We start from the raw sequence: 71,668 nt of genomic DNA, 5'->3' as shown, positions 1-71,668 counted from the left end.
TTTAAACTAGGGTTAGGGTTACAAAGTAGTGTTTTAAACTAGGGTTAGGGTTTCAAAGTAGGGTTTTAAACTAGGGTTAGGGTTTCAAAGTAGGGTTTTAAACTAGGGTTAAGGTTCCAAAGTAGGGTTTTAAACTAGGGTTAGGGTTACAAAGAAGGGTTTAAAACTAGGGTTAGGGTTTCAAAGTAGGGTTTTAAAATAGGGTTAGGGTTTCAAAGTAGGGTTTAAAACTAGGGTTAGGGTTTCAAAGTAGGGTTTTAAACTAGGGTTAGGGTTACAAAGTAGGGTTTTAAACTAGTGTTAGGGTTTCAATGTAGGGGTTTAAACTAGGGTTAGGGTTTCAAAGTAGGGGTTTAAACTAGGGTTAGGGTTATAAAGTAGGGTTTTAAACTAGGGTTAAGGTTTCAAAGTAGTGTTTTAAACTAGGGTTAGGGTTTCAAAGTAGGGTTTTAAACTAGGGTTAGGGTTTCAAAATAGGGTTTTAAACTAGGGTTAGGGTTTCAAAGTAGGGGTTTAAACTAGGGTTAGGGTTACAAAGTAGGGTTTTAAACTAGGGTTAGGGTTTCAAAGTAGGGGTTTAAACTAGGGTTAAGGTTCCAAAGTAGGGTTTTAAACTAGGGTTAGGGTTACAAAGAAGGGTTTAAAACTAGGGTTAGGGTTTCAAAGTAGGGTTTTAAAATAGGGTTAGGGTTTCAAAGTAGGGTTTAAAACTAGGGTTAGGGTTTCAAAGTAGGGTTTTAAACTAGGGTTAGGGTTACAAAGTAGTGTTTTAAACTAGGGTTAGGGTTTTAAAGATGGATTTAAAACTAGGGTTAGGATTTCAAAGTAGGGTTTTAAACTAGGGTTAGGGTTACAAAGTAGGGTTTTAAACTAGGGTTAGGGTTTCAAAGTAGGGGTTTAAACTAGGGTTAGGGTTTCAAAGTAGGGTTTTAAAGTAGGGTTAGGTTTACAAAGTAGGGTTTTAAACTAGGGTTAGGGTTTCAAAGTGGGGTTTAAACTAGGGTTATGGTTACAAAGTAGGGTTAGGGTTTCAAAGTAGGGTTTTAAACTAGGGTTAGGGTTTCAAAGAATTGTTTAAAACTAGGGTTAGGGTTTCAAAGTAGGGGTTTAAACTAGGGTTAGGGTTACAAATTATGGGTTAAAACTAGGGTTAGGGTTACAAAGTAGGGTTTTAAACTAGGGTTAGGGTTACAAAGAAGGGGTTAAAACTAGGGTTAGGGTTTCAAAGTAGGGTTTTAAACTAGGGTTAGGGTTTCAAAGTAGGGTTTAAAACTAGGGTTAGGGTTTCAAAGTAGGGTTTTAAACTAGGGTTAGGGTTACAAAGTAGGGCTTTAAACTAGGGTTAGGGTTTCAAAGTAGGGGTTTAAACTAGGTTAGGGTTTCAAAGTAGGGGTTTAAACTAGGATTAGGGTTATAAAGTAGGGTTTTAAACTAGGGTTAAGGTTTCAAAGTAGTGTTTTAAACTAGGGTTAGGGTTTCAAGGTAGGGGTTTAAACTAGGTTTAGGGTTTCAAAGTAGCGGTTTAAACTAGGGTTAGGTTTACAAAGTAGGGTTTTAAAATAGGGTTAGGGTTTCAATGTAGAAGTTTAAACTAGGGTTAGGGTTTCAAAGTAGGGGTTTAATTTAGGGTTAGGGTTACAAAGCAGGGTTTAAAACTAGGGTTATGGTTTCAAAGTAGGGTTTTAAACTAAGGTTAGGCTTACAAAGTAGGGTTTTAAACTAGGGTTACGGTTTCAAAGTAGGGGTATAAACTAGGGTTATGGTTACAAAATAGGTTTTTAAACGAGGGTTAGGGTTTCAAAGTAGAGGTTTAAACTAGGGTTAGGGTTTCAAAGTAGGGGTTTAAACTAGGGTTAGGGTTACAAAGTAGTGTTTTAAACTAGGGTTAGGGTTTCAAAGTAGGGTTTTAAACTAGGGTTAGGGTTTCAAAGTAGGGTTTTAAACTAGGGTTAAGGTTCCAAAGTAGGGTTTTAAACTAGGGTTAGGGTTACAAAGAAGGGTTTAAAACTAGGGTTAGGGTTTCAAAGTAGGGTTTTAAAATAGGGTTAGGGTTTCAAAGTAGGGTTTAAAACTAGGGTTAGGGTTTCAAAGTAGGGTTTTAAACTAGGGTTAGGGTTACAAAGTAGGGTTTTAAACTAGTGTTAGGGTTTCAATGTAGGGGTTTAAACTAGGGTTAGGGTTTCAAAGTAGGGGTTTAAACTAGGGTTAGGGTTATAAAGTAGGGTTTTAAACTAGGGTTAAGGTTTCAAAGTAGTGTTTTAAACTAGGGTTAGGGTTTCAAAGTAGGGTTTTAAACTAGGGTTAGGGTTTCAAAATAGGGTTTTAAACTAGGGTTAGGGTTTCAAAGTAGGGGTTTAAACTAGGGTTAGGGTTACAAAGTAGGGTTTTAAACTAGGGTTAGGGTTTCAAAGTAGGGGTTTAAACTAGGGTTAGGGTTTTAAAGATGGGTTTAAAACTAGGGTTAGGGTTACAAAGTAGGGTTTTAAACTAGGGTTAGGGTTACAAAGAAGGGGTTAAAACTAGGGTTAGGGTTTCAAAGTAGGGTTTTAAACTAGGGTTAGGGTTTCAAAGTAGGGTTTTAAACTAGGGTTAGGGTTACAAAGTAGGGTTTTAAACTAGGGTTAGGGTTTCAAAGTAGGGGTTTAAACTAGGATTAGGGTTATAAAGTAGGGTTTTAAACTAGGGTTAAGGTTTTAAAGTAGTGTTTTAAACTAGGGTTAGGGTTTCAAAGTAGGGTTTTAAACTGGGGTTAGGGTTTCAAGGTAGGGGTTTAAACTAGGGTTAGGTTTACAAAGTAGGGTTTTAAAATAGGGTTAGGGTTTCAATGTAGAAGTTTAAACTAGGGTTAGGGTTTCAAAGTAGGGGTTTAATTTAGGGTTAGGGTTACAAAGAAGGGTTTAAAACTAGGGTTATGTTTTCAAAGTAGGGTTTTAAACTAGGGTTAGGGTTACAAAGTAGGGTTTTAAACTAGGGTTAGGGTTACAAAGTAGGGTTTAAAACTAGGGTTAGGGTTTCAAAGTAGGGTTTTAAACTAGGGTTAGGGTTTAAAGGTAGGGGTTTAAACTAGGGTTAGGGTTTCAAAGTAGGGGTTTAAACTAGGGTTAGGGTTATAAAGTAGGGTTTTAAACTAGGGTTAAGGTTTCAAAGTAGTGTTTTAAACTAGGGTTAGGGTTTCAAAGTAGGGTTTTAAACTAGGGTTAGGGTTTCAAAATAGGGTTTTAAACTAGGGTTAGGGTTTCAAAGTAGGGGTTTAAACTAGGGTTAGGGTTACAAAGTAGGGTTTTAAACTAGGGTTAGGGTTTCAAAGTAGGGGTTTAAACTAGGGTTAGGGTTTCAAAGTAGGGTTTTAAAGTAGGGTTAGGTTTACAAAGTAGGGTTTTAAACTAGGGTTAGGGTTTCAAAGTGGGGTTTAAACTAGGGTTATGGTTACAAAGTAGGGTTAGGGTTTCAAAGTAGGGTTTTAAACTAGGGTTAGGGTTTCAAAGAATTGTTTAAAACTAGGGTTAGGGTTTTATAGTAGGGTTTTAAACTACGGTTAGGGTTTCAAAGTAGGGTTTAAAACGAGGGTTAGGGTTACAAAGTATGGTTTAAAACTAGGGTTAGGGTTTCAAAGTAGGGTTTTAAACTAGGGTTAGGGTTTCAAAGTAGGGTTTAAACTTGGGTTAGGATTTCAAAGTAGGGGTTTAAACTAGGGTTAGGGTTTCAAGGTAGGGGTTTAAAACTAGGTTTAGGGTTTCAAAGTATGGGTTTTAAACTAGGGTTAGGGTTTCAAAGAATTGTTTAAAACTAGTGTTTGGGTTTTATAGTAGGGTTTTAAACTACGGTTAGGGTTTCAAAGTAGGGTTTAAAACGAGGGTTAGGGTTACAAAGTAGGGTTTTAAACTAGGGTTAGGGTTACAAAGTAGGGTTTAAAACTAGGGTTAGGGTTTCAAAGTAGGGGTTTAAACTAGGGTTAGGGTTTCAAAGTAGGGTTTAAAACTATGGTTAGGGTTTCAAAGTAGGGGTTTAAACTAGGGTTAGGGTTTCAAATTATGGGTTAAAACTAGGGTTAGGGTTACAAAGTATGGGTTTAAATTAGGGTTAGGGTTTCAAAGTAGGGGTTTAAACTAGGGTTAGGGTTTCAAAGTAGGGGTTTAAACTAGGGTTAGGGTTTTAAAGATGGGTTTAAAACTAGGGTTAGGGTTACAAAGTAGGGTTTTAAACTAGGGTTAGGGTTACAAAGAAGGGGTTAAAACTAGGGTTAAGGTTTCAAAGTAGGGTTTTAAACTAGGGTTAGGGTTTCAAAGTAGGGTTTAAAACTAGGGTTAGGGTTTCAAAGTTGGGTTTTAAACTAGGGTTAGGGTTACAAAGTAGGGTTTTAAACTAGGGTTAGGGTTTCAAAGTAGGGGTTTAAACTAGGATTAGGGTTATAAAGTAGGGTTTTAAACTAGGGTTAAGGTTTTAAAGTAGTGTTTTAAACTAGGGTTAGGGTTTCAAAGTAGGGTTTTAAACTGGGGTTAGGGTTTCAAGGTAGGGGTTTAAACTAGGGTTAGGTTTACAAAGTAGGGTTTTAAAATAGGGTTAGGGTTTCAATGTAGAAGTTTAAACTAGGGTTAGGGTTTCAAAGTAGGGGTTTAATTTAGGGTTAGGGTTACAAAGAAGGGTTTAAAACTAGGGTTATGTTTTCAAAGTAGGGTTTTAAACTAGGGTTAGGGTTACAAAGTAGGGTTTTAAACTAGGGTTAGGGTTACAAAGTAGGGTTTAAAACTAGGGTTAGGGTTTCAAAGTAGGGTTTTAAACTAGGGTTAGGGTTTAAAAGTAGGGGTTTAAACTAGGGTTAGGGTTTCAAAGTAGGGGTTTAAACTAGGGTTAGGGTTACAAAGTAGGGTTTTAAACTAGGGTTAGGGTTTCAAAGTAGGGGTTTAAACTAGGGTTAGGGTTTCAAAGTAGGGTTTTAAACTAGGGTAAGGGTTACAAAGTATGGGTTTTAAACTAGGGTTAGGGTTACAAAGTAGGGTTTAAAACTAGGGTTAGGGTTTCAAAGTAGGGTTTTAAACTAGGGTTAGGGTTTCAAAGTAGGGTTTAAACTTGGGTTAGGGTTTCAAAGTAGGGGTTTAAACTAGGGTTAGGGTTTCAAGGTAGGGGTTTAAAACTAGGTTTAGGGTTTCAAAGTAGGGTTTTAAACTAGGGTTAGGGTTTCAAAGAATTGTTTAAAACTAGGGTTAGGGTTTTATTGTAGGGTTTTAAACTACGGTTAGGGTTTCAAAATAGGGTTTAAAACGAGGGTTAGGGTTACAAAGTAGGGTTTTAAACTAGGGTTAGGGTTACAAAGAAGGGTTTAAAATTAGGGTTAGGGTTTCAAAGTAGGGTTTTAAACTAGGGTTAGGGTTACAAAGTAGGGTTTTAAACTAGGGTTAGGGTTTCAAAGTAAGGGTTTAAACTAGGGTTAGGGTAACAAAGTAGGGTTTAAAACTAGGGTTAGGGTTTCAAAGTATGGTTTTAAACTAGGGTTAGGGTTACAAAGTAGGGTTTTAAATTAGGGTTAGGGTTTCAAAGTAGGGGTTTAAACTAGGTTAGGGTTTTAAAGTAGGGGTTTAAACTAGGGTTAGGGTTACAAAGTATGGGTTAAAACTAGGGTTAGGGTTACAAAGTATGGGTTTAAGCTAGGGTTAGGGTTTCAAAGTAGGGGTTTAAACTAGGGTTAGGGTTTCAAAGTAGGGTTTTAAACTAAGTTTAGGGTTACAAAGAAGGTGTTAAAACTAGGGTTAGGGTTTCAAAGTACGGTTTTAAACTAGGGTTAGGGTTTCAAAGTAGGGTTTAAAACTAGGGTTAGGGTTTCAAAGTAGGGTTTTAAACTAGGGTTAGGGTTTCAAAGTAGGGGTTTAAACTAGGTTAGGGTTTCAAAGTAGGGGTTTAAACTAGGATTAGGGTTATAAAGTAGGGTTTTAAACTAGGGTTAAGGTTTCAAATTAGTGTTTTAAACTAGGGTTAAGGTTTCAAAGTAGGGTTTTAAACTGGGGTTAGGGTTTCAAGGTAGGGGTTTAAACTAGGTTTAGGGTTTCAAAGTAGCGGTTTAAACTAGGGTTAGGTTTACAAAGTAGGGTTTTAAAATAGGGTTAGGGTTTCAATGTAGGGGTTTAAACTAGGGTAAGGGTTTCAAGGTAGGGGTTTAAAACTAGGTTTAGGGTTTCAAAGTAGGTTTTTAAACTAGGGTTAGGGTTTCAAACAATTGTTTAAAACTATGGTTAGGGTTTTATTATAGGGTTTTAAACTACGGTTAGGGTTTCAAAGTAGGGTTTAAAACGAGGGTTAGGGTTACAAAGTAGGGTTTTAAACTAGGGTTTGGGTTACAAAGAAGGGTTTAAAACTAGGGTTAGGGTTTCAAAGTAGGGTTTTAAACTAGTGTTAGGGTTACAAAGTAGGGTTTTAAACTAGGGTTAGGGTTTCAAAGTAAGGGTTTAAACTAGGGTTAGGGTAACAAAGTAGGGTTTAAAACTAGGGTTAGGGTTTCAAAGTATGGTTTTAAACTAGGGTTAGGGTTTCAAAGTAGGGTTTTAAACTAGGGTTAGGGTTTCAAAGTAATGGTTTAAACTAGGGTTAGGGTAACAAAGTAGGGTTTAAAACTAGGGTTAGGGTTACAAAGTATGGGTTTAAACTAGGGTTAGGGTTTCAAAGTAGGGGTTTAAACTAGGGTTAGGGTTTCAAAGTAGGGGTTTAAACTAGGGTTAGGGTTTTAAAGATGGGTTTAAAACTAGGGTTAGGGTTACAAAGTAGGGTTTTAAACTAGGGTTAGGGTTACAAAGAAGGGGTTAAAACTAGGGTTAGGGTTTCAAAGTAGGGTTTTAAACTAGGGTTAGGGTTTCAAAGTAGGGTTTAAAACTAGGGTTAGGGTTTCAAAGTAGGGTTTTAAACTAGGGTTAGGGTTTCAAAGTAGGGTATTAAACTGGGGTTAGGGTTTCAAGGTAGGGGTTTAAACTAGGTTTAGGGTTTCAAAGTAGCGGTTTAAACTAGGGTTAGGTTTACAAAGTAGGGTTTTAAAATAGAGTTAGGGTTTCAATGTAGAAGTTTAAACTAGGGTTAGGGTTTCAAAGTAGAGGTTTAATTTAGGGTTAGGGTTACAAAGAAGGGTTTAAAACTAGGGTTATGGTTTCAAAGTAGGGTTTTAAACTAGGGTTAGGGTTACAAAGTAGGGTTTTAAACTAGGGTTAGGGTTACAAAGTATGGGTTTAAAACTAGGGTTAGGGTTTCAAAGTAGGGTTTTAAACTAGGGTTAGGGTTTAAAGGTAGGGTTTTAAACTAAGTTTAGGGTTACAAAGAAGGTGTTAAAACTAGGGTTAGGGTTTCAAAGTACGGTTTTAAACTAGGGTTAGGGTTTCAAAGTAGGGTTTAAAACTAGGGTTAGGGTTTCAAAGTAGGGTTTTAAACTAGGGTTAGGGTTTCAAAGTAGGGGTTTAAACTAGGTTAGGGTTTCAAAGTAGGGGTTTAAACTAGGATTAGGGTTATAAAGTAGGGTTTTAAACTAGGGTTAAGGTTTCAAATTAGTGTTTTAAACTAGGGTTAAGGTTTCAAAGTAGGGTTTTAAACTGGGGTTAGGGTTTCAAGGTAGGGGTTTAAACTAGGTTTAGGGTTTCAAAGTAGCGGTTTAAACTAGGGTTAGGTTTACAAAGTAGGGTTTTAAAATAGGGTTAGGGTTTCAATGTAGGGGTTTAAACTAGGGTAAGGGTTTCAAGGTAGGGGTTTAAAACTAGGTTTAGGGTTTCAAAGTAGGTTTTTAAACTAGGGTTAGGGTTTCAAACAATTGTTTAAAACTATGGTTAGGGTTTTATTATAGGGTTTTAAACTACGGTTAGGGTTTCAAAGTAGGGTTTAAAACGAGGGTTAGGGTTACAAAGTAGGGTTTTAAACTAGGGTTTGGGTTACAAAGAAGGGTTTAAAACTAGGGTTAGGGTTTCAAAGTAGGGTTTTAAACTAGTGTTAGGGTTACAAAGTAGGGTTTTAAACTAGGGTTAGGGTTTCAAAGTAAGGGTTTAAACTAGGGTTAGGGTAACAAAGTAGGGTTTAAAACTAGGGTTAGGGTTTCAAAGTATGGTTTTAAACTAGGGTTAGGGTTTCAAAGTAGGGTTTTAAACTAGGGTTAGGGTTTCAAAGTAATGGTTTAAACTAGGGTTAGGGTAACAAAGTAGGGTTTAAAACTAGGGTTAGGGTTACAAAGTATGGGTTTAAACTAGGGTTAGGGTTTCAAAGTAGGGGTTTAAACTAGGGTTAGGGTTTCAAAGTAGGGGTTTAAACTAGGGTTAGGGTTTTAAAGATGGGTTTAAAACTAGGGTTAGGGTTACAAAGTAGGGTTTTAAACTAGGGTTAGGGTTACAAAGAAGGGGTTAAAACTAGGGTTAGGGTTTCAAAGTAGGGTTTTAAACTAGGGTTAGGGTTTCAAAGTAGGGTTTAAAACTAGGGTTAGGGTTTCAAAGTAGGGTTTTAAACTAGGGTTAGGGTTTCAAAGTAGGGTATTAAACTGGGGTTAGGGTTTCAAGGTAGGGGTTTAAACTAGGTTTAGGGTTTCAAAGTAGCGGTTTAAACTAGGGTTAGGTTTACAAAGTAGGGTTTTAAAATAGAGTTAGGGTTTCAATGTAGAAGTTTAAACTAGGGTTAGGGTTTCAAAGTAGAGGTTTAATTTAGGGTTAGGGTTACAAAGAAGGGTTTAAAACTAGGGTTATGGTTTCAAAGTAGGGTTTTAAACTAGGGTTAGGGTTACAAAGTAGGGTTTTAAACTAGGGTTAGGGTTACAAAGTAGGGTTTAAAACTAGGGTTAGGGTTTCAAAGTAGGGTTTTAAACTAGGGTTAGGGTTTAAAGGTAGGGGTTTAAACTAGGGTTAGGGTTTCAAAGTAGGGGTTTAAACTAGGGTTAGGGTTACAAAGTAGGGTTTTAAACTAGGGTTAGGGTTTCAAAGTAGGGGTTTAAACTAGGGTTTGGGTTTCAAAGTAGGGGTTTAAACTAGGGTTAGGGTTACAATGTAGGGTTTTAAACTAGGGTTAGGGTTACAAAGAAGGGTTTAAAACTAGGGTTAGGGTTTCAAAGTAGGGTTTTAAACTAGGGTAAGGGTTACAAAGTAGGGTTTAAAACTAGGGTTAGGGTTTCAAAGAAGGGTTTTAAACTAGGGTTAGAGTTACAAAGTAGGGTTTTAAACTAGGGTTAGGGTTACAAAGTAGGGTTTTAAACTAGGGTTAGGGTTACAAAGTAGGGTTTAAAACTAGGGTTAGGGTTTCAAAGTAGGGTTTTAAACTAGGGTTAGGGTTTCAAAGTAGAGATTTAAACTAGGATTAGGGTTAGAAAGAAGGGTTTAAAACTAGGGTTAGGGTTACAAAGATGGGTTTAAACTAGGGTTAGGGTTACAAAGTAGGGGTCTAAACTAGGGTTGGGGTTTCAAAGAAAGGTTTAAAACTAGGGTTAAGGTTTCAAAGTAGGGTTTTAAACTAGGGTCAGGGTTTCAAAGTAGGGGTTTAAACTAGGGTTAGGGTTACAAAGATGGGTTTAAAACTAGGGTTAGGGTTTCAAAGTAGGGTTTTAAACTAGGTTTAGGGTTACAAAGTAGGGTTTAAAACTAGGGTTAGGGTTTCAAAGTAGGGTTCTAAACTAGGGTTAGGGTTTCAAATTAGGGTTTTAAACTAAGGTAAGGGTTTCAAATAAGGGTTTTAAACTAGTATTAGGGTTTCTAATAAGGGTTTTAAACTAGTATTAGGGTTTAAAATTAGGTTTTCAAACTTGTTTTAGGGTTTTAATTTATGGTTTTAAACTAGGTTTTGGGATACAGATTAGGGTTTTAAAGTAGAGTTAGGGTTTCAAAGTAAGGTTAGGGTTTCAAACAAGAGGTAGGTTTTGGCTAAGTTTTTGAAGAAGATTTAGGGTTTTAAAGCAAGGCTTGATTTTTATAGTAGAAATTCAATTGTGGGGTTTAAACTAGTTTTACGGCACTCTAACCCTTACCCATACTCCATGGCATATGGTCCAACAAACATCATCAATAATATATGTGATGAGTAGCATAGTTTTAAAAAATGTTTATTTATGTATTTATTTATTTATTTATTGCGTAAAATATAGAAGAGATGGATTGTAGTGGCGCCCCACTTGTGTCATGGCAATGTTAATATGCAGATGACGACAGTTATTTTAAAGACGTGAATTTTTTTAGGGTTATCAGTTTTTTTTCTTTATTTCTGAAAAGTTTAGCTGCCCTCCAGAGGTGACAAGGAACAATTGAAGGCTGAAAAAAAAGAGAGGTAAATGAAGGATAGAAGAAGGCCAGAGGCCTGTGGTGCAGCTGAAGATATTTAAACATGTAGGAAGCTCATGATGATTCTAGAATGGGGATTTCCTGTTCTTGATGGTGCTGTTCCTATGGTTACCACTAGGTGTCAATGTTTAGCAAATGTTTATTCCTGCGCGACCAAATTGACAAGATTGGATGAAAATGTCTCTACTGATTTGAGGTTGTTTTAATATATTTTGAAAGCAGAATATAATCTGTCTCTGAACACATTAAAGTAATAAGATGGACTACCACAATAAAGTAGGCTACAAACGAAAGTAGCCAGTACAAGATCTTCACAAAGAGCACACGTAGTCAAAATGTTACCGAAGCATGCACACCACAAGATGGTGTGAGTGAGACAAATGCGCAAAAGTGAAAATCTGGTATTTGTTGCACTTGTTTTCATCCACAACTAAGACATATTGAGCTTTTTTTGTTATGCATTGGTCAACATTCCTTTTCCAATAATATTAATAATACTTGGAGAGTTTGGGAGAAGTACTGGGACTCGAGTAATGATTTAAAAAAACACGTTAGATTCTGAAACGTACAAAAGCAAAAATACAGTTGTACTATCAATCTTATCAAAATTTTATAAATTGTCATAAGGGAAACACTCTGCAAACAAAATAGACTGGGTAAGAAAAAAAATCAAATTTCATGTCCCAATTTTATTTGCTTTAGTTTTACTTTAATGCTATCAAAACAGCGTGTTTCTGACATCATCAACTAATTATCTTAAATAAGGCCTTGGATGGAGAACATCTTAAGTCTTAGAATTTGCTGCTGTCCTTAATGTTCCTTCATGTCGCAGCGCTGCTGTTTTTTGTTTTGTTTTGTTTTTTTGTTTTTGTTTTTTTTGTTTTTTTACCCTGCCTTATAAAATCCCCAAATCCCAGTCAAACAAAATTTCAATCACGACTGACTTTACCTCTCTCTATTGACACTTTGGGCATTTTCACGTAGGATGTACTCACTTACCTAATAATGGCTGAATTTTGAGTTATTTTGAGGGCACAATAAATTTCTACAGTTACAAAAGTTGTGCACTGGCTACTTTTCATTGTCCCAAATGGTCATTTTTTTCATTGTTGTATATAAAAGTTATATATTAAAGTATATAACTAAATATCTGCAGAAATGTGAGGCGTGTACTCACTTTTGTGAGATACTATATGTCTTACTATATTTTGTTTTATCTGCCTATGCTGAAAAATGTAACGCACATTTTAACAAAGTAAGGAATTGAAACTAGAAAGTAAAGATATCTGTTTTCAAATGAATGGTGAAAAAAAAGGAAAGTCATTCAGAAAAAAAATACTCAAGGCCAGATCGTACCTAATAGAGTAACTTAAGTATTTGTGCTTCATTACTTCCCACCACTGGCAGAGTGCCATCAAGATATTCAGGGCCACTGTGCCATGGGCTCCCTCCCACTTCACTTGGCAGCCTCCGTTCCCTCCTCTCACTCAGTGGCTGAAGCTGCAGCATTTGCAACGCTGTCACTCTTCGTGTTCACATCTCGTGTGTGCATGTGAGCCTGCCAAGCAAAAGTTGCAGTTGCACGATGGACGGACTTTATTTACTCGTGAGCAAGGTGGCGTCATGAAAAGTAAGTAACATTTAAAAAATAATAATTACTTCCATGTTTGTGTTCAGATTACAATTAAGAATTAAAAATCAGGGTGTCCGTAAAAACTCTTAATAATCTATCAAATAATTTAATTCATAAAAATAAAGACCATTCTTGTCTTCACTAATGAGACGTTCCATTTCACATGTTCAGCTGTGTTTGTACATAACACATGCATACACAAAGTAACACAAATCCTAATAAGGATAGGTTAAAAATTAATAATTAATTTAGGTATTAAATAATGTTCTTTAAGACAAGTGCTGTTTTGATGGATGGAGCATGGCCCTCTCATGCCCTAGTATCTTCTCATCAGATATTTTATTATTTTTTTTATTTATTGCAGTAAAAGTTGACTACTTCTAGAACATATTTTAAATGTTGCTTGTAATGTATTGATAGAATTAGTAGTGGTGTTTTGTTCCTAGATCGCACATTGAAAACTTCTAAAACAAAGTTGAGAGTTGCAATCCATTCAACATTTTTATTTCAAAAATGACTTGAAATTAATGACTTTTTAAGTAGAAATTTTCATAAAATTCAAGTTGTTTTTTTTGACTGTATATCAAAAGCTCTCGAACAATCAATCCCATTCGCAATATTTTTATCTGCGTGTTTTGACCTAAAGCAGATACTTCTTAATTCTTTAGATACCAATGTGTGTTACTTTGCATTACAGGTCAGCCTGTTTAGATCATCATTGTATTATTTTATAATATATATTTTAAATTAAGGTCCAATTTAAGCTCAGCTCCACGTGCAAACATCTGTGTCTAACCGTATAGCCTCCACCAAAAAAATTTTTCACAATATTCTATCGTTGCATTTTTTTACTATTTCAAATGTATTTTAATTTTATTTAAAAATTGTTTTTTCCCACTTAAAATTTTTCTTTAAAAAAAAAAGCCTAGCACCATGTACAATTGTTTTTGTTTTTTGTTTTGTTGAAACGCTACTGAAAAATTCTTGAGGGTCCAGACGGCTGCTGTCTTTAGTTCTGGCTGATTTTTGTGTCATAACAACACATTTTATTTTATTTTATTTTATTTTATTTACGTCATATAGAAGAGGGGTTCAGAAATTGGCTCAAGAGGCAAAATTATTTGCAATAAATATCTTCTTTTTTTTTTTTTTTTAAGTGCATACATACATACATATAGGGATCAGTGTGTGAATAAAATAAGCAATAAACCAAATACTGCCCCCAACTTTAGCTTTGGGCCAATTGTGTTGCCATAACATCAAATAAATCTGACATGCTGGCATGCATGAATTTGATTAGGACCATATTAAATTGGTAACGAATTATTGGGTTAATATGTTCCTAAACTACATAATTTGTATGATATTTAGGGCTAAACATGGCATTTGTGTTTACCTTGTGTTATGATTTTGAAGCAGCCTGTTTAATATAGAAGTTGCAGTATTATTTGATGGCTTGTCTTCATCTTTCAGGAATTCAATATAATGGATAGAAATAACATGTCTATTCAGTGTGGCTTCAAATTACAAACTTTGAGTTACCACCTTACTTTAATGAGCGTCTAATTTTTGCTTAATGTTTGTCTCCAGGTTCTTTGCCAGGTGACCCAGGCGGAGCGGGGGGAACCGACAGCCTTCGAGACAGCCCCGAGGAGGGCGGCGTCAAGGGCGGGAGCAACATTCCGAGCGGTACCCCGCTGTGCAAGATGAACCTTCTGGAGGTCAACGGCAGCTCGAACACTCGACTTAACAGCGACACACCGCTGAGGCCGGGAGGTGAGACTGCGGCAGGACTTCTACGAACAACCCTGGCTAAACTTAGCTCCGCCCTGATTTACAAAGCTTGTCTCTCACTTAAGATGCATCACCTCAAGGTAAAAGTGATGTGGCATCTTTAGGGCGTTACAGATTGGTGACTTTTGTCCATCATTAACTTTACAACTTGTAACGCGTCTAACGTGTATTGTACCTTTCTGTACCAGGTGTGACAATCCCGGTCTACTGTGTTGTGGAATATGCAGACATGGCCCATGACGGCGAGCAGCATGGTCACCGCCACGCCGAATTTGTGCTGATCCGGAAAGACGTCCTGTTCACACAACTGGTGGAGACCGCGCTGATGTCCTTGGGGTACTCGCAGGGCTCGGCTGTACAGGCCTTAGGTGCGTGTATTTCGGTTGTTAGCTCCATTGGTAACTACGGAATCTTGGACATGATGTGAAAGAAAAAAAACTGTTGTGGCCACAAATTAGTTTAGTTTTAGAATTGTCATATACAGGCACCAATGTACTAGACGTAAAAATGGGTACAACGATTTGCGCCTCACTGGGAGTTCCGGTGGACCAAGATGCCGCGGTGAAAGATTTTGGTTGGTAACCCGGTGGGTAGTAGGTGATGTCTGCTCGGTACTGGATTTCACTTTTCTTTCTTTTCTTTGATCCTTCCTCGGGTCTCCTGACAACCTCACGACTCTAGCTGGATTCTGAAGGATTTTTAATAGGTTTTAGGTGAAATAATGAGTACACATTCACACGCATGCACATATGCGCACACACACCCGCACATGCACATACTCACGCACATGCAAAAAAAGAAAAAAAAAGAGAGAGAGAGCAATGATGATGACATGTCAAATTGGTAAGATTACCGAATGAACAATACTTAGCTCTCTCAGAAGAAAAAAATTTAATAAAAATGCAACGCCCCGGCGCATTTTGCAACGTGCAATTCGGTTTGTCACACAGATGCACGATCGGCGGTCTTCAATTGTTGCCGTGTCACATGCATTGCCGACTATATCATCCACAAATAGGAGACCTTCTTGCGGTTCCTTCAACTGTAAATGCATGTGGAATTACTGCATGGACACCACTCTAGTGAGTCCTTCTACTTGTAGACCGTGAACACGCCTCTCTTTGCTCCCTCTGCTGAATTTGCATCCATTAATGAGGGGAGCCGCTTCAATTGGCTTGGAGTCTGCTGCATTCCCTCTCACAATGGCGCACAGCGGAGCAACGGCTCTTTTCTATCTGCGCTTGCAAAATACCAAAAGAAAGAAAACTCCACCCATGCTCACCATTAGGTTGGTCTTGCGCTTTGCTCTAGACTTTTGCTGAGCATGAAAATAGGGCCCCCCAAAAAAACACGCAAATTTGTGGTCACGAAACGTTTGTGGGGACTTTCTCAAGAAACGTAAAGTAGAAGCAGAGGCCGGCGGGCTAAAGACAATGAACTGAGATAGTATGATTTTTATTTTGAATGTTAATTAAGGCTGCGGATGAGCTCAAAGACCTGACATTGCAGGCTATTGATGAAAACATCAAAAGGCATTTACTTTGAGGACATGGGTGGCCATTCAGCTTTGTGAGCGTATTATATATATTTTGTGGCCACAATTTAGCATTTATTTCTAGTTCATGGGGCTTCTTAGTTGGCACACTTTACAGTAAAATCATTCTCCTATTTAGTTTTTAATGGCATTAAAACCTTCCCTTGATTCAACAGAAAAACTATTTTATTTTTCATAATTTACAGAAAAAATATCTGCGGAATTTCATGTCTGGGAAACGCTTATCTAAAATGTTCTATCACTCCATATTTCAGCCACTCGTTTGTTTGGTAATTCATGAGTATTAAATTATTAACAGCGGCAATGAATAGTAGCCATTTTCCAGATGGGTGGCTCGACCACATGAGTGCACTGCGTGCCAGAAAGTTTAGACAATAAAGACAAAATACTGTATGTTGTTTTTTTTTCAAAACCAAAAATGTTTTTTTGGAGTATACATATAATGACATTCGTGGTTGTGTCCTAAACACAGGGCGCATACACCAAGTGGGTAACGCCCTGCATGCGACCCTCCTCCACCCATCTTAAGCCTTTTCTTTTCAAATAAATATTTTTTGTCTGGCATCATCCCAACGCCATTCCACAAGTGTGGTCACACAACCAAAATTATACAGTCTATTTTTTCGTTTTGATTCCATTTTATTTGGCATAGCTTTGGCTCAGTGAAGTATTTTGAAAGCGGGACAGGGGTTCTTTGATTAGGCTGCATGTTGTGGCTCAATCACAAAAGCTGTTTATAATAAACAAGCAGGATTCCAGCGTCCGGGGTTAAATCTAGGAGATCAGAAGTCGTGAATGAGTTTCTCTTATGTTTCCCCCGTGCTTTTAACCTATAACATGAAAGTGTGTGTGTTTTTGTCCAGGCATCATCAAAGTGGGCCAGTGGAAGCCGATGCCCATCCACAACCTGACAGATGCTCCAGAGGCAACTGTGGCCGACATGCTGCTGGATGTTTACCACATGGTCACGCTACGGATCCTGCTGCACAGGTCCTCCAGTCTTGAATGTATGATCTGATCATAACATGTAGATTTTTTTTCTGTGTGCATTCAAAGCAGCTTTCCATGTGTGCGCAGGTTTGCCCGGCTGGAGGAGTTGCCCTCCGAACAGTGGACGCATGCCACAGTGAGGAAGGCCCTCAAAGAGCTGCTTAGAGAGACCAATCAGAGCGCTCTGCTCAAGGAGTGTCCACTTTCCCAGGTCTGTAGGGAGCTTGCTTACAAAAGAATAGAAAAAGTAAATTAGGAATTTGAATTCACATTATTGGAACCTCTGTACAGTCATATTGTATTCAAGTTTCACCAATGCGCTCTTTCTCTCTCTTCCCCCTCACAGAGTATGATTTCTGCCATCGTCAACAGTTCCCACTATTCCAACGTGTCTGTCTCCAAATGCCAGGAGTTTGGACGCTGGTACAAACGGCACAAACATCCAAGCGTCCAAGGTGACTGGCCTGACAGCTCACATTCACACACTTGGTTCTGCTCTTCCGTTTCTCCCACTTTTTCTGTGTGTGCTTGAGCTAAAGTGTCAAGCTCAAGTGCCATACGTCAGTGACGGCTCATGGTCGGAAGAAACGGTCACACGTGGTTCACATTAATGTCACACTTAATACACACGGCAGAACTAAGCCATTTTAAATCCTAATAGGAAACAGCAGCAGCAACCCCCATTTCTCTCTCTCACACACACACACACTCAACACAGGGTGGGTACAAATTTGACGGCCTGCCAAACCTCACTCCCATTTTTATACTCCTAATAGCTCGTGACCCTCAATCGGACATGATTGTAACAAGAAACAGATTCAGCACAGTGAGGACGAGCCATTAAAATCCACAAGAACTGGAAAGGACTTACCACCAAATGCTGTCAGATCATTGATCAAACAATAAACCAAAATGTCTCACAAGAAGAATAGATGAACTCTACGGAAAAAAACAAAAAAACAAAAACAAAAACAAAACAAAAAACAAAAAACAAAAAGAAGAATAGATGAACTGTACAGCTCAATAATAGACTCACCAACCACTATTTTAGGTACACTGTCACAATCATACATATATACAATAAAAAGCCATATTAGAATTACACTGTCAAACTTTCGACAATTCATTGATTAAGATTTTAGTTTGTAGTGGTGTCGCGTTCCTAATAATTTGCAACATTTTCTGCTAGGCTGAAGGGGAACCTTTATCGGACTGTGATGTACAGATTAGAGACATTGGCACTGAAGACACAACAGGAAAGAGAGCTAGAAATGAAGATGTTGAGGGTTTTCTCTTTGGGCCAAGGTTCGATGTTTTGGGGACAAACTTAGAGTGCACAGAACTTTGATGGTTTGGACATAGTAGAAGGTGACGAGGTTAGAGGTGTCAGGAAGGAGAGCCAGAGGAAGACCTAAGAGAAGGTTGATAGATGTAGACATGAAGGCGGTTGGATGCATTGTGGCGAACCTCTAACAGGGAGAGCCAAAAGGAAAAGAAGATTTTGGTAAATAAAGGAACAAAACTGAGAGACAGTTAAAAAAATGTTTTCAAAGATATTTACAGTGCGCTGCGATCATTCAGCAAGAATCTCACCAGGTGATCTGTTCTTTTTGCCAGAATCTGTCTCATTTTATCCGTCTGTAACTCTTCCCACAAAGTGTGGGGAATTTCCATCTGTTATCTCGAGAGCAAAGCTTTCAATCAGGAGGGGTTCTTTGCTCAACACTTTTGCTACTTTTAATAGTAGAAAGTGTGACGATAGTCGCTGAAACGTGATATAATATTACACAAGTGATTTCTAAAGCTGTAGCGAAGATGGTAAAATGGACTGCTTTTTATATAGCGCTTTAACTACACCATATGGTGCCCAAAGCGCTTTATAATGCCTCACATTCACCCATTCACACACACATTCACACACCAGTGGTCGGCTGCTGCCAGGCAGGGCGCTTCCAGGTCCACTGGCAGCAAATCGGGGTTCAATGTCTTGCTCAAGGACACTTTTAACTCATTCGCTGCCATTGACGGCTATAGACGTCAAAAATTCATTTGAACTATTTCTATTAGTTTAACATTTTTTTCCACTTTTATTAACAAGAGTGTGAAAACGTAGATTTTTTTATTGAACATTTAGAACAGATGTCAAATTTGTGATTAATTGTGAGTTAACTCGTGAAGTCATGCAATTAATCCCATTTAAAATTTAAATCGCCTGTCGCCCCTAATTTTTTATAATCTTTTCTTTTACTTTTTTTTGCGTCAGGCGATTCAAATTTTGTAATTGTAATTAATCACATGACTTCAATAATTAACTCACAATTAATCAAAATGTTTATATCTGTTCTAAATGAAAAAAAAATGTTTTAGGTTTTCATACTCTTATTAACAAAAGTGGAAAAAGTGTTAAACTAATAGAAATAGTTCAAATAGATTTTTGACGTCTATAGCCGTCAATAGCAGTGAATGAGTTAACATGGTCACCAGGGGTGTGGATTGAACCCACAACCTCACTGTACCCCTGAGCCATGCCGCCCTATAAAGATATAGGGATATAAAGATATATAAATATCTAACAGAAAGGGATCAATGGATAAAATAACGATTAAGACTTTACATTTATTGAGGCAGAATGGTGGGATAGTAATTACATCGTAAGCCTCACAAATAGGAGATTGGGGGTTCCAATTGCTGTTGGAATATATCTGTTTGGAACTTACTTGCATGTTCTCGGTTTCGTCCTACATCCTAAATAAAAACTTGCATGTAAGGTTACTTGAAAACTCTAAATTGTACATAAGTGGGCGTGAATGCTTATTTGTATATATGTGCCTTGTGATTGAATGACAACTGGTCCATGGTGTAAACTCCTTCTTGCCCAAAGTTAGCTCCAGTTACCTGTGACCCGAATGAGGACAAGCGCTACAGAACAAGGACAGATGAAACATTTATGAAAAATGCCTTGTGACCTTACTATATGACAGGTCTAATAATGTGATTTGTTAATTATATTTTGTTCAGGTGAATATGCCGAGACAATGTGGCACCCTTCGAACAAATCTGATGTAAACGGTATATTTGATCTTTTCTGCGACTTGCTTGGATTTGAAGATAAAAGCTACTTTACATACTTAACATTTCTCTGTGTATTTACACAGTGGAGAGAAATTGGGAGCCAGGCGTCCTCAACCAGCGTCTTCCATCTCTTTTACCCTACCTGGGTGGCCCTGGAACAATCAAAAGTCGTCTAATGGAGCAGCAAAAGTCCACCCTGCCACACTCTACCAATCCTTCCCCCAGCCCCCCTTTGCACTCCCAAGCTCCACCTCATCTGGTACATGGCGGCCTCTTGCCCCCACAGCTCATGCGCCATCAGATTGCCGTGGCACACCTCATCAACCAGCAACTGGCCGTCAGCCGCCTGCTCTCCCAACGCGGGCTCCCCCAGCCATACGTCAACCACTCGGCCATTTCACGCCCATGCAAGGGCCCTGCAGAGCCCCCGTATTCAGGCACTGAAGTGTCTTCTGACATCTACCACCAAGTTCGGAGTGAGCTGAAGAGAGCCAGTGTCTCCCAAGCTGTCTTTGCCCGCGTGGCTTTTAACCGCACACAGGTAAACTGACCAAGTGTTCTTAGCTTGTAAAACCAATAATCCACCCCAAAAAAACGCGCCATATAACAACTTTTCATACATGAGCAGGGTTTGCTGTCAGAGATCCTGCGCAAGGAGGAAGATCCCCGCTCTGCCTCTCAGTCACTGATGGTCAACCTAAAGGCCATGCAGGCTTTTCTGGTTCTACCAGAGGGAGAACGAGATCGCATCTACCAGGGAGAGCGAGAGAGGAATACTCAAACAAACCACAATCACATCTCCAATGGCAACACTCACAAGCACATGCAGGTACACACAATTTCTTGATTGTTAGGAAAATTGTAATTTGATGAATATTTTTTATTTGTATGTACTTTTTTTAGATTTCAGAAAATATTCAATAGAGTTTGTGCTCAGCTCAAGCATATACAGATGCAAGCAAAGGCAGGTTGAAAGTAGTTTTTGTCATTGTCATATGGCATGACTCCTTCTTGTGACTGACTGGTCTCCAAATCAGCACATTTGATCATTCACATGCTACAAAATTTTACGTCTTAATAGATAATAGGTGGTGATTTTTGTTGGCATTTGAAAGAGGCAAAATCAGCCAGCGCAATTCTTCTCCATTTTGAGAAATCACAATTTCATGCAATTATTATTTTTTTTCATTTACGTACTCTGTCCACACTGGACTCAATATACTGTGTGGCAAGCACATCTCTGCCAACCTTTGCTAAACCAGACTCATCGTCTTTTTGTACTCTTTACATTCAAATGCATTGGCAACTATCCAAAATAAAATAACTGCCCCTTGCAAATTCTTGTAAAGAAATAATGTCATATTAAAGTATATTAGTGACATTTGGTCAAAGATACCAAAGTTGAGTTCCATTTTTTCAGCAGTTCCATACCAACACTCTGTTGCTGGTTACATCTTATTCCAGGTTAGCCAAATCCTTGCAGGCTTGAATCAAGTCTTTCTTACTCAAGACTTGAATCGTGCCTTTTGTGGGTTATCATTAAGTAGTAATTGCAAAAAGTCTAACAGCATTACATCAATATTCTCAATAGTAACTTCATATAATCAGATTGAACAGAATCCAAAATAGATTCATTGAAAAGAACACTAATGTTTTAGTTTTTGTCTGCAGAGCAAGTCCAGTGCGGAGACCCCCCTTAAGATGGATTCGCTCGTGAACATCACACCGAGGATCTACGAGGAGATCCAACAGGAGATGAAGAGGGCAAAGGTCTCCCAATGTCTGTTTGCCAAGGTCTCCGCTAACAAAAGCCAAGTGAGTTTGGGGTTTTCTGTTTCCTGTTAGCAGCTTTGTTGATCGCAGAGTTACTAGAAGAAAGCCGAGATGATGGAGGTTTGATCACATTAAAAGTATTCAATTCCATCTAACAGCTGGTGCAAAAATAAGGCAAATCCCCTCACCTCTCTACATGCTTTTTTCTTGCTGTTTTTTGTACTTTAGTAGACAAATGTTCAAATGTTGTCACTGTCACCTCATCTGCCAGGGTTGGCTGTGTGAGCTACTCAGATGGAAAGAAAACCCGAGCCAAGAAAACCGCACACTGTGGGAGAACCTGTGCACCATCCGCAGGTTTCTTTCCATCCCGCAGGCCGAACGCGATCGTGTTTATGAGGAGGAGGCGAAGCAGCAGCACGATGATAAGCTCCCTGCTGTCCTGCACATCCCCGAGCATCAGGTACAAGTATATTGGATCATAGAAGTGTGGGGCCAAATCAAATGTTATACGGTTACAGAATTTGTAGAGGGCCAAGTTTCCTGCTTTGCAGCTTTTAGTAGCTCGTCTTTGTCTTGTTTTTGCACCGTAAGTCATTGAAAATAGACATGGTCAACGAGCTGCCCACACAGTCCCCTACCTCTCCCAACAAAACCCCAAATACTTGCCAGTCAGGCTCGACCTCAGTATTATTCCAAACGCAGCCTGTAATTTTTGATGGAGAGAAAAAGGAATTGCCATTATCTCTATTTAGGTCCTTTCTGTTTGATGGCCCGCAGGTTTTTGATGCCAGGTTCACGTGTTTGAGTGCACAGGCCACTCCACCCTGGTAATACACCCTCAAAACGTGGTTGTTAGGAATGTGAGAATTGAGCTGGCCAGTCACACTTTGGCTTTGATACATTTCCATTCATGTCAATGCGGAGTTGGAGAAGCAGCACACAGCAAAAAAAAATCCAGCGATAAATTGACTCCCACAGAGTTGATTTGAACACTTTTCAGAGTTCACACTCTCCAGAGTTAAATCAACATTTTTAAAGTAGTTAAATATTTAACACTGTGAGAGAGTACATTTTTAAATCGCTAAGCAAAGTGAAATTATCAAACAACTTTTATTAATTTTATTATTATATTTTTATTAAGTGCAGGTGCAAAAGCAGAGTTAATTTAACACTCTGTGAAGTTAATCTAACTCGAGGTGATTAACCCTGTGAAATAACACCATTTAGCTCTGAAAATGTTTAAATTGCACTTTGGGTGTTAAAGTTGCTCTGTGCAACAACTTGGCCAAAATATCTTTCTAATAGCCTTTTTATTTGACCATTTATGACTGAAACGTCTTCTAATTAGTAGATTAACAGCAGCTGTGGGTACTCCTACTCCAGTCTTTGAACTGGATTCGGGTTTGTAATTTCCCGCTCTTTGTCTGCAGATGTGACATCATGTGCACATTGTGTACGGGAAGAAGAGGGTGTGTAGTTTCTTTTTTGGCCACAGGTGGCAGTAGCGATTCGAAATCCAAGTTTCTGCATTCGGCAGCTTTAAAATGAACTCCCACAAATTTACTCTAGAATTCCTGCAGGGTTTGAGGGATGAAAATTGAAGGTCCATGACATGTTGAATCCTCTTATTCCTTTTTTTTTTCTTTTTTGGACAGGCACCACCACTGCCACCTCTGAGAGTTCTATCCCCTCTTCACGTGGACCCACAGTTTACAGCGCTGCCCCTCCTTATTGGGTCCGCTAGTGAGTCTCAGCATAGAATGAGCCCTGGCCTTGGAGAAGCAAAAAAAGCCCGTTCACGAACCCGAATTTCCTTGGAGGCGTTGGGGATCCTGCAGAGCTTCATTGGCGACGTGGGGCTCTACCCTGACCAGGAGGCCATCCACACCCTGTCAGCTCAGCTGGACCTGCCTAAGCATACCATTGTCAAGTTCTTCCAGAACCAGCGCTACAATTTCAAGCACCACAATTCCAGGGAGTCAGGCCCTGAGGAGGGCAACCAGGAATGTCCCTCCGAGGTGGTACGAGAAGAGGAGTTGCTCTTCGTGCCCATGGACTTGAGTGAAGATGTTAGAGGCTCAGCAGATGTAACTGAGAAAGAGGATGAAATGGACCGAGAGGAGAGGGATGATGGAAAAGCCTCAGCAGCAGCAGCAACATCATATTTGCCTCCCTATAGTAGCCCGGACAGCCCAAATTCTGCAGGGCAACAGAGATAACTACAGGGAAAAACTGTGACGCACCCAGAGATTTTGATGTCCTTTGTTGTCATTATTGGTTTATTACCCCCCCCCCCCACACACACACACACACACACACATCTAATGCAATTGTTTTGAGCCAAAAGGGCGCACAAAATGGAACCACAGTTGCATATTGTATACATCTACATATAATTTATTGTTACATTGTTGCTACACCAACTGAACTTCATGTGAAACTCAACAAGCGCGAAAATAAACGTCAGTATTTATTACAACTTTTATATTTACTGTGGAGTAAATAAAGATTTACTACTCTCACTCCTTCTCATAGTGGCGAAAAACAGACAGTTACCGCATTTTCACGACCATAAGGCATAAGTATTATAAGGCGCAGTCACAGTTACGGGTGCTATTTCTGGGTTTAACACACACATAAGGCGCACCGCACTATTGGTAAAACATACGCTAGCTCAAAACATATGCTAGTGCTAGCGCTAGAGTTGCTACCCGTACCGTTTTTCCCAGAATTGCTCTCTTTTTATTTTACCAGCTGTCCTGGGAAAATAAAAATCTCTTCCGGGACACAATTTGTCCCGTTTTATTAGGAAGAATGCCAAAAGCTCATTGGATTTCCTTAATTCTGTAGTCTAAAAATGTCCCCTGTGCTACTATGGAATGCTTTGTTACCGAGCGTGCTGCCGGCGGTACATTTCCGTAGGTGCACTTTGGATTACTGCAACCCTGGCACCGTTTGTGCTATCTGAAAAATTCCAATGGCGTCTGAAAGCTAAGCCCTTGCGCCTTACAGAAAAAGCAATTGCAGTCTTCCTCTCACGACGAAAGAGTGCAGAGAAGAAGGTCTGTATATCGACACTTGTATCACACGGTGGCTTTTTATAGAACCTACCAAGTCTGTGACTTTCTTGTACGTACATAATTGTAGGTGATGTTTTCCTCAAATATTTTTGCATGACTCAGCTGATATTTTTGCCCATTCATCTTTAGCGATGAACTCTTCTTGTCATCCCCCTTATTTAGTTCCCTCCACAAATTTTCAACTGAATTCAAGTCTGGACTGTCTGGGCCTCCGCAAAATGTTAATATTCTTGTCCACAAACCATTTCTTAACCACTTTTGCTGTGTTTTGTCATGCTAAATTGTCCACATATTCAAAATTTGCCGGGGGTATGAATAATTTCGGATTTGACTGTTAAGTGCCCGAACTTGGTCAGGTGTCCCTTTTTTCCCCTCACAAATCCAAGGTGGCAACCTTAGCTAGCGCATATTTTTAAAAAGGCAGCGAGCGGACAAAAACTGAGTTTGGTTGAAGTAACAATGTAAACAGTGAGTTTAGTTGTACTTGAAGTATATAACAATGTACTCACTTCTTCCACTTAGAATGCACATTTTGGAGCTATAGTCACATGAAGCGTCTGCGTATACAGTATGAGTGAGTCGTGTCTGAGTTTGAAGCGTTTTTGAAGGTTCGTGTGAAATTTGCTCTCATATAACATTACAACTGCATCAGTGACTGTTGGCACGCTCCGTTGGCTCTTTGCACACAGCTGGCTATTAGAGCCGTATGGCGGACCGATGAAGGGCCATTAGGCGTGGTTGTGTGTGTGCGTGCGTGCGTGTTGTGGGATAAGGACGCAGGTGCTCTGCAGGCTGATATTACTCAGGATGCTCAGGGCCGGGGGCGGAGGGGTTTTGGAGGAAGGAGGCTCTCTGTGGAGCTTGCAAACACACCTGTGATCCTCTGCTCACGTGGTCTGTCATTTTTCTCACACATACACACAAACACACACACACACACATACACACAGCCTCCCCCAAGCATGTTAATACACACTTTGATAAACAAGCTAATACTCAGAGCGACAGAACTTTACAAACCGCTGAGCATAACACAATAGTCAACAACCATGTTTGTGTGTGTCTGTATACGCTTCAAAATCAACATTCTTTCACATCAAATAACTTTATTTGCTCATTTTCTGGGACTGTATGTTGAACTGAACATTTAGATGTGAAAATAGAGGATGATTTTGTGACACACAAGAAAATCCTCAACATATCTCTCGTTACAGGGTTTGTAAGAGCAAGCTAACACACATATAACTCAAGACTAGAGCTCCAATTCAACACTCAAAGATCCAACCTTTTACTGAGAAATTAACCCCTTTGAGTAAGAACACTTAGCAGTTCTGTTTTTTCACGTCTTTCTTTAAATATGATATTGTCTCTATTGTGTACATCACTTTGAACAGTTGTGCAACAATGAAAAGCAATTCAAAGCTATGGAAGTGTGGAACTGCCAATGTGGAGAAAACATTTTTGACTGACAAATACAGTACGTTATTTATTAGTTATTTAATTTAGGTAATTTAGGTTAATTTAGTCAAAATGAGTGCGTTAATTTTGAGTTAATTTAAAGTTCCTTTAACGCCAACACTTTATTTTGCGCGTGATTAATGACCGCCCCTTACTTGGAAAGCCTGTACTGGGGGAATTACAGTCACAACACAGCAGACATGTCCATGTCATAATTTAGCAGTAAGAAATTTGATAATAATGCACATATTTGCGGAGACTGCTGTCATGTTGTATTTTACAAATTCTAATGTGCATGTGCAGAATTGATCAAGTTACTTCATGTTAAAGATAAGATAACTCTTACTATGAAAAGAAAACTGCACTGAGCACCAACTTATTGCAAGTGCAATTATGCCATCTAGTGGCAGAAAAATGACAAACGCAAATCAATATCACACATTGTGAAATTACTGTATCAATGACTAAAAGATACAGCCATATTTCTAGATAACATTTGAGTATGAAAACTTGGAAAATATATTTTTATTGTACATTTGGAATTTTGCCATTAATCATAATCATGTGATTAATTTTGATTAAAAAAATTAATCGCCTAACACCCATAATTTAAGTATAAGTATGTTCTATTGTAAGTGCAATGCGCCTAATAGCCTTATCGTACTTGCACATACTTGCAATGAATATGTTCGAACGTTGTGGCAAATACTTTCAGACGTATTTGCAAGTACGTTTAAATGTACTTGGAGCCTAAATTATAAAAACGTAGCGTTTTGTCCCCATAATGCCACAGTGTATTTACTTGCACACATGCAAGCAAAAAAAAAAGGTTATTTATTTATTTTTAGCAGTTGGCCCAATACCAATAATTTCAAAAGTTAATTAAGTAAACATTGTTTATTCGTAAATTCTGCTTTCCATACAGAATTTTTTTTCCAGAATGCCATATAAAATGCTGAACTTGAAAATATGTTTAAACATATTTGCCAGTCAAAAATGTTTACACCACATTGGTAGTTTCACGCTTCCGCCCAAAGCAAATGCGACAAAAAAATGAAAAACAAATTGGTTTGCTTCTCTTTGTCCCATTCTTTCTGTTTGGCAAAACTTTATTTTGCGTAAATAACCTTTTTTAGAATGTTCATAATTACTATTAAACTTACAAATCGTACAGTTTTGTGGCTCTTGAATTAATGCCTCCCTGAGCTTTGACCTCAGCTGATGCTCAATGTGCTGTTGAGGCACTCAGTGATTATGTAATTGCTGACTTTACGCTCGCTGAATAATCACGAGCGCACGTAACATATTGCATCAAACCTTAGTTAACATTTTAGTTTTTAATTGAATAAACAGGCGTAGAGGTCTATAAGGCGATACATTCAGTCCATGCACTCCCAAGTCTTGAGCACTGTCAAGGATCCACAGCTGGCAGTTATGGGCTTTCTGCACCAGCTGCACACTCGGCATGAAGAAAGCGCCACCAGGTGTCTGAGATTTCACGCCACCTTCTCTCCTTCGCTGGTTCCCATGCGCAGCCTGCTGAACCATTTATACGGGGACGATTAACAGCGGCTGTTTCTTAGCCGCATCAAAGACGGCCTGCTTGCTTGCCCACCGCCACTGCGTCCTAGCCGCCCATGGTTAGCAATGGGTCCTGGCAGTCTGGTGCATTTGGGACGTGGACCTTCAGCGGGGACCCAAGTTACTTAATGTACCTCTTAATACCGCTATAACCTTGAAAAACAATATACAAAGCCACAATATCTTGTGCAGAATTATACAAGTACTAAGATAGAGACAGTTTGCTTATTAATGAATATCATAATTAAAGCAAGCAACAGTTAAACATGTATCTTTCAAGACATCACCTATAAACACCTCGTTAAATAGCAGTTAACGATCAATATATTTATCTGATAACGTGACAAAAGTATACAAACTTTAAATATAATTCATCGTACAGACCATAGACGTATATTTTTTGCTACTCATAGTTGTCCAATCTCTTTTTAGTGTCCCCTTAAATCAATCATTGGTTGCATTTTCAGCTCAACCAATCAGAGGACATAAAAATTTTGACATCACTTTGAAACTGAGAGGTGTGAAAGTTGTGCAGGCAAATTCTGATTGGCTTAAAAAAAAAAAAAGACGTGGATGATCCAGCAAATTACATTTACATGGCAACACAAAGACGCTGAAATCTGATTGGACAAAAACAACGCTGTTGCCAACGTGGATCCATGCCCGGTTGTCTAATCCTTACACTTCCATCATGTTTTTATTCTTCCAGTAGTTAGTAGAATGAAAGGGGCACTAGTAATGGAAAACCATTAGTCATTCCAAGAGTGCACCTATGTTTGGCTGTCATGTTTTGAAAGATGTGCATGTGAATGATTGTGTCTTATGTGGTAGATACCACGGACTTCCGACTTCCGGGTTTTACACATCAAAGCGCCGTTTCTGGCCATTGCTGGCCGCATTCCAACATTCGCAACCCCACCCCCACCCCTGTGCCCCCCAACCGCGCGCTCCCGCTCATCGGCGGGAGGGCGCCTCGGCTATCTGAAATGCTTTGGACACTGACACAGACACGACACACTCGCAGCCTCGCACCCGTCGACGGGAACGCACAACCGAGGGGCACAAAAGCGGAAGCGCAAGTACTGGGACGCGGCCCACACGTCGCAAACCGGAAACGTTAAACAAAGTTGATGGGTGAAAACCCATGATGATTGTTTGTTTAATGTTTGCCATGTTTGGCTCTTGATTTCAATTTGTTAAATAAAGCAATAAAAAAAAAAGTGTGAAAAGCCGGAAGTCTGAAGTCCCGCCTCCTCCGTGGCATATAGTCCATTAGGTTGGACTGATAATCAAAAGTCCACACGTTACATTACTTGAGTATTTCTGATTTTCTTTTTTGTATTGGAATTATGGAATCCATAGGGTTAGCCTTCAGAGTTCATTAAAGCGAAATCCAGCTGTATAAGTCTATTTCTTCCCTTCAGCCTTCATGAAGGGAGCATTCTACCGTACAACGGAATTGAAGCCTCCCCGGCTGACATGGGCCCTAATTTCATTAATTATAAACCAATATGCTGCTGGTGGCCCCTTCAGAGAGGGCTTTACCCAGCGCTGGCATCTGTTCAGTACAAACAGCGAGGGACGGAGGGAATGGAAGAAGGAGAGAACAAGGACACGCTGCCTATCGCCAATGCTGAAGCATGGCGCTGTGATAGGGCGGAGCTTTAAAAGTGCATGTCCCCAACATGGATGTGTCTGAAGACCGTTCCATCTAAGATCAAGATCAGAGACTGTGGTTTAAGGAGCACAAATTCAGACAAGAAAGGCCTTTAATGAAAAAGACATCTCAGATAGAAGCAAGCAAAAATATAGATTTCCAACAGTGGAAACCAAAGCCTATAATAAACTAAACTTAGAAGGCTTTGGCACTATGATTTTCTATGCATTTTCATTGTTGTCACATATTGTATGCATTTAGTCGCTTACCCAGATTACAGCTTTGTGGTTTATTTTGCTGCTCAAAATTGTGGTGAACATTTTTGCCCCTTTTCAACACAAGTTCTCAGACGCCTGATGCAAAATATTATTGTTTTTCACTTTACATTTCCTCCTGTGTAGATGAACATGATACAAATTCCAAAGCAGAGGCAGATGCTTGAAAATTTAAAGCAAACAAACAAAAAAAACAAAGCTATTATTTCATGTACGCCAGAGCCCAACACTCACACGCATATACACACAAAGTGCAAAAGCATGTAACCGAAGTGGAAGCTGTTTACACCCTCATTGTGCATAAATTATAGCACAAACAAAAACACATGCACATATATATATATATAATTATTATTTTTTTGCTTAGGTGTGAAATAACAGAAAAGTGATGATTATGAGCATTTGCTTGTAAAATAAATAAATAATAATAAGAATAATTTCGTACATGACCAAAAACTAACCATAACCACATATTTAATTTCCTCAACACTACCTTTAATTACTTGTACTATGCAGATAATCTATTTATTGTGACCTTCTGTATATTAATTGATTGTCAATTATCATTATAACCTGTTTTCGTTACACAGTGAGCAGTGTAAAAAAAGAAAAGAAATGGGGGTGGAGTGTGCAGCTTCATATATCACTGAGCGGCTATAATGTGATTTTCAGCTCTAATTAGATTTAAGTTACTTAGTGTGTCATAATGATGTTTTGTCTCGCAGAGCAACAGACACCGTCTATCAGCCCAATTAAATATTAAACTGACCTACCGCTGGATGGTGCGTGTGCGCATCCACCCCCAGCACACACAAATATCAATGCTCACATACAGTATCTGACCTACATTCTTGTACACAAACAGTGTCGAGAGAGGTGACAAACGTGCATGTGTGCGGGGGTGAAAATATGCAGGTGCACTGGGCCGTGAATCTAATGCAAAATGAGTGTTATCTTCCTGCCAAATAATGCATGACGCCACATCCCAGGACGACATCGCAACTCCACATGTCAACCATGCAGATGTTGTCACTCTCCCTGATGAAGGATATTTTATTCAAAATGTCACATGGAGCAGAAACTGGTAAATAAGTGCAGGGACAACTGGCGGCTCACGGGCCTGAACCCAGCTGACTTTGAGGACTAATTGGAGACAGTTGCAATGCAGAAAAAGCAGCAATATCAATTAGAAACAAACAGATGACTGGACAGTAAAGGGTGTTTTTTCTATTGTAAGTCAACTTGTGTATGGCCACTAGTGCTGTGCATGAATCGGTGGTGACTTGAATTAAATACAAACGAATGCTGAATCAGAATTTTCAGATTCAAGTGACAATGAATTAGAGCATATTGTCAAGTGTACTAGTGTACACAACTACGTATGTGGAGCGTGCACATTGTATGACGTGCTTTTTCCTGACTTTGTTGTTGTACCATCTTCCCTCATACCTGCTTGGTATGGTTAAAACACAAAATTTTAAAAGCAAAACAAAAAAAACAAAAAGCAATAATTGGAAAATAAATTATACATGACGTTAGACAACTTAAATAAATGAATTATGTGATGAAATGTGAAAATGGGTAGTACAGTGCAATTCTCCTTTCTGTTTATTTTATTTTATGTATGCACTTGGGAATGTTTAGGTAAATGACGTTGATTATGTTGATTCTGATTTTGTAAAGAATTATGTTTTATTTGTAGTTTCTGTGAGGGACCCCAGGAAGAATCGTTTTCACCATTGTGAAAACTAATGGGGATCCCATTTTAAACAATAAACAATAAACTTCCTTGTTGTTGACATTTGTTGCCGTCCTAGCATGAAGGGAGTTTGCGACACAGATGAACCCCCGAGTTTAGCTTAGCACTAGCTAGCTAGTACAACAGACACCGCAGGGTTGGGGAATCCAGGTCCAGAAAGTAACAACCCTGTGTTAGAGTAGACAATTTTGTATTCTACTCTTTACGTGTTCAATAAACTGAATGGTGAGATTCTGGTGAAAAAGTCCCTTTGCAAAGGTATCATTATAACAGAAGCTTCTGGTCACACAAAATGAAGACACCCAAGCCGTGTTCGGTTCAGATTGTGTGTCCCTCCTTCTCCTGCACATCATTATTTATTGAAAAATGGGTGAATACGAAAAGCCTCCTCCCCTTCACAAAAAGGCAGAAGTTCTCAGGAATAAAAATCAGATTAGACCTAAACAATAATAAATCAGCCTGTCTCACTTCGACCGGCTGAGACCGGTACTAGACTACATTCCCTTCTAGATAACATGGAAAAGAACTTGTTGCCCTTTTCTTCTCAGATGAGAGAGACAGATAAGAATACAATAGACAATACTATTCATTGAGCTACACAGCTATAACTAAATCCAAAACGGCTAAAATATAAATTGAAACTGAAAAACAATGTTAATAATTCAACACCTGCCACAGATTGTCTTTAGCCACAGGTGTGTCTACTTAACTGGCAGGTAAACGAGTTCATCTCCACCTGTTGATTAGAAACACCTGTGGCTAAAGTCAAACAGTTTCAGGGTTTGTTCTTTCTCGACTTGGATTCCCCAACCCTGTGATACGACATGGACGACAGAGATGGATTTAAAACTTTACCAAAAGTGCAAAACACCCTGGGTTATGCCATTGCGGCCATTTTACAGCAAATGATCCTGGAGGTTTTAGTAAGTTATTTTAAACTGAAAAGGAAAACTTTCCCCGAGATTGACGCTGCTGTGTTAGCGTCTTGGTACACGCTGATATGTTTGCAAATAAGTGAAAATGAGGCATGCGTTATGCGTTCATGCGTTTTGGACATATGGTGTCGATAAAGCACTAGATCTGATTTAATTTAATTTAATTTGATTCGATTTTTTTCCATCTCTATACATAGTATACACCGACGTCACGGGATCGCGAGCCCGCCCCTCATCTTGGGTCAACTTCCCAGCAGACTCAGCTGTGTTTGTATTGTGTTTACACCGAATGTTCTTTTGTTCTTGATGAATGTCACCCCCAGCTTCCTCTAACGTTTTTGTGTAAGCAAGACGTGTGCAGAAGATTTAGCTCAACACTCTTTGCAGCGGTACATGTTGAAACGTTTGATTAGTGGAATGTATGCTCTAAGGAAGGGTGGCTCACAAAACACGGACATTCTTGCGTCTTCTGTACCTTCAGCTTTTATTGGTTGCTATGTGCATTTATCAATTGTGAATTTGAGGTGAAGAATATCGGCAAGTTAGCTAGTTGCCCGACCGCGCTAGCTATGTTAGCTGCGCCTGCATGTTACAACAACAACAACATTGTTGATTCATCACTTATTTTCGTATACTTTAACAACAATTTCAAGTTTTTGGCCGCTGGGAAAGGAAAATAAGAGACCTTAAGGAGGGTTTTTGGAGAGACAGAGCTAGCCACGGCTAGCAGCTCACATATATCACAATCGCATTATGGTAAAAGAACCATCTTACAATGACACTTACTTTCATCAAAATGTCAGAACACACTTTGGTAGACTTTGTCGGTTAGAAATCCTTTCTATGTATCTTTACAATTCCGGACACCTCTTTTGACATCTCATGAACCCGTGAACGGCTTACAGGTACAGTTATAAAAAAAGAGAGAGAGAGGGAGGGATGGATGGATTTTTGCTATTTGTAGGCTGCCCGGTTCCCTATCACCCGCAAATAGCAGGGCACATTGTATAGAATATATATTGTGGTGATTTTTATTTTGTCTTCATGAGCATACTCAATATTGGATTAATCCAAAAGTAATCCAGCGACATTACTTTAATATTATGGTACTTGGATTACGTTACTAATTACATTTTTAGCAGGTAACTTGTAATGTAATGGATTACATTTTAAAAGTAACCCTGCATATAAATTGACTTCATTTGCCATGATGAAATTGGATATTAATTGATTGATTGATTGATTGAAATATCTGTAATTCTACTTAAGTACAGAGCATGAGTACTTTGACCAACTGGGAGGAACCCAAGCAATCCGATCTCAGTACAGTTCAGATCCATGCTTAGCCATGTTGGCCTGTGACGCTCTGCAATTCAAGCAGATGAGGCACACACTAGCCTCTGACTGCAGTCACCTGCATTCCCAGACTCGAAGGTGTTCTTTGGTTTTCTTTTGCCACTTCCAATGATTAAGCAAGACAAACCGTACTGCCTGTGAGAAAAACAGATGTATAGACACAGGCAAAAGAACAGTGGACCAAAAACCACAGTGGAACTCAGTCATGGTCAGCCAAGCCCACCACGCCTCAGCCATGTGTTTGTCCAAACCTGTTATTTCTGGCACTGTGCTGTCTCGAAGAGATCCGCGTCTTCTGAGAGAGGAATGCAGCCACTTTAAATAGAATAGAATCTAAGGATGAAGGATTGGGAATTACAGAGCCTGTGTGGAACTCTTCTGTTAAGGGTCATTTTTTTCATCAACCAATGTCGCCACGACTGTCTGACCCAGGCACAAGGTTCAATTTCTCTGTGAGAAAAACAGTGAAGGCTGAGAATCACTCACGTCTCTTTCCATTCAGACATAATGTAATTTTCAATTTAAACTATTATTTTTACCACGTGTCATCACGAATATCACTGGTGTGCTGGAACCTAATCCTATGCTGGCTGACTTTGGGCGAGAATCGTTCACCCTGGACTGGATGCCAGCCCATAAACAAACAAGCATTTACAATTTAGAGTCTTCAATGAACCCAATGTGCATGTTTTAGGAATGTAGGAACAAGCCACAACAGCACGGCAATAATATGCAAACTCGACAAAGGTGGGCCCAAGTCAAGGTTTGAACCACAAACCTTTTGACTGTGAGGCAGATATGCTAACCACAGGTGTGCCATCTAGTGGAGGGGGCGCCAAATTGCAGGGCAAAAAAAAAAGATAAAAAATATTTTCCCCCTCAGGTTTTCTCAAATAAAATATGTAAATTACCCTGCTATTATTTTTGTTTTTGCGTTTTTGTATTTCAGAATTGCGTTGTTTTATTGTGCTATTATAATATAGTTGATACTTTTAATTTGAAGATTACAGGAAAGGGTCTCATAAACCGGTAGGAACTGACGTAAGTAACCGACCTACTGCCATGCCATTAGTAGCGCCGTCTTCCAAGTGCAGAGAAGACGTGTGCGCGCCACAGGAAATGAGAGAAAACTGAAGTTTACAACTAATTAAGTGAACGATTCTTTAGCACCTGGCTGAGAAGGGAACGAGGTTCGTATTGGAGCAATGTTTCATTGTTTAACTGATGTTGCTATATTTCATGTTAATTGTGTAATTTACTGCATAGTAAAACGTTACCGTTTTCGTCCACTGGAGTGTGCTAACACTCCTTAGTAAATATTTAGCAATGCTATTGCTCAAGATTCTGTTTTTTTGACTAAGAATCTGTATTTCTGTATGGTATTTTTGTTTTAAGGGTACAAGCTACACTTTCGCGCACCAAATCACATAGGACCAAATTTTCCTTTCAGCTACAGCGTACAGAGCTTTGTAAGTGCAATTAAATCAAAAGTTTTCCCACCTTCACAGTGACAAACTCGGGAATAATTGAAACAGGACATTCTTAAGGTACCGCGTATTCCTTTTTGTTTTAATATCTCTTAATCTTAAAATTCCTAATTAAAGGGCTTCACAATAACTACTAATATCCTACCAAAATCTAAAAAATATTACAACAAGAAAGAATCAAAAATAATCTATGAATGCACATGTAGGCTAATATCTAGCAAAACATGTAAATAAATAATAAATATAGCTTCACGAGTCTACAATTTACAGAAATTAAGATCTTTTCACTCCACAACATCCTTTGGTCCGGCACAATACAATAGTGGTTAGAACGTGTGCTTCACAGGCAGGTTCTGGGTTGAAATCTTGGCTCAGGCACTTCTGCAGTGGATTTTCTGCAGTTACACCACTTTCCTCTTACATTCCAAAAACATGCATGATAGTGTCATGCAGGCTACATCTCCACTTGCCCAAAGTCAGCTGTGAGGACAGACAGTAAAAATTTGACACTATTTGATTATTTTCTCGTTTAGCAACAATTATATAACATGAAATATCTTTATTATTAGAAAATCATTTAACATTTTCTTTCTTTGGATACAATTTGCCATACAGTACAGTACACTTAAGTGCAGCACAGTAAGCGGGTATTTTTATTTAAAGAAAAATACCGCCCTCATGTGGCGTATTTTGCAACTGCAGCATTGTCTTTCACACACGAGTTGGTACATACATCATGCACACGCTAATTTAGACAAATGCATGAGCACTACCATTGGTGGCCGTGTTGTCAATCACTACTCACTACCAATACAACAACTTTCTTCTCAGAACCCGCCCACAAAGTAGTGAAAGAAATGCTGCCGTTCAGGATTATGCTTTAGGTTTAGGGTTGCACGAAATTCAGGCTACGATTAAGACCATGTAAGTTATGTCAAAATGTGGTGCAGCAATGCCGGCTGATTTGTAAATGGGAGTCGTTTTTGTTTTATTTATTGTTTTACTAGCTGTGTTAACCAGGAGCAAGCCGCAGCGTTTTAGCTAACCTTTGAGAATGTGACATTAAGTATTCAACTTTTGTTGTTGTAAATATTGTTTTTGAGCATACAAATCATTCACTGGGGATTTGTTAAAACCTACAATGCCTTTTTATTTTATTTTCCACCCAGGTGAGTATTTCAATGAGTGATAATTTTGCCATATTTTTGTGGTTACTAAGCTATGCTAGCAAGATAACTCTTTTATCAACCATAGCGTCTTTGACTATATTTAAACTTTTATGTGTCATCATATTCATTAATATTTCTTTGTCACAGACACAGTCCAAGAGCAGCTCGTCAGCTTTTGGTTGCGTAGCTTCACCTAACAACATCAACGGTCCCACCAAAGACAGAAGACACCCCCAACCAGATTTTCTCACGGGATGAGACGACAATCACAGGGATGTGATTTTTCCGCTAATTCGCGGAATTCCGCTTTTTTTATCTCCAAAAATAAAATGTTACAATTTTTTAAGTGGTAAAAAATCCGATTTCGTCTCAACAGCGTTCCATTTTAGTGTTTCCGTAACTGAAATGAAACTGATCTTGCGATTGGCTGAAGTCTCCGTGTTGACCAATAAACGCGCTTGTTATAAAGGCATAGGCGTATGCCATTGTTTGTTGACCAATAAACGCGCTTGTTATAAAGGCATAGGAGTATGCCATTGTTCATTTCTCAGACGTTTTTGCCGGGTGTTTAAAGAAATGTCCGTGATCGAACGCAAAGATGCTCCGCGAGTTAAGGAAATTGACAAGATCGTAAAAAACAAGTTTCGATGGGACTGGTTAGAGAAGGATATATCTACAAATGTTGGAAAGAAGACTGTGACGAATTTGTTCAGTGACTTTATTCGGAAGATCGATCGTGCCGGGAAAGCGCTTTGCATTTGGTGCCATGATACAGTTGACTATGGTGGGAGAGGTTTCAAAGCTCTTGAAAGTCACGCAAAGAGCAAAAAACACGTGAAAGAACTCCAGTCAAGAACAAATTATTCCATCGCTGGAAGTTTCGGTGCCCAAACGAAAACTCCAAAACTTTACGGCCTCCATCCCTTATTGACATCACAATCGGAAGCGGTAATAGAGAGCCGTGATCCACCCCAACAACCTGTACCAGTTGCTGATAGAGTCGTGAATTTTGAGGTCGGTGGTAAACTTTTCAAATTAATCGAAATCAAATTTTCGAAAATATTATAACGTAATAAAAATGGCCATAAATATTTAACATGGTTAATCATTGACACAAACTCAAATGAATGCTGCATGTTTGCACTTTTCAGGTTTCAATATGTTGACTGTCTTGATGTATGCAGTTACAGAGATGATCTTAGTCAATCATGCATTCGACGAATGCATGATTGTGTTTTTACCAGAGCTTGCTGCATGAGGTATTTTATGTTTTTGTTATGCATTATGTATTAAATTAAGAATGATTGATTAAATGATTTATTGCATGGTAAATATATATGATGATATTCTCAGTGATAGTTTTTAAAAGCAAAGGCAGTCCAATGTTTTTGAATGTGACTGATTTTGAGTTGACTAAAACTGCAATTTTATATGGGATAGTTCAATATACATTGAAAATTTATGCTGTTGTTTTGTCTATTTCTTTGTCATCTGAGTGCATTGAAAGTACTTAAAAACACGGAAAACCCATGAGCTCTGGACCTAGCTGAGTGCCCGCGGCCCCCAGACCCCCGGCTAAATTTTCAGATAATTTCACTTTGGTCAAATCACATCCCTGCAATCACGACAAGGTCAGATCTATATGCATTGCCAATATACAGTGAGCAGAACAATACAAGCAGTGTTTCCCACGCTTTAATGAGCCAAGCACATAAACTGACCTTTCAAACAACTCAAAGCACACACCAAACAAAAATGTCATAAAATGTATACTGAAATAACGATGATCTCATCTCGGTTTACCCCAAATTGACTTACACAAGGCTATTATTTTAAATGGCAACAGGTGGATACACAGATTAATTGGACTGTCTGCCATCTAGTGGTAGAGCATTAATTGTTCTGCCTGCTTTTATACATATTATATATAGTACATTACTGGCCGAGATAGATGAGAATTTTTTTAAATAATGATTTTTGTCCCAATTCAGTGAAATTGGATAATTTCCGCACTGCACACCTGATGATCTCTCTTGGTACACAACACAGCAGGTTGGTTGGGAATCACTGCATAAAAAAAGCAGAAGCACACCTACAATGCCACTTGTTGTGCTGAAAAAAGAAAAGAAAAAAAAGACTTGATACTTAAACATCTATATGGAAATCCAGAGTTGTAGTTCATAGCTTTGGTACTACAATGATTGATGTTATTCATGTATGAGATTATAAAACACATTACCGTCCGTATATTCATTTGTCATATCACTATAGTTATACAATTCCACCCAAATAACTATCTCACTTTGGAGTTACTAGTAACTACTAGCACTACCAGGTCAGTCAAAGGCTGCTGTATTGGCCTGAGCGGGTGTGCAGTTACACCAATTCAACACAGGGTGGCGGCAAGAGGTTGTGCAGTTTATTCAAATCCTGTGGCGATCAAGAGATCAGCGAATAGGCCTAAGTCTTGAACATCCACCGCACTGGCTCACTATTGTCTTTAATGTGTAATTTAACACATTGAGGCCCTTTTTTATCTCACAGTTCTCATATTTTCTTAACTTTTTGAGACACAACCGGTAATTGTAATAATTATTGTGCAGTTCATTTTGCTACTGAGACTCCAACTTAATAGGGTTATATCAGTCTTTTACCATTCATGTTTTCCCTACTTTGTGACCTCCAAAGCAACACAAGGCAATGCACAGCAAGGCAAGGTTTAAAAAAAAAAAAAACTTTTTTTTTTTAAATATACAGGGCAAGCATCAATGCTTTACAGAAGCAAAGATAGAAATAGAAATAATGATTTTAAAACAAGATTAAATGAAAAATGTCAAATCAAGATAAAACCCTATATAAACAGTAAAATGTAAACAGAACAATAAATTAACATGACAAAATACTGAGTTATATGGTTAAAATTACAAAATGAAATAAAAAATGACGTTTTTAGTAAAGTAAAGTTTTAGTAAAATTTGTCACAAAGTAGATGTGTACAATAAAGTTCACGGGCCAAATTTAGCCATACTGATAGTTTGAGCACATCTCTGAGTTTGTTCCACAGTTGCGGAAAACTGAACTGAAAACTGCTTTACTTTTCGTTCTGGTTCTGGAAACACTCATTAAGCCTGTGTAAGTCTCTTAGGAAACTAAAAGGTCTTGAATATATTTAGTTCACAGAAGATTCACAGCTTTCTATAGAAAGGGTTGCAAAAGTAATATAGTACAGTATATTGTATGTGGAGACTGAAAACCCAATACAGGTTTGCAGTTTTCTAACCCTCATGGCACAAGCTCGTGTAATAGGGTGCATCCAAAAACAAAATGTTAGATTTTTTATATGGCCGGGACTATAAAAAAGATAATCAAAAATGTTAAATTTGGGAGTCAAAAGTGTTCCAATATATATAGAAATTACACGTGAAAAATATTTCCTCAATATATGATGGTTTAGGTGTGCAACTATATATATATATATATATATATATATATATATATATATATATATATATATATTAATTACTATTAGTAAATTGTGGTCAATGGGTGCCAAAGCGATGTGAGTCTTATTACATTTTCCGATCATATCTGTTGTTTGTGTGTTTTTATATTTATTTTTATTTTTTACTTTTACAGTCATAACATCAGCTAGCAAATGTTGGCTAACCACAATTAGGCTAGTTAAACAAACCTATTCAAAAAATGGTTACATCATAACATGTTAAGATGGACCAAAAGGTTTTTCTTACAGTATAATAAACCCTGATGGATATTAAATGATACATTTTTGACTGTTAAAGGAAACCAAACCGTTTCATAGCTAAAATGGCACAGAATAGCTAGTAATGACCCAATTATTGTTGAGTACATTACACATCATATCTGTAATTGTGTTGTTGTTGTTGTTTTTACTTTTACAGTCAGTTAGGTCTTTATATAGTTATTTTGTGTCCATTAGATAAAGCTATAACTAAGCTAGCAAAGGTTTGCTAACCACAGTTAGATTAGTTAGTTAACAAACCTATTTTAAAAATGGTTGCATCATATCGTGTTAAGCTGGACCAATAGGTTTTTATTTTTATATAATAAGCACTGTTTGATATTAAAGTAGCACTAAGGAACTTTTCAACCATAATCAAATATTTTCATAACTCTTCTGATGAAACATCAACTTAAAACTACCGTATTTTCATGACTATTAGGCGCACTTTAAAGTCTTACATTTTCTCAAAAATCGATAGTGCGCCTAATAGTGAGGTGCGCTTTGTGTGTGGGCCAAGGTCCAAAATCTGACCGACTGTTTGGGAGGACTTCCTGCAACATATTGCTTATATACAAGAAAGGCCGACCTGACTGTGGACAGATATGAGAGCATGGAAGAGTCGACTTGGTGGCGAGTTCTCCAGGCCCTGTGAACGGTCTGCTTGGGCAGGGAGTGAGGGAAATGGAACATACTAAATGCAATGGGGTGGTCGGGCTAAACTACTACATACTGTAGTGTTTTGTTATATATTTTTTCCGTTCAATTCAACTTTTTATGTGTCTAATTTCCCTCACTACTTCAAAAAATCAGGCCATGCATGCTTGCCTCATTGACTTCCATTCATTATGTTCACAGGACGAATTAATGTAGATTTTTTTTTTAAAGGTTGATTTCTGAGAAAAGTTCCTTCTAAGAGAAGACAAACTAAATGAACTTTGATGACCTGAGAGAATATACTACTATTAAAAACTGTACTGTATTCAACATTTTCCAGTGAATTTTGGACAATTACACTAAAAATATCACATTTTTCGAAAATTCGCAAAAAAATGTGCACTTGGTGGCACCCATAAATTTCAATAGATTTCCCCCCCCAAAAAAATTTAAGACTTTTTTTGGGGATAATTGGAACAAAATGCAATGCCAGCCAAATTAATATTTTGACATTCAAAATGTCCATTCAAATTTGATGCACCCTAACGTGTAAACTTACATTGTGTGCAGTCAACTCGGTCATAGGACAATAGAGCTGTCCCATTGTTGATGATAAATAGACAAGAGTTGGAGGGTATCCAGGAAATACCAGATGGAGTCACCTATGAGACTGTGGGAAGAGGTGATGCATCACTGAATGGATAGAACAAACAAACACTGCAAAAGACTTCAGGCTCGTCTTTCATGCTAGCTGTTGTGTGATGGTGTTCCAAGGCATGATTACACATCATTGCGGGAGTACAAATCAAATAGTTGAAGTTTTTTGTTTTTGTTTCATAGCAAATTGCAGCCACGGGAAGTTTGTATTTTATTATTGTTTGCCTGTTGGATTAGCTAAAGGTTATATTAGACTATCAGAAGAAAACAGTTTATATGTGAGAGCTTGAATATGAATGTAGCACTTTAGTGTTTATTTAGCATTTAGGAAACACAGACATTTTTTTTTTCATATTCGTACATCCATTTTCTAGATTGATTTCAGGGTCACAGGAAGCTAAAGCCATTATTATTATTATTATTATTTTGATGTCCGTAAATCAATTGCAGCCATCGTTGACCTTGAGTCTTCATCTTGTAACATGTCGTCATTACAGAAAAGTGCGAGAAAAATCAACAAAAAGTCCAGATAAAAAGCAAAACACACCCACAGATAATCCTGCAGTTCAGGTATTTGGGTGTGCGTGGGTGTGAGGCCAAGCAAGCTGCTTTGACGGATGTGTCAAAAACGTCTTCAACTCACGGTTGTCATAGTGAGTATCCATCCATTTTGTATCCAAGCAAAAGACAACCATTCACTCTTACATTCACACCGTCACTGAGCGCTGCTAACCAAACCCACAAGTCAGGCAAATTTACGACCATGACATCAGTGACCCTTAGTGAGGTTGCAAAGCAGCATCACACAAATGATTGTCACATGAAGTCACACTGTATCTTTTCACGCCATGTTTGGCTTATTATTGTACTTCGGTCACAGTCATTATTGTGGTTATTTGGTTGTTGAGGCATGCAGGATCTGACTTATGCTGTATGTACAGTAGAGCAGCTGCTAACGCAACAGACGGCATCAACTGTGAGTGAGCCATGTAAGCCTCTGAACGTTCCTCTCTGTCTTATCTCACTCTTCCTGTTATGTGTGTGCATCTGCTAATCCACTTTGTCTGCCAGGCGAATTGCTTGTCAAAAAGCAGCCATATATGGAGGCTGCCCCCTTTCTTTGGGTTTTTCTTTCATTGAGCTTTTCCATCATACTGGAGCCCATTTCACTCAATCGCCACTGTAACGGCGTGTGATCTCATTTACGACTCTCAGCTCTAGGTCAGCCATGAAATACTGCAGATGAAACAGCGGCAGACGCAGCCCGTCAAACCGTTTTGTTGGCCATCAATCCAATCCAAGCATGTTCGATGATCTCAGTAAAATGACTTTTACCAGTCGCTGCTTGCACGACTGAAACATACATCCTTATGGAGGTATAAACACACCTGCCTTCTAAATAATGAAAACAAGGTGGGCTAACGCTATAAATATTCACCTCGAGCCCCCAGGCTCTTGGTGTGAGCTCTTTTTCAATAAGTACCAAGCGTGTGCTCTGAAAAGAATCAGGTGAGAATGTCTGAAGAATTGCAAACGAACAGTAAAAATAGTAATGTGGCTATATTTGGTAAAAAAATGAAAATGGCCACAGATGAACTGTACTCACAAATAAAGTGGATGCCTTGTACTATTTGTGTTTATATTTGGTGGTATAAAAAGCAACTCAATTTCCAGCTGCTTGGACTAGCTATAAAATCAGCATAGCATCTTGAGGTTAGTGGCCCAAAAGTTGTACAGTTTGTAGTTTCACCTACATGTTGGAAATATTCATCATGAAGGTCGGCTTATGTGCTTTGCTCTTTTCTTTTTTTTTTTTTTTTTTACACTTCTTCAGAGAGGACGACGATAAGAGAAGATAAATATTCCCTGGATATCCAGCACCCCCCGCGACCCTTGGGAGAAATTAGCGGTTCCAAAAATGGACATTACCGGGAAGAAAGCGCATCCTGATTCTTAGCAGAAGAGACTCTGGTCCAAATACTTCTGTCCAAAGTTGTCTCAAGGCCATGCTAGTTGGAGATGATCTCAGTAGTCGTAAGGATGAGTGAGCACATGTGTATGAAGCATGTGAACCAGTTTCCTGTAGTTGTAGATCATTATCAGAAACCTCTGGAACCTCTTGTCAAAAAAGCCGATTTCTTCTAGGCGTTAGCAGCAAACCTCGTAGAAACTGAAAATTTACTCCTCAGTTTTTTCCCCACCAAACTTTTGTTGTTTGAGTCCATATAGGAAGACCAGAGCCAAGATACGAACCCCAAAACTCCCAGAACTGTGATGTAGATGAGCAAACCTTATTTCCATTTTGCTGCTCATATTACAATTGATTACTTGCGGGACTGCCCAAACAGACAAAAAGAAACAACGTCGGTCTTAAAGGTCATGACAAATTATTCTGCTTGTTGTTCCTGGGCACCCTCTGCTTCATGCGTATAATGATTCAGTGCACAAACGTCAGACTTGTTGTCTGCAAATGTGCTCATAGTCTGATGAGAAGTGTAGTGAAGAAATGCAGAAGATCTTCTACGTCAAGCAGAGCTGCTGCTTGGCGGGTCTGATTTATACTGACATTGGTCAAGGGTGGAGGCCTCATCATTCCACACTTCTCTGCTGGACCTCAATTGATTTCAGGAGAGAGGTTCACCCGTTTTGCTGACCTTGCCACAGCCTCCAAGCGGAGTCATTCATTCCTATTATAATCCGTCGCTTGGCAGAAAACACGGCTGAAGCATAATAAAAACATGACCTTGACTTGTGACATCACTCTGAAAACACATCCCCATCAGGTTGTTTAGTGAGCACACACACACACACACACGTATGCATAAAAGACACTCTGTAACTGAAGGCGCACAAGAGCTCTAACCCTACAGACCTTCGTCTAGTCACCTGAACAATTGATGAATCAATGGCTACCGTCGAAGAACATTACACGGGCTACTACACTTCACTACTACACTTTCATAGTCACATGGCATTACATTATGAACGGCTATTTTTGAGAGTAGCGCTCATCCACGTTAGTGAGGGGTGTGGCTGTGGTCAGAGACTCCAGAGAGTGATAAGAACCACTGTAAGGTCATTTAGAGTGAACAAAACAACCCTAAACACCAGCATAGTCATTTAGGCATCTAATATGGTCGAACATACAGTTCATAAGCAAAACAAATTACAAATTGCTTTGAGGAAATGGCATGTACAGCATTAGGAACCGCACAATGTCCATTGAGTGAAATCAAAAACTGTGTCCAAAGCTTTCTTTACATAATATTTAATTGTCATCAAAATCAAGTTTTGCCATTTAAACAACTTACTTTTATTTTTACTATGCATGCATTTTAATGGGTGTCAATTATACACAGATTTTTGCTATTTTGGGGCTGCCGGGGCTCCTATCACCCGCAAATAACATTGGCACACTGTAGAGAAAAATATTTTGTAGTGAAATTTATTTTTATTTTGTCTACATGAGCATACTTGGTATTGGAGTAATCCAAAGTAATTAAGTTACATTACTTTAATAGTATGGTACTTGGATTACCTTACTAACTGCATTTTTTTTTAGCAGGTAACTTGTAACTGTAACGGAATACATATTAAAAGTAACTCTCCCAACCCTGTGTGTGGCATGAATCTGAGAGGCTGAAGCTGAGGACTATCAGTGGAGAAGAACCATTCACTGACCTTGCCGTTTCCTCTCAGGAAGAGAAACATACATTCACACCCAAAGGAGTTGGAGGAGAACTTCATCCATTTCCTGATGAAATAAAGTAGGACACGAAAGGGTGTTGATGTAGCTTTTCATCTGGCAATCCTTCAAAGTAGAGTCTTGTGTCTGGGGAACAAATGCACAACGGAGCGCCGGGCAAGAGGAAAAGGTGAGGCTTCTCCTTCGACACGAACGAGGATTCCAGAGACATCTTGAAAGCATCCCAGCATTGTCCTACGCGTTTTGTATTTTGGACACAAAAACAGAACATCTGAAATGTCTGCTTTGAACTTCTACACTCACTGGCCTCTTCAATGGGGACATCTGGACAATCTAATGAGACGCTGTCGGAGAGCTATTCATATAACTATACTGTCTGTATATTATTGTGCTTGTGGTTGGCAGTGCATTGTATCATACTGAGAGCTCATTTATACTGTGGTGTCTTGAGGGAAGTTTAATTTGCGTTTGTAATTCAAAACTCTCTTAAAACGTCTTTATCCACTGAGATGAATGAAAATGCCATTAATCCATTCCAACCTCCCATAAAACCCCCAATAAAAATGTTGTAATGTATAATAAGAAAACTAGCACTCGATAATATTGGAGCTCAAAAAAGCATACGGTCATGTCAAAATTAACTCTTTGACTGCCAGACGTTTTCAGAAAAGGGATGCCGTCAGTGCCAGCCGATTTAAGCATTTTGACTGATCTTTCAAGGTCCACAGAAAATGTTCTGTTTGGACTATGGAAACACACGTACTACCAAATGAAAGATTGGACTTTTATCTTTCATCAGAAAAAAAAAGTTTGTTTCTACCTTATTCCGTTCTTTAGTAATCAACAATAGAAAATGGTTAGTTTGACCCAATTTCACCTGTTTTGGACCAAAATACGGAGAAATCAAGCTTTTAGTGAAACGATATTATTTCATGCATTCTAGTGAATTTTACACTTCTTTTTGTCCATGAATGATGCCACAAACACCTAAATAGTGCTTTACTTCTATAAAACACTACCACCAAGAATGAAAAAGTGTTTTTTGATAGCAAAATACGTTTATTTACATTCAACAGTGTAACAATTTGACAACAATTTGGCAAACTATTTACAAATGTGTGCAACTGTGGTGCTATTTACAAATATGTGGATGTTTCAACGACAGTTTTTCTTTTTGTAACACTCTCCTGCGTGCAAGGAGACGCAACAGCATTTGCACAACAGATTGCCTCTTCGCGTGCTCCACTTTCTTGCAGGCCGTTTTTTCCGGGGAATAGCAAGTATATACTGCAGTGTGTGTTGCCATCAAGTCTAATATCAGGATCATGCTACGGTTTCGTTACGTCTCGCTTCCTCGTGTCCTTCAGTTGCTACACCAGGTTGTAAGAGATGTTCTGATCCATTTTATCCACTCCATTCATGGTGGCATCGTAGTCCAGAAACAGTGTCTTCTCCGTGATCAGACTGTACCCGCTCCTCCGATGAATATGCATTGGACTCGGGGTACTCTTTATTGTCCGATCGAATGTCCGGTCGGTTATTGTGCGCGTTTTCCGGCCTTAGCAGCGGTAGCCGCGCTAGCCGCGCTTAGCCGGTGAGGCTTACTACGTGATCATAACAGTCGCGTCAAGGCTTCCAACTTTGGCATCAAGCTCGGAGTCATCATCATCATCATCATCAATCTGCATTGGTCGATGCCAACTCTCCATCGCCCGATCGAATGTCCGATTGTGTAGAAGTACCCGGTCGGTTATTGTGCGCGTTTTCCGGCCTTAGCCGGTGAGGCTTACTACGTGATCATAACAGTCGCGTCAAGGCTTCCAACTTTGGCGTCAAGCTCGGAGTCATCATCATCGTCGACATCAATGTGCTTTTTAGTATTGATCGATGCTTTCCGTCTTTGAAAAAAATGCTCAAGCGTGAGCTGCTTGCAACCGGTTGCTTGGTCAGCCATTGTGGCTTCATCAGCCATTGTCTCCTCAACACTCTAGCTCCGCCTCACGTCTTCTACTGACGCCCACGGTGGGCGGCCCATCCAACCTTGTGCAAAGAGAGTCATCGCTGCCCTCTAGGGGCCAAAACGAGTCTTTTACTAATCAGATCTGCTTGATACTTTCAGCACAGCTGCCCAAGGCTTTCCTGCACCCGTTTCCAAAAAAAACAAAAAAAAACATAGGGGACGTCTTTTAACGTCCTCGGCGCCCTTCCCTAGGTTTATGCTAAACGTTTTATAACGTTTATGGCGGTCAAAGAGTTAAATAGAATGTTAAGCATTCAACAGTTTTGACCACGTTTTGCTTCAATTCAATGGACATTGTGCTGCTTCTAAAGAAAAGCTTTAGATAAACTTGGTTGTTTAAATACACATGCAATTCCCTTTGTTTGATGTTTAACTTTACGGTGAACTTCAAGTGTGAGTGGCAATAAACATCTTGAAGCCTTGTTGAGGAATTCTTCACAATTTACCAAACGGCTGCTAATTATGAAGTAAGTTGAGTTCAAAGTCACATACATACACTTGGGGTATGTCAACTTATGAGCACAACTGTAAATGTACAAAAGCTAAACATTGCTTAATGACATAAAAATGCTATGAATCATCACCAAAATTCACATGCACATCTCAGCTTCAACCTCTGAAAATATCAACACAATAGTCACAGTATTTTGAGCATTAACTAACCAAAATGAACATATCCTAAGGGTATGTAAACATTCAAGCACAACTGCACATTTTTTTGGTTCATGGTCAAACCACAGCATCAGTGTGGCCTGCAACAGAAAAACAATTTTGACCTGCCATACTCAAGGAATTAAGAAGTTGATGGTTAAAGAACAAACAGGCAAACACTAACTACAGGGCTTAAGGATTTTTTAAATATTGTTTGAAAGCAAAATCTCTTTTCTCCTTTTGCCATTGTTGGAGCTGTTAACCTGGCCCCAAAATAAAAGAGTACTTACTGTCTTGCGTCATCCTCTGTGAACCAGCTGGCCTGCCAACATGTGTTATTTATTTATATAATTTCATTATTAATCATTGTCATCATTTGTAAAGACACAAGTTTTAATACCGTTTTCTATTTGGCTGAGCCTACCCTGCAGGTCTAAGTGCCCAATTTGGATTATTTTTGGATCATTTACATGTACAGTTGTGCTCAGGATTTTTGGGAAAATATGACTTAAGACTGCACGGGGACCATCTCATTATTTTCTTTATTCATATATTTTCCTTAACGGCTGTGCAATTCTAAAATGCTTTATCGTTGGAGTTAAATCCTATAAAAATAAAATAAATGTGTTTTGCCTGATCACTCGTTTTACATCTTACAAATTCTTCCAAGGTGTATAAATTTACGAGCAGAACTGTCAACTTGTATAAAATAAGTGATCTGTGTTTACTTTTTACTGAACACCTGAAACAACCTGCATGCTTAAGTATTAACATAGGGCAGAGCAGTGACAACACACAAAGTAGAGCAAATATCAAATACAAATATTAAATGTGTCATAGCGTTTAGTTGACATAGATGGACTCTTCCCTGACTCTTCCTCCACTGACTGCTGCTGGTAGTCAATTTCATTATTCAATCATCTACGCTCCTCTAATGTATCATATTTAGACATTACACCATCTGTGCTATAAATCTCGTTTAGATTTACAAAGCATCTCAATGATGTCAGGCTCACGTTAAAAGGGTAGATCGGATTTGCCTGTTTACACTGCATTCACTTCTACAATTCATCACCCTGACCTCTCACCTTACTTGCCTGCATGCGTACCATCTGGCTCAAATACTCAATACAGTAGTGTGTGAATAAAATTTCCCCTTGAGAGATTAAAATGAGAAGAATAAATTCAATGAAATGTTAAAAAATACAGACATTTTTTATTGCGCCACTTGGAGGGGGAGGGGAGGGGGGGATTTAAGGTGTCAAAATCAGGAACTTTAACCTGCAGTGTAATTACAGCCTTTGAGTGTTCATTGTTTTGTGCAAGTGTACCTAATGCTGTGGTCTGTGAGTGTACACTTAGCTGGGTTCGCAGTTAATACACATTCACATTTACTTGCAGCTTATACAGTAATAAACAATAAAGAAACAAAAAATAAGAATCACAATCTGTGTACTTGATGTCTGTCAGCAGTGAATGGTCAGAATGCATTGCCAATTTCAAACGTACTGTGAGAGTAGATGGAAGTTAGAAACTGCCAAGAAATGCAATTGAAAAATGAACATGTGCTAGCAAGATAGTACACAAGCACCCACCTCTGGTGATAGCATCTCCTAGAATAACATGGATGACATCAGCGTGAGATTAAAGAGGGGGCCCCTCTAAAAGTGTCCATGTGCATCACAGACACTTGCTCAAGACCGGGACTAATTTCATTGTCTGAATGACATGCACTTTTTCTGTTTCTTCTGATACCCTTGAAATGTCTTTTCTCGTGTAAAGAAGACAACACGTCTTTCTTTGGTTAGAGTACTAACATCCAAGGTATGAGTGAAATCTGGCAACATTTACCTCCCACACAATATAATCATGTCTAGTGTGCATGATACGTTTTAAATAAATATATTTTGCGTGGTTCGTCCTCGTATATGGAATGCTTTTTGACAACTTGTTCCTTCAGCATATTGCTTAGCTTTTCACAGTCGGGAAGGTCATTTTGTATACTTCACATGCTGTGTATATATGCATGTAATAAAGTCACATCATTGTGTCCCGCTGGGTGGCGGAAAGCTGGATTGTTCATTTTGCAGGCCTTAACCCGCCTGCTCGGACTCATGTTTGTTTGTGTGCATGTTCCCGAGTGTGTAAATGTGTGTGTTTCCGTTAATTGGTGCGCTTGAATAAGCTTCTGTCCAGCTTGCTTACAGTCCTCTATTGTTCTGCGAGACTGAATTCCTTCTGAGTGAATATAAATTCAGCAATTTCTAATTCACTTGCTTTGATTTAACAAAGTTTGTTCACATTATCAGACTTCCCGTGGAACATCCACCAAAACCAGCATCCATCACTACTGTCTGCTTGTTTGCTCTTTGTCCTCAATTACATCGGCGATGATTCCCCACCTTGCATTGCTTCTCCTCTTTAATTCTTCAGAACTTCTTGTCGGAATAACCGTGGCACTCACGCATACTGTCACTGCGCATTCTATCATGCGCTAACACCTCCAGTGACATGCCCACGGAGTTTCTGTTGACAACTTGCTGTCATTTCTTGTTGGGAACATCTGGCGGAAGCGGGCCACCTCTGTTCTCCGGAGGACATGGCAAGCACGCACGCATGTCTCCGAGGTTGTCTCAGTCAGTCAGTACTGGCTGTCCTTGGTGGTGGAGGTGTGTGTGGCGGTGGAGTCGTCAGGAAGCGAGCCCCGGCGTCCGGGTCGCAACCCGCAGTGCAGCAGATTTTGCAGCTCTCTGGACACGCTGCTGGAGAAGGCCGTGTAGATCCACGGGTTGGTGCACGAGTTGAGGCTGGCCAGCAGCATGAGGATAGTGAAGGCCACTCCTGCAAATGGCATGAGATCAATGCGGGGACATCACATTGTTCATCTATGCTATTTAAATACAGACTAGGGGTTGCATGACTGGCATTTTTGTTGGTAATAGTAGCTACAAATGTAACGAAAGTCGAGTCGTTGATCATGACAAATTGACAATATTGATATTTGGCACACACAAACAAAGGTAAGACAGTATAAAATAATTTAAATAAAATCGATTTTGGAACATTTAAAATCGATTTTGAATCGTACTAAATGAAAAACGCGATTCTTATGAGAATAGATTTTTTTGGGCACACCCGTATTATTTACTAGTATCTAGTGCTTGCCTTTAGGTTCAGAGCAGGGAACACAATTCACGCTATTGGGCACGATACAAACTCCCTTTTCTTTTGTTTTGAAACAGGTATCCTTAAAATCTAAATATTAAAAAACACACAAAAAACATCTAAACCAGTGATTTGCGACTACATTAGTTTGCCGTGAGAGATTCATCAGTAATGGTGCATGAAATAATCCGGTTTCACTTAAATTGTCACAAAAGTATTTGTTTTCTACAAACAATGTATTTTTGTTCATCTGTCAGGTAGAGGAACAGGCAGAACAATTCAATGCTCTTCTGGTTGAAGGTCCAATTGCCCAATGTACAGTATCCACCTGTGGCCATTCATGTAACAGAAAAATAACTTTGCATTCAACTGAACAGGCCCTGATTTGACATTAAGTAAATAAATGTGTGTGTAAAGTGAGACCATTATTTCAGTATACTGTACTGTACACAGTGTATTTGTATACATTTCGTAATATTTTTGTTTAGTCGTGTGCCCCAATTTTTTTTTATTTAATGGTATGTGCACAGGATCAATAAAGGTTAGGAAACACTGATGTAAACTAAAAAAATGAAAAATAATGAACACCTGTATGCTTTAAAACAGTGGAGAGCTAATTCTTGGGTAATGATAAATGAAAAGGGCTGCCAGTTTGATATACATTTTCTGAAATAATACATTTACTTATTACTTTTAATAATGTATTATTAATTTAAATTATTTTATACTGTCTTCCCTTCGTTTGTGTGTGCCTTTATTGGGAGTGCTATTCATGCTGTACCAGATTTGGCCACTTAGGGGCAGTGTGATTCCACGCGGTCTGATACACTGTTAAGTTGTAGCCACATTAGAGAGTAGAAGGAAAAAGTCACGATCAAGTTATTCCAATAAAAGTTAGTTTTTTTTGCAGCGTGGAGCCGTTCTTTTGAGTGATATAAGTGCCACGAGTAGCGCACTAATTAGCATTAGCGAGTCAGACTGGAGTAGATCATTACGATTCCTTGAACAATTGAAGCAAAAATCATTGTCATTTAAATAATTTTGAATCAAAAATCATTCTTAATCGGAAATCGATTATGAATCGAATCGCACACCCAAAAATTGGAATTTAATCGAATCGTGAGACATTCAAAGATTCCCACCCCTAATGTAAACACAATCGTGATAGTACTTACTCACAATAATTAAGAAAACAGATGCAACACTTTGTTCACAAATAAATCTCCGCCATTGTTCACATTTTCAAATTATGTCTTATAACAATGTTCCTAGAAAATCACAATGTCCCATTACTGGTGAGATCTTTTTTTAACAGGCCCACGGGCTATTCATGTGATCTTGACCCCTGTTTTTAAAGTCATACATTTTTTTGTTGTTTAGTATTTTGAAAGATGGAGTCCCGAATAACTCTTTTAAATGGCCTCATGGACTTGATAAAGGCTATTTTACCAGAAGTTCCAGTAGCTCGTTGTTATTGATACTTGTACAGTAGTTCTTGGAACTAAACATTTCCAATCGGATGTGTTCAGTGCAGCAGACCAACCAAAGATTCTTGTAACTCTCTTTTTGTGTGACAATGTTGTAGCTGTGTTCAGTACAACCAATGATAAATACATATCCAAGGATGGCCATTTATATGTCTTTCTGTCACTCTTCCAGTCTCTGTGAATCTATGTTGCATCCTGCTGATGATACTCTGTGAAATGTAAAGCTCAATGCCCACTTCCTGTTGAAGCCTCGTACCGTTGATCAATATTTAGGTGGTGTTTTGGTCTCATGAGTTCAGAATTAAACAGCATGAAGAAAGGGTCTGTTTAAATACCAATTATAATTGAACCAAGAAACGTATTGGTGCAATTATGCTTTTCAGCTACATCTTAAGTGTTCGAAAAGTTGAACATGCGCATTAAAAAGTTTGGAGAAAGTCAAACCAAACCTCTTTGTGAATGTGTATGTTGCTGACCTTGATTGGGAGCGTTGGGATCCCAGGCGGCCCACAGCTGGACTATGAAGAAAGGGGACCAGCAGACGGTGTAGACCAGTACAATGACTAGCGTCATTCGGACCGTTTTGGACATAGCTTTGGTGATGCTTGGGGGTGGCACAGCTGCGGGGTGAGGGGGGGCGTAATCGAGGGAGCAGCGAGGTGAGCCTGAGGCCACCTCGTAGGATGTGCAGGATTCCTGACCGTCGGGACTGTTCATTTGCTGCTGGACTGCCGGCGGTGTGGTTGTTGCTGTGGTGTCCCCCATTTGACTTTTATTGTAAGTGTTTTTGTGGGTTTTGTTAGTCATGGGCTTCAAATGCAGCCCCATCCGACCTCCACCTTTGGACCCCCGCCGAACCCTTTCCCTCGTTCGCTCCTCTTCCTTCTTAAAGCTGTGGAAGCGGAAGAAGATTTCATTCCTCTTCAGCTCTGCCATCACCATCCTCTCCGACTTCAAGTAGATGTTATTGTGGATCTCTCGGAAGATTCTTATCTGGAAGATGGACATAGTTTTTATTTTTTTAAAGGAACCCCGACTGTCATGACAAGTTTGCTCTATATTATTTATTTGGTTGTTACTAACATAATGAGATTAATTTTCCAAAAATCATTTCCAGTTTAATACATTTTGTAGAAACTTTATTTGGACGTACGCCGCCATTATTTTTTATATCGCAACGCATTTAGTGCGTAGTGACGTAGAATGGCGGCAGCTCTCTGCTGAACAATGTGAAACGCTTATAAAGAACGCAAGGTAAGCCTCCGTAGTCTGTAGCGTTCCTAAAGGGACGATCAAAATTCTTGAATGTGTCTGGTGAATGACGAGAGCACGGCGTGGGGGAGGGTGACTCTCCGGATCGCATGTTGTTTCTTTAGGAACGCTAAGAGGCTTAACTTGCTTTATTGATGGGCGTTTGTGTCATGTCTGGGAAGATCTGGTTTTGGTTGAGGGTCCCGATTGGTCCTGAGTGGGTTCCAGCCCTTCCGGGTTGACCAATCCGGGCCCTCAGCCACTTATGCCTGGCCCCAGGTGTGGCTAGTTACCCAATTAGTGTGAGTGTATTTAATTCCCGGGTGGTGATCAGTCGGCGTGGGATCATTGCCGCTTGTCACGGTCACCCCCGGAGTTGTGTCTGTCATTTTGATTTTGTATCTTTTCAGTTTGTTGTTTAGTTAGCATTAACCAGTACCCTGGTTAGTGTTTTCTGTAAAATAAAGCACGCCAGTTTCGCACTCCTGCTGTGGTTCTCCTGCCTCCCTGCATTTTGGGTCCTCCACTTCACACGCCGACAGACACCACGCCGCTCCGTGACCACACCGTGACAGTTTGACATTGTTCGGCAGAGAGCCTGCCGCCATTCTACGTCACTACGCACAGAATGTGTTGCGACGTAAATAAGAATGGCAGCGTACGTCCAAATAAAGTTTCTGCAAATTATATTAAACTGGAAATGATTTTTGAAAAATGAATGTCATAAATATGTTAGTAACAACCAAATAAACAACTTAGAGCAAACTTGTCATTACAGTCGGGGTTCCTTTTAAGCACAGTTGAAATGACATCACCACGACGTTCGCTCATGCAAAAAGACTCTGGATTCAATTTAAGTTCGGCACATGCCAGATTCAGCTGGAAGTTATCCTGGTAGCATTTCTGGTTGACGGACTTCAGGAAATTGCAACAAAAGGAGGAGTGTGTGTTGGCCTTTGCAATCAGCTGGAAACCAACCACAGACATTTTCATGTGGCATGATTCAATTCTGTTCTGCATGTTCTCTCATTTGCCTTCAGAATAAAATCAATCAATTTTAAAAGCACAGAATGATTTCTCAGTACTCATACACGCTTTCGGACATCTGCTGCTCTGAAACACTGCAATATACTGTATGCTATCAAGACGGCTGCAAGGTGATTTGAAGCACAAAGCGCTCATAACTGTCATGAGTTATTAACTTTAGAATAACTTTACAAGCATTTTCTTTGATACTCATCTTGTATTGCTAGGTGCTGGTGCGTTAGTATTGACATTTGTTACTTTTGAGGATTTTTTTCCCCGACACATCCTGATACAGTGGCACAGCTCCCAGAGAAATTACTCTGAGCTGTTTGGGAAGATTGATTCCATACAGACCACTTGGACTGTTCTACAGACTTCTTTGAACAATATGAATAACCACGTCACTGAGCTGGAAAAACAAGTCAGCTCAAATGAAGATGATATTGAAGATCATAAGATCCTACTCTAGCAATTTGAGGACCGAAACAAATCAGGCCTAATACAAATGTAAGGATTTCGTAAATCTTAAGAGACTGCTCGTCTGTTAAGAGTTTATCTACTGGACTTTATTGATGAGGCAGAGTTTTATTTATTTTAAATTGACTTCACGTTAGAGTTATGGATGGTGGATTTAGGTGCTTTTCTGGTTTTGACAAATAAAGTTTGGGCTATTGAATAACTGACTCTACTACGATGCCTTGCTTGTGTTAGTTCCATATTCACGGCTTTAAAGCAATGTAGCAAGCTTGGATTGACGTAATATCTTTAGTGATATCCATGGTCACGAGGCGCTTCTGGCATGGAATCGCTGTTTGTAGCCTACATCCTTGTGGGTTATTGTCAACATGAATTTTTACCTGAAATCTGCAATGAGAGCAAAAAAACAAAACAATTCAGAGATACTGTTTGGCTGCGAACCGTCTCTAGCAGACAGTTCCCGACGGGGCAACATTTTTGAACAGCACCTTACAGCGGTGGTCCTCCACGTGTTGCCTTAATTAGTGGAAATAGCTGCAAATATCTTTCCCAAATAGAAGACCAGCAAACCAGGTCAGCGGTTGGGGTCGCCCAGGAGGCTTGCCCACCGTGGATGCTACATAACAACGATCACCAAGTCCAATGGCGTGTCAGAACAATACCCTTCACATGTGCACTTCACAAAGTCAAAACCACATTTTATTCATGTTATTCATTACCAATAGTCATAATTGAAACACTGCGTCACAGGTATAATTTAAAATGGCAATGCGTCATAATCTGTAATTGTTTCATTTATAGATTCTCTGGCTTCATTACTTGCAACACCAATAATGGGTATCCAATAATTGTATTCTTGATTCATGACAAGTTTCATCATCTGTTGCATATCAGATCATTTTCTGGTTGTCATTTGGGGGCCAGATATCGTGAAGGCTCTCACAAGGCTCAGCCAAATCCAAACAAAGAACACAAGTTATGGAAGAAGCCGAGTTAGTGCACACAATTCTGGTGTTTGTGTACTTTAACCAAGAGGGCATGTTGCTACTGCACAATTGATTATTAGATGCTGTTGTCTCAGTCAACATACTGATCTTTGCGGGCAAGCCAGAAATTGCTTAAAATTGAAACTAGTTTTACCTGACAGATAGCAATGATGAGAGCAGGCAGCAGAAAGACAGCCACCGTCATCCAAGTGATGTAGGCCTTGAGCCCCCACACCTCAGCAAAGTGACCCCAGCACTCAAACTCCCCGGGACTCATTTCTGAGCGCGAGAAGATGAACACCTGACAGAATGACAAGAGAGTGTGGATGGTCATCAAACTGACATGAATGCTACTTTGGCAATGACCTTATGGCACTAAAAATAGATTGAGTTAGTTCTCCGGTATATGTAGTCACCAACCTGGCCTCTCATTTCCGATCTGACCATGCCTATGCCAGAGAGGTCAGGTTACAAATTCTTACCTGTGGAAGGCTGAGGACAAGCGCCAAGGCCCAAGCCACCATAACAGGGGTGTTCCAGCGGGAGACTGCCCCACTACGGTACGCCTGCAACGGGCAGCAGATGGCGTGGTGCCGGTCCACTGTCATGGCGACTATCATGTAGGAGGAAGCAAACATTCCCACAATCTGCAAGTACTTGATGGAGCGGCACAGGAAATCAGGTCCCTGGAACTTTTCTGTGATGTCCCAAATGAGCTGGGGAAGAACCTGCATACCCACAAAGAGAACACATATGGACACTTTCCAATTTATCACTCCAATGTCAATAATGTCTGTCCTCACTTTTTAATTGTTTAACTTTTCACATATCTCAAGTGTTCAGAGTTATTTAGAATTGAAATTTGGGAATACATCCGTAGGCTTGATCACTCGCATTTGTGAGAGATGACTCTTGAATCTGGTGAGTCATATCTTTGAATTTTTGTGAATGCTTCACCAAGTTGATACGGATAATGTTGTTGAAGTTATTTTAACTGCAAGAAACCCCTGAACAGTGAGCCAGACAGATTCAGGATCATAAAAGTTATTTGCAGATGTTGGAAGTTCACCCTGGGGTGCCATTGCTTTAAGTACAGTATATTATAGCATATGTGTTGAGATAAAACTTTCGTTTTACTATTGCCTGCTGAGTGATCACTCTTGCGACTTTGGATGAAGGCACAAAGAATGTGATATTCTGGCTTGTTTAGTATCACAATAATGAGTTAATAATTATAATGGAATAGAATCAAATTTAATTTGTTGTTGCGTATGCACGAGTAACAGAGTACAGAGCAACGAAATTCTACAGTTGTAACCTTTTCAAGAAACATTAAATAAAACAACAATGACAATTAGAGGACGACAGAAGGCCTGACTGGTCACCAAACGGCACCCCGTTTTTCTTAGATGAAAACGAAAACAAAATGGAAGATTTGCCCAAGGGCACAGTATGGGACTGCAGAAAAAGAAAAACTCTGTTAACAGCCACATGAATAGGAAACATAAACAACACGACTGAAACACTTGCACATGTGAAAGAGGAGGGGGTTCACTCAAGAACACCGTGCTAAGCATAAATAGGTCAACAACCACAACAGAATGTAAAAATCAATCAAAATTATTAATAAACATTAACTTTAGAGACAGGGATTTGACTTGATTGTCTTTCTTGTACAAAAATAGTGTGAAAATAAATACATTTGGGTGAGAGGCAGACTATACTTTGGACTGGTCTCATGTTAATCATATCATATCAATAACATGCGCTCCTGTGTTTCATCTTTTTCTCCTGAGCACAATAACGTGAATTTATTTTTCTGATTTTTAGAAGACAAGCTCCCATATTTATCAAACCTTTAGGCACAATGAAGCACCAGAGCTCAATTAAACTCTGTCAGCAGTGTCCCTCATGATTCAGTCTCGATATTTAAACCAGGTTTCTTAAAAAATAATAATAATTGTAACGGTAGGAACTGCAACTGTGTCTGACTGTCAAACGTGAAAACACATTTTCACTCGTTATACTTGACCAGTAGTCTGCCAGCTATCGCGAGCCACCAAACACTCACCTCTCGCATCAGCTATGTGTAACTGTATGGTTTTATTAGTAAATAAAATGGGCAGAAAATATATAAATAAAGTTGAAAATCCCATCTTCGTTTAGTTTCTCTTTTAAACTTATGGATTAAAAATGGGATGACTTCATACAGTGTGTCAGTCAAGGCAGGTGAGCGAGTATTTGTACTACCTCCAGGATTAATTTTTTCAAAATAGAGACAATATGAAAAATATCACCTTAAAAAGGCACATGTGGATTTATCCACAGTCTCTTCTGCCTGGACACTGTTCGTAATTGCCCAGTTCTGTCTCGTTCAGCCACGTCGCTCAGTGTGCGGCTGCCTTTAGTGATTGATTTCATTTCATACATAAATGATTCTCTTCTGTCATTGAATTAACAAAGGTTTTATTAGTTTAGTGACTGATACTATTTAGTATTCATATTACTGACTGTGACTGGTTAACATTGGTAGAAAATGGACAGACTGATGGAGAATGCATGGGTCTAGTAACCCCAAAATAATTTCGTTGATATTATTTTTACTATACAAGCATTGCAAAAGCTTGTGAGAACAGTCCCCCCTTGGGAATTCATATAAACTGGAACGGTCACACCAGATTGTTAGTATCATAGTTCATATATGTCAGAGTACAGATCAAGAAGTCACCTGAAAAAAGGCCACCACCAGGTCAGCCACACACAAGTTGACCATGAAAACGTGCATGGGCGCATTGTGCTTCCTCCTCCTGAGTAGCACCCACAGCACAAAACTGTTTCCCAGGGCGGTCAGAGCCAGTACCACCCCGAGCACGGCGATCTCGGCCTGGGCAAGGCCCTGGTCCCTCACCCTGGGCTGGGGCAACGGGTAACGGGTAGTGTTTGAGCCATTCTCCGGAAATATACCGAAGAAGGATCCTCCGCTGTGGGAGCCGTTGAGGGTATTGAGCTCAAATAAAGATGAGGAAGAGCGGTTGTTCCTTCCCGTCACGACCAGAGAGGAGAGGGTTAAAGCATCCCAGTCCGTTTCCACACTGACACTTTCCATTCCTGCAAGACAAACAATGTGGTCTTGTGGTGAGGACACTTAAATTTGTTGTTGTGTACCACGTATGAGACGTGATGAAAATGTTGCTCGGTGTGGTTTTCTTATCATTACAGGGAGTCCTCGAGTTATGTCCGAGTTCCGTTCCTACACAGGCGATGTAACCCGAATTTCGAATTTCACCGTTAAAGTCAATATTTACAACGAAATACTTTGTACAATAATTAAAAAAAAAACATATTTGCGTGCCCCGGAAGGGCCGGAACCAATACTTCGTGTTTCCGCTCAGACATTCATTGCTGATGGACGGCAGAGCGGAGCTAATTCAAACTTAACACGGAAATATGATGATGGCGAGGCGACCTGCTCGATGACGTCCGTTGCTGGAGGTAACAACACAACTTAAAATAACTTTAAAATGGCGCGATTACCGTGGGAAATTAACGACAAACAAGGTGCTGTAAAGCCGAAACGACTTAACCCGAGGACTGTATTTGTATTTTATCATAGCGTCATTAGCATCTTGTCTGCCTTTTCCCACAGGTCTGACCTTTGCCCTCCAATTCATAGGCAAGCACCTGAGACGTATACAGTATTAGAGATATTGACATTGATTGTATTTGCCATAAGCAGTTTGGACTTTATCAAATTTGTCAGACAGACGCAAACGTGAGACCAATCATGCTGTCATGTGACTATACTTGAGTTTTGAATGAGTCCGGATCATCTCTGGCTGTGAGTGTGTATGTTGGTCCACCCCTCAGATTCTTATTTTCAGTTTGACGCAAGTCCAGCAACGTTTATTTTCCCATTCGTATTTTCTCAAGGTTGGTAGACAGATTTTTCCTCTATCCCTCCAATTTTATTCCTTCACCTCCACTCTACATAATCATCCCATGCTTACCCGGGTGCATTCCTGCTTTTCCTTGTTTTTCTTCCCTGCCTCCCTCTGCCTCTCTTCCTCTCGTGCATCTGATTCTTTTCTCTCCGTGTCACTGTTGAGTGCAATAAATGTCATGTTTATTTTTCTTTGCTTATAAATAAATGGCTTGAACATCGCGAGAGAGGAATGACATGACAATCTGAGGAACGGAGGGGAGGGTTCATGGGAGGCTGGGTGCAATTTTGCTCAAATAAACGTGGACATATAAGAAAGTCCGAGAAAACATGCTGAGGGTATTGTGGAAAAAAATGTAAGAAAAGGAAAATAGCATAGATAACATCAAAGAGTCAGAGATGATGATAAGAAAGTGGTGGATGGCTAAATATGGCTCTTAAGAGAGCTTGGTTGCTTTTAATGCAGCGCATTTAAGAGCGTGATGCTTGACTCCCTGGGGCCGCCAGCAGTCATGTGGATGACTCTTCCTTCTGTTAAGTGCTGGTAATGCTTTTATTTTGGTCGTTTTCTACTTCATGGTTTGCTTCAATCAATCAATCAATATTTTAATAAAAAGCAGCACATAGTGTTTCACAAAACAGGTAACAAAGTGGTTCAGTTGCCTTTGCCATCCTGCTATTTGTGAATAAAGGACTTTGGTTTGGATCTTGTGTTAGCAGGGTAGTGAGCCCATCTGTTTGTGATGTCTGTCAAGAAGGAGCACCGAGATGTCAACTGCTACATTAGCTTCTCATAATAGCCTCTTGGTGCCACGTTGATAGTGGTTGATTACGTTTCACATTTGTGTGGCCGTTACTGTGTCAAAATATTCCCAGTGGACATTTATTAATATCTTCTTCAAAGGGACGTAAACACAAAAATTTACTTTGCAACATGTTGTATGTGCCCTTGCTGGTCTAAACACGGCATTCTGATTAATATTGTGTTTGTGGAATAAGAAATACTGTACGTGGCTTTGTTTAAACGACTCAAAAGGGGATGAACTAGTGCAGGGAACCTGCATTCAGATCTTGTTAGTAGATTTAACACTGCAAACTTTAATCATGTTTTTTTTGTTGTTGCTGGCATTAGATTGGTTAAATTCTGCTTAATATTAGGAATTAATGTTAAACTGTTGGTTGCTGTCAATTTTTGTCTGTACAGTACGCATTTTGATGGTGGTGGTTTTACATGTTCCAATGATGAATTTTGTTTTGAAAGTTTTCAAATTTGAAATTGGAGGCACCACTGTAGCTATTTTATGTTTTCAACATGTCTTGCATTGAGGATGTACTTTTCTTGTCATCATCTGTTTTTCGTTTACTGTGTTTTGATTAGTTTCGTCGTGTTGCCCCTGTTTTCATGTCATGTCAACTCATCAAGTTTCCACCTATTCTCATCAGTCCTGTTCCTTGTGTCAACCAATCGGCTCCCTCGAGCCACTCATGTCTTGTCCAGATGCATCTTGTTTCTCTCGTCAGTTTGCTGGTATTACGTTCTCTGGTTTCTATCAGTCTGTCGCAGTTCATTGTTTGCAATTGTGTGTTGCTGTTGTTAGTCATGTTAATCTAGTTGTTATGTTTTCTTTTGTGCTGAGTTTATTCCATTTGTTACTAATTTTGCACCTTGCTTTTTCTTCGGACTTTGTAAATTGAATAGTTGGTTTTCAGTGAGCCCTTTTTATTAGTAAATCCCTTTTCTTTTTCTTTTTTTTTTGCATACTCGTGCTTCCTTGTCTTATCTGCTGCTTTAATGCACTTGAATCTACCTTTTGCCTCCACATCAACACCTCAAATACCCAGTGGTGTCTCTGCATGGCTAAAATTAGGGAGGTAAAAGTGCTCTAAGAGTAGGAGGAGGTTCTCACTACCCCACTGGGAACCCACTGGCCAATTAGCTGCTAATAGTGCCGCATGACATATTGTCAAGTGTCGCATGCTGGCTTTGACGGTGGAATGCGTGAGAAGCCATGCCAGATGGACCTCTCTGACCCGCGCCAAGGCGGAACCATCCATGAGATGTGGAGAATGGGGACTCTTCTCCTGTCAAACATTCCTCAACATCTCCATTGAAACCTGTCCTTGGATATTAAATGTTCTTATTAGCCGTTACTATATTTTGTCCTGATGGCACACCAAGGCAGCCTTCGTTTAAAGGTGGCCTTTTGTGACTCATTGACTGCTTATAGATACGGCGTGACGTGAATGACTGTTTCTATAATGTTTTTTTTTTTTTAATTAAGGTTTAATGGTACAAGGGGGTCTTAATTTCATCAAGGTAACTCTAGGCCTCTCTTTTTCTTTTTCTTTTTTAACTTGCAGCCTTGCTCCCGTCACTGTAATTACACCATAGAGGATTCTTTGTGCCTACTATATCATCTTATTATCTATGTACTATATAACCATGTGATTGACTTTTAATGCTTGTTTTTTGCCTGGAAACATAAAGTATCATTACTAAGCAAAAACAGTAAACCCCTCTTTAAACCCTCTTAAATTTAATGAAGGAAGTGTAATAATGGTACATCTCTTCTTTTTTTTTTTTAACACTCACAGAAAATAAGTATGACATTAAATCAACCATTTACGTCATGTGAAACATTAAAAACCAACACACATAAAACACACTACCTTTTGATCCCAAGTGACAAACATATGGCAGCTAGCCAGTCGTTGCTAATGTAACATGCTACAATACATCTTCACTCAGCGCTCCTTCTTGTCTAACCCTTCAAAGAGATGCACTCAAATGCTGTCACAGAAGATTAAGTCAAACCTGTTGAATACAACAAAAAGTCTAATAAAAGAATAAAACCAGGATTTAGAGACTGAACTGTGTACAATAAATCAAAATTCATTTTAGAAACATATTGATACCTATAAAGATGGTTGCCTCAGACATTTTTAACTTAATGATGTCACATTATGCCCCCCCCCCCCCCCCATCATTTTGATCAAAGCTGATTGTTTTCAAATGGCTCCAAAGCTGGACTGCAGCTGATCCCCGCATAGTTAAAAAATGAAAAAAATAAAATAAAACACTACAGAAGCAAATGAGGTTCGATAAATTCATTTTCCTGTACTTTCTTTCCTATCTGTCCTTCTGATTCAATAAAAAAAAACACACACACACATCTATTCTCTGTTTGGAGTCTGTCCATTGTGTCTTGGTTGATTTTGTTCCTTAAATCTATTTAATTCTCTTTTGTTCTTCTGGGACAGCACTTTATTCAACATTTGTTGTTTTAAAAGAGCTTTGGAAATAAATGTAATTGATTGGATGGACTGCAGACATCACTCTTGGTTGTCGTGCGCTACCCTGCATACTCTCTTTACTCTGAGGCTTTTACGCTGATTAATGAAAGAGTTTGCTCATTCCCTGTGTATCTCTCCAGAGGCAAACTGGAGCGCGACCATCAATTTCCATGTCATCCTCTCCAAGTGCAGCATATTTGGTAACGATGCCTTCGGGCTTGACTGAAACAGGTAGTTAAGGTGGGCAAGAAAATATTATAGGTCTAAAGAATCTTTCAACGTATCAGTCCGTCTTGCATGTTGTTTCACACGTTTGGGTCGAAAGCCGTTGAAACGACATCATCGGCAAACTATGCACACAGCCCAACGCCGTCAAATCAACTTTGATCTATTGTTAAAGGCTCGGTTCAATACATTTTTTTTTAATTCCTGTAATAAGAGAACAGAGGCAATCAGAATAAAATGACATTGTGGAGTAGACTGGACATAATACCACACTTGTCAATCATGGCACCAAAACGAGACTGGCTGATTGAAGAGAAACAAGTTCAGGATTCCATCTAATTAAAACAAGTACTTCCAGCTTGATGGCAAAATTTGTAATAATATGAACAGTTCAATGGCGCCAAAAAAGGTTGTAGACCGCTGATCTAAAGAAGTACAACATGCTGCAAGCTATGGGAAGTTGAGCACATTTATTTATTTAATGAAAGTGAACCAGTGTCTGCATGGGAACTGAGTGTATATATATATATATATATATATATATATATATATATATATATACAGTGTTTCCTCATTTTCCGCTGGGGTTAGATTCCAAAAAATACCCCCAATAAGTGAAATCCGCGAAGTAGTTGGCTTTATGTTGTACATTAATTATAAATGTTTTAAGGGTGTAAAAGCCATCACCACACAGTGTATACACTTTTCTCATTGAGGCATTTACGTTTACTCACATTGCTCTCTTATTTAAACATTATCAATGTTCAAAAACTTCATACATTTTATAAAATAGATACATTACTGTAAAAAAAAAAAATAATCATGCTAAATTGCCTTTAAAAAAATCCGCCTTACAGCGAAGGTCGCAAAAAGTGAACCGCGTTATAGCGAGGGAACACTGTACTGTATCGTCTTATTAGAATATTTTAAATAATATAAAACCAATATGAAACCAAAAAGTAAATTTAGCTCCCTAAAGTTTTCTACCGTAAATAAAGATTTCCCAAATTTCAATTAGTACTTTTACCAGTATGTGTGCTAAAGTACAGAGTGCGACTACCTTTGCTAGTTCTGCGAACATTTTACCTGAAACAGAATCTCATCTCTACACATAATTTTAAAAGGGTACAATGGGGTGAGCTTTGTGTTGCTGTTGGTACGAGGCTTTATTTACATAATGATCAATACAACAAAGGGCCGTGTGAGTCACCAGCACATTATAAAGCCTGCATGACCTAGCTTTCTTCTTCAAGCGCTACGTGTGAGTAAATTGGATCCTCATGTAGCACAAATACATTGCAGTATGTGAATGAGGCGCTTCAATGCCAGGTGGACGTTCTACGCATGAATGCGGATTAGCGGCGATCGCCGCCTGATTTATTCATCAGACACAGCGCCACGGTGGCAATAAAAGTAAACAATTTGTTCTTTCGCTGTCACACCAAAACAGCTCATTAAATGTTAATCATGTGGAACCACACCTCATTAGTCACCCACATTGACACTGCCACCTGCACTTTGTGTCAGTCACAAACAGTCAGTGTATTTCCACAATACCGCTCACCAATAGTGCAGTGTTGAAGTTTGCTTTTTTTTGGTGGTGGTTGGTGGTGGTGTGGCGGGGGGGGGGGGGCACAATATATCATTAAATGGCAACACGTGCTTTGAACAAACTAGAGGGGTTGAGGTGACATGGTGCAGACATGATGAAGTGGCCATCCCCAAATAAAAGTCAGCCTCTTGCAGAGGATTTTTCCTACCAAGGAAGTCCTTTTGTGCTTGTTTTAGATTGGACCAAACACTTAAAGGGGTAACAAAAATATTAAGTGATTAATGGATCGAGCCCTCCAGGGCCTCAGTGCTGATGAAAAAAAAAAGAAGAATAATTAATTCTTGGACTGCGTCATTCAAAATTTTGCCAAACATTTCTGTGTTGTTTTAGCAGACACATTGAAGAGCTTACTGGGATTAATTGCCCTTACTCCATCTGGAAAGTACTGCAGGCACACGTGCAGCCTAAAAATACACTTTTTTGGGGGGCTTCAGTGTAAAAGAAACCAAGCTTCCACATAACACGGTAATCACACACAATGAGGAGAAAACATTATTTGCACCCTTTCGTTGGTACAATCATGTGAATGCTATCGTCGTTTGGTTGCTTGCCTGAAGTTGCAGATTAGTGTTTAAATGACACAGATACAGGTCAGCAAGTTGTCTGTGAAGATTTTCATGACATCTCATCTAGTAAAATATGAAATAAACTCATTCATCTCAGGAGAATGAAAGCATTTTTTGTTCGGAAAATTCATGTTTTCCTCTCATTGAATGTCACAAGCATGCAAAGCAGTGGAGCGACACTGGAAAGAAAAACAATAATTATGCTAACAAAATAATGTCGTAATCTGAATATATTTAAGTTTGTTTTTAAGTAATATTGCATAAAGGGCTGTATTTCCATAGACAGTGCACAGTAAAAACGGGTGCATCTTGTTTTTCCGGGGCTAGCCAACATGACCTTGTTTGGGAATTAAGCAGACGGCATTGCGCGGTTTTCTTTTGCACGTACCTGACATCTATGTGACTGAAAGTAGACTAGACTTTAGGCCAAGCTCAGTCTAAGTTGTGGCACAGGTAGAGTTGTGCAATTTTGGTGAATTTGATCAAAGTGCGGGCAGACAGACTCTGCGCTCCGCTGATATGGATGTGGGATGTCGTTTTATTTCATTTATAAATATGTCTGCAGTCTGCATAGAAATCAACTCATTGAACGCATCATTGATATCATGATCTTTATTATATTTTTTAACACGACCCCCTGGGCCGCAGCTCAGGTATTAGCTATCACATAATCTGCAAGTAGAGATCTGCTCACAGTTCCTTAAAAACGTACTTTGTGCACTTTGATCTTCTCCAGTGAGTACATTTTTGCTTCTGCAATGACAAAAATTGTGCGCAACTCCCCTGCACTGAATTTGAAAGGAATGAAATGAGCCGTTTCCTTTTGCCAGGAAGCAAGTCGGCTGTGTTCACTCCCACAACAGGGCACTTGCCCCTTTTTAACTGTGCCTGTCTAGACAGTTTTTCTGTTTGTTACTTTTTTTTAAACTGATTTTTAGGGGGGAAACGTTTTTTTTTGTTTTTGTTTTTTAGAATCAGTATTGTATTTTATTTATCATAATACCTGTTTATTCAAGAATAAAATTGTAACAACAAGAGGGTAGTCATACATTTTAAGAAAAAAGTATTTTGAGAAAAGTTGTGCTGTTAAGAGAAAAAAACAAACATATTTTTGAGGGGAGGAAAAAGTTGTATTCTTAAGAAAAATTTGCATTCCACGAATAATGGCACATTTATTCAACACTGACTGTAATCGAATATCAATACTTTTTCATGAAAAACATGTGGTGTGGTGGTCTAAATGGAGAAATATCTTTCTGAATGTTCTGCACTCCTATAACAAGCAAAAGAGTCGCAAACACAAACGAGTTGACGTTGAATCAGAACTCACTTCCAACAGTCGGCAAAATTTTTAACGATCAAGTCATCAATTATTGAGTCTGCTGAGAATGCACGCGTTGCCTCTCACCTTGCTGTGCTCTTCCCCGTGCGGGTTTTTGCAACCGCAACTGCGAGACAAAGCATTAGCGCTGTCACCATTTACAGTCCATTAACATTTCATGCTTCAGCGGGTCACACGAATAAGCCGACATTTTCCTGGAGCTCTTCTAATCCAGCCTTTTTAGATGGATAGATAAATAAATAAATAAAATAATGATAAATACGTTTTTAAAAATTGCTTGTTTTTATCTATATCGTTAAAAAAAAAATGATTTTCATGAAATTCTTTGCTGTGCAAGTGAAGTTTCAAAACATTTTCTCATTCGGTGGTGTGAGTACAAGTAAGTCTTTGCATTGTCTTTTCACTATTCTATGTGCCATTTATTGAGGCAAATAGTCTTGAATGAAAGCTATCGTTACAAGCGTAAATATTTCACAACTTTCCCCAGTTAATCATCAATAACAAGCTAATAGTGTCGTGAGTTTGTTTTCGAGTTTGCATTTATCTACACACGTCAGGCCACACATCATTTTTTTTTGTGCATTTCTTGACAAGGAGAGTGAGGTTCACATGGAAATAAATACAATTAATGGCTGAATTATTAGTCGGATAATAAAGACACTGTTTAACTGGCGTGTGTGTGTCTCGTGGAGACCTCGGCTGTTTGTTTGCACAGAGATGACCCACATTGATCCTCAAACAGTTGGACTGCACGCATCCACTTAGAGTAAATGGATTTTAAGATTGATGCCACATTGTAGTAAAACTAAAAGTAACACTCACGTATGATCCACTTTGGCTGTGCAACTGTGATGCCAAATGAAAGAAATGATCGATTGGTCAATCAAGGTAAGCATAAAAATAAAAAAATCAGCTCTCTTCTCTGACTCACGTTGGATGCAAAATAAATTGTCATCACATCTTTATGTAAATGTTGTTCCCCAAAAAGTAGTAGGCAACATCCTTGGTCACATCAGAGTTTACCAATGCTTGTAATCCGTTGTGGTAGTCTTGTATGTCCCGGCAGCGGCGGCAGCGGCAGCAGCTTGTGTGTCAGTTCTCCATGCTATAGCAATGTGCTCTGCCTTCAGCTCCACCACTACAAATGAATTGGAGCTCCTGCCTCCCCCCTCATCTCCCCGGTATCCCCTCCTCCTGGGTCAAGCCTGTCCTCGAGGGCTGAGGGTGGAGCATGCAGGCAGTTGAGGAAGGGTGTGATTGTTTTGCATACCTATAATGTGTGAGTGGGAGAGAGAGGTGGGCTGCTCACTCAGGTTATGAACAAATAAAGGTTAATGTTTGCTTGGGGGGGGGGGGGTACTGGGAGCCTCCCTTCACTCATTCAACCCATTTATACCTTGTGCACACACGCCAGTTTTCTTTACATTCCCTGTCTTGTGCTTTAACATGCCCTTTGTTGCCGGTGGAAGTGCTTGTTCGCCTCCACAACCCATGCAGGAATGTCTTTTGGCTGAGTCAGCAGGTTGTGACTTTAGCATGTACAGAGTGGCTAATGTTATTACAGAAAAAATTCTGCCCTTCATATTCAATGTCATTTTGTCATATTCAATTGCATTTGCAGCTAGCAGTAAGTTGACACCACAAGGGGGCACCTCTGCAGTCAATTTGACCTAGCCTACAGTAATGCCTGCATATTGGCACACTAAACACAAATCCACCTGTTTATTTTTTTCCTGTGGAACCTATCCCCGGCTTACTATTTGTACTATGAATGCTCTTTCTGGGATGCCCTAAAACACCACAGGATGTCACCAAAGCCCTGTCTAAATAGGAAAGTAGTACAGTAATTGGTGTCAAGGAAGCATGTTGAAGTGATCATCAGTGAAAGACAGACGGGTGTTATCTTGGATTGTTCTTGGGGGTGGTTTCTTTTTCAAAATCAAATCATGTATAAACCATTTTTTAAAGAGTGAAATTATACTAAACGGTATATTTAAACTATTAATATGATCAATTCTAAACATATTTACGGTGTGTCAATTACTTGCAGGAACGGATTAATGACATTTCCATTCATTTCAACAGAGAAAGGTGATTTTAGATATAAATGTTTTGAGCATGTTAAAAGCATGGTAATGGAAGGGATCAAACTCATAGATGAGGAACAAAAAAAAAACATTATCGCTTGGGATGTTATTATAGCTTCGGTACCAGATGTTGACATCTTGTTGCCAAGGAAACCATTTGGAGTGTTTTGAGGAGCTTTGTTTACATTAGAGTAGTCCTTGTGGCATCTCTTGGCAATTACCGTACAAACCTCTTTGTTCAGTTACTCATGTTTTTTTCTCTCATATTCTTGGCAGGACTTTATCCCGGTCCCCAGTGAATCACAAAGGGTCTACCGTGTGACCGAAATGCAGCCGAAAAATACGGCCAAATGGTCACAGCCATTTAGTTGCTTGTGATCTTTGTCACAGCAAAGAGATCCACCTCAGTTCAGCCAGCATCAAATGAAAAACTATCTCAATTGTCTCAGTTTAATTCTGAGATTTCTGGCTGGACATTCTCCCCACATGTTGGCACATATTAATGCCAGAGATGAAAGCGACAGCTGCTTCCCTCGACAAGCAAACCTTTTAGTGAATCATCTTAAAGTGAAGAGAAGTGAGGACAATTACAACAAATGTTGCAATGAGATTATATGACTCAGCCATCAATCAGTGGTCATGTACTCTCCTTAAATCAAATTTCCATTTTTTTTGGCTTCCTTCGCATTCTGTCACATTACGCAAACAAGGTTGCCATCGTCTCAAAAAAAAAAGATGGGATTAGAATCAGAAAGAGGCGAAACGATTTGTCTTTGTTTTGCACGGTCTGAACGAAGCCACGATGACTTGGCTTGAGGAGTGCACAGAACACAACACCTGTTGGCACAGAAGAATAGAAAGAACATCTGAGAGCTCCATTTACTGTCAGTCAAGCCATGAATAACAGAGGCGGATGACCAGTACTGATTCATCTCGTGCGAATCCATAATAACCTCGGATTCTGTGTGCTGAGTCAGTAATAAGATGTTTTATTTCCAACCAAACTCCTATTATCCACACTGCTATTGATTTTTCCACTGCTCTTTCTGTTTGCATTGGCTTGTTTTTGACATTTACTGTTGCATTTTGTCAGGTTGCTCGCCCGTCATTTCCAACCTTGCAGTATTCTCTCCATAGTTTGAAAATCTTTGAAGCACCACTGTATTGTCTCCTCGACTTAGAAACGGCTGCACTGATTCAACAACACTGAAGTCTCAAGTTAATAAAAATAAAAAAGCCACAATGGTCACAGAAAAGACTTCTACATTTACAAAATTCTGAAAGAATGTCTTGAATGGTGCAGGGTGCTTTGAAATCTCAAGACCATCAAGGCTTTCTGAGCTCCTCAGTGTCAGAAAGTTTAGTCTCAGCTGCAGGTCATGTGTCCGCTATTAGGATAATGAGCAGAGTTCTGAAGCGTCCTGATCTAAATCCTATTGAATATCTTTGGACGGACTTGAAACATGCATTTGGGGAACGGTTTGCTCATAAGGAGTGGCCAAAAATGCCTTTCGACATCATTTGGTCTCCCACTAAAAATAGGTAGTTGCCAAAATGCATATTGAGACGCTTCAATCCTTCTTGAGGTTATATCCTTTGAACAGATATAGCTAGTCACATCACCTCTATGTTTATTAATGCAAAGATGAAGCACACAAAGAAAGAAAGAGTAGTGAAATATGTAGATTATGTTCTGGAGCTTTTCTTTCTAGAGTCTGTGCATACTACAATGAATTCTCAAGACTATTGAGTCATCCTTGAGCAAAATACGCTTAAAATGTTTTATTCAATCGCTAATGCTAAATGCTAACTTGCTTGACATTTGCATTGTAACATTGAAACGATACCTGCTAGGAAGCTCAGCTTGCGTTGTCTGACCAAGTGGCGACCGCCGCCGATAGTAGGACATTTCCCATGATTCTTAGATGTGAAAGCAGGAAGTAGTTCCAGTCAACGCCTATTACTGATTAGATGCAAATGAGAACACAAGCATGAATTTGGAAGTAAATAGAAAGGAATTTAACAGTTAAATTCCCTTTTAATGGGTTTATCGTATGAATCGGTATGACAATTGTGTGATTGAAATATACATGGTAAAAAACGTGACAATGGGACAAAATATCGGGACAAAACAACGAGGTTGGCGAAAATCACCGGCATGCGGGACCCAAGGCTCAAAACGGGACCGTCTCGTTCAAAACGCGATGTCTGGTCACCCTCGCCTAGCATGTGAGTGTGCTTACTTCAGGCCAATTTCCTTTCTTTTGCCACAATCATGTTTGCAGATAAAGTGTCACAAAACGTCCCCACCGCAAAAAAGAAAGAAAGTAAAACATTGATAATCCTTTTATGCAGGCTGTATCATGTGTGCTTTATATGATGAAAGTCCCGACTACAAACTAAAAATGTTGTGGTGTTTGAACGCCCAAGGTCCCACCACAAATGCTTTGTTATGTTGAAACAGGTCCATTAGTTGTTCTTGAACCGTCCACTTTCTCTTCCACCAGCCTTCGAACCCTTCCAGACGAAACCACTGTCGACTTTTTGCAACGGTTCATAATATAGTTGTACTCCATTGGGACACATTTGGATTTTCAGTCAATCGTGCAAATCCGCTGTTGCAGAGATGTAAGATGCATGTCGACTGCTATGTTAACTTTGAATTGGATTATCTGGGGTGCATACATCTGTTTGATGAAGATCACTGGCTGAACATGTAGACTTCTGAATTAGTTTCTCACACTACTCACGCATGTGCATGGCTTGTTTAAAGGATTTACTTTGTTATCGGGTGATTTAATCCTGGCTGGTGCTAATGACATCTGACTTTCTCTGTGTGACTGGTGTTCTGCTCATGAAGACTTGCAGCGCTTTCTCACTCTATTAAATGCCCATCATCAACTAATGAGGT

General features: G+C 39.3%; 2 protein-coding genes and 1 long non-coding RNA gene across 11 annotated transcripts; 2 read left to right on the top strand and 1 right to left on the bottom strand.

The window, feature by feature from the left end:
• Nucleotides 1–11,785: 11,785 nt before the first annotated feature.
• On the top strand, nucleotides 11,786–23,328 carry LOC147179605 (DNA-binding protein SATB2-like). 3 transcript variants are annotated; one of them, XM_086068079.1, is made up of 12 exons: nucleotides 11,786–11,901; nucleotides 13,495–13,680; nucleotides 13,926–14,066; nucleotides 16,117–16,243; nucleotides 16,331–16,454; nucleotides 16,590–16,698; nucleotides 19,262–19,312; nucleotides 19,399–19,856; nucleotides 19,944–20,144; nucleotides 20,987–21,130; nucleotides 21,360–21,551; nucleotides 22,747–23,328. In XM_086068079.1, the coding sequence occupies exons 1-12, from the start codon at nucleotides 11,895–11,897 to the stop codon at nucleotides 23,308–23,310; spliced, it is 2,304 nt and encodes a 767-aa protein (XP_085924205.1). In that variant the 5' UTR covers nucleotides 11,786–11,894; the 3' UTR covers nucleotides 23,311–23,328. The 3 variants fall into 3 exon arrangements, with proteins under 3 accessions (XP_085924205.1, XP_085924204.1, XP_085924206.1); XM_086068078.1 differs by having other exon boundaries at nucleotides 13,887–14,066; XM_086068080.1 differs by lacking the exon at nucleotides 19,262–19,312 and having other exon boundaries at nucleotides 13,887–14,066.
• Nucleotides 23,329–35,508: 12,180 nt separating this feature from the next.
• LOC147179604 (uncharacterized) lies at nucleotides 35,509–36,371 on the top strand. The gene is made up of 2 exons (XR_015094048.1): nucleotides 35,509–35,603; nucleotides 35,996–36,371. It is a non-coding gene; the product is annotated as an uncharacterized LOC147179604 (long non-coding RNA).
• A 10,058-nt stretch (nucleotides 36,372–46,429) lies between these two features.
• LOC147179603 (vasopressin V2 receptor-like) lies at nucleotides 46,430–67,831 on the bottom strand. Of its 7 annotated transcripts, XM_086068156.1 has the most exons (8): nucleotides 67,694–67,770; nucleotides 66,737–66,776; nucleotides 59,699–59,789; nucleotides 58,420–58,799; nucleotides 56,174–56,419; nucleotides 55,846–55,992; nucleotides 52,428–52,944; nucleotides 46,431–50,140 (listed from the first exon to the last, which is right to left on the bottom strand). In XM_086068156.1, exons 3-8 carry the CDS (start codon nucleotides 59,706–59,708, stop codon nucleotides 49,941–49,943), a joined length of 1,500 nt encoding a protein of 499 aa, XP_085924282.1. In that variant the 5' UTR covers nucleotides 59,709–59,789; nucleotides 66,737–66,776; nucleotides 67,694–67,770; the 3' UTR covers nucleotides 46,431–49,940. The 7 variants fall into 7 exon arrangements, with proteins under 7 accessions (XP_085924285.1, XP_085924282.1, XP_085924279.1 ...); XM_086068153.1 differs by lacking the exon at nucleotides 66,737–66,776 and having other exon boundaries at nucleotides 67,493–67,831; XM_086068154.1 differs by lacking the exon at nucleotides 66,737–66,776 and having other exon boundaries at nucleotides 67,602–67,831.
• Nucleotides 67,832–71,668: the final 3,837 nt, after the last annotated feature.

The sequence above is a fragment of the Leptonotus elevatus genome, chromosome 2, assembly GCF_054856555.1.
Source record: "Leptonotus elevatus isolate MCC_2025b chromosome 2, RoL_Lele_1.0, whole genome shotgun sequence".
In the NCBI taxonomy this organism is placed as follows: Eukaryota; Metazoa; Chordata; class Actinopteri; order Syngnathiformes; family Syngnathidae; genus Leptonotus; species Leptonotus elevatus.
The sequence above is the reverse complement of the archived record's forward strand: the minus strand, read 5'-3'. Positions and strand labels throughout refer to the sequence as shown.

What these genes read in the sequence shown, in the direction of transcription:
- LOC147179605 (XM_086068078.1), top strand. An exon ending in GAACAAATCTGATGTAAACG is followed by an intron (nt 19,313 to 19,398) that starts GTATATTTGATC and finishes GTATTTACACAG; the next exon opens with TGGAGAGAAATTGGGAGCCA. An exon ending in TGGCTTTTAACCGCACACAG is followed by an intron (nt 19,857 to 19,943) that starts GTAAACTGACCA and finishes ATACATGAGCAG; the next exon opens with GGTTTGCTGTCAGAGATCCT.
- LOC147179603 (XM_086068153.1), bottom strand. An exon ending in TTGTCCTCAGCCTTCCACAG is followed by an intron (nt 55,993 to 56,173) that starts GTAAGAATTTGT and finishes TCATTCTGTCAG; the next exon opens with GTGTTCATCTTCTCGCGCTC. An exon ending in TCATCATTGCTATCTGTCAG is followed by an intron (nt 52,945 to 55,845) that starts GTAAAACTAGTT and finishes TCCATCTTCCAG; the next exon opens with ATAAGAATCTTCCGAGAGAT.